Raw genomic sequence first — 71304 nt, 5'->3', positions numbered from 1 at the left:
GCCTCTCGTACAAGATAAGAGGAGGAAGAGTTTCCTGGGCTATCCCTGAACTGTGAAAGAGAGGAAGAGAAGCAAGCAAGCAAAAAAAAAAAAAAAGGAAAAAGGAAAAGGAAAAAAAGATAGTTGTAGAAGGATGCAGACTATTGTGGTGGGATGAGGGCAGTGCAACAAAAATGATGGGAAAATGAGAACTGGAAAGCTTGCTAAGAACGCAGTGGAATGGTTTAATCCAATATATTGAATTAATGAATAATTACACCTTTGTGCATCTCCATCAGAGATCAGGGTATTACGGTCTTTATTACGTTATTCTGTAGCCAGATGCAGGTTTTATGTTCTATTATCAGCATAGGCAATTCTCATAGAGCATGTTTCTGGTTTACATTCTACACTACCTGAAACTCTGTGGTTTCATCCCCAAACCCCCATAACTTTAACCTTAGACTGTCTACTGTGGACCTCACCCCATTCCTAAGAGATCTGTAAGGGACGTGCATAAGCACACCAATGTGCCTACCATTCAATGGCGGGTTGTTCCTGGTTTGCCCCAGTTCAGGCGAACCGGTAGTGGCGGCAGTGGGAGGCTCTGCCCACCTGCCCAGACATCATCAAAAATGATCTGCACATGTGCAGAAGCGTCTGTGCATGCGCAGAAGCCCCGCACGCATTCGCAAAGCAAGCAGGCACGCCCACGTGCTACCAATTGCGAACTGGTAGCGCCGGGTTTTGAAACCCACTGCTGCTACCATCCTTGCCCTACTGTCCCCATTTATTTGTACCCATTTCCTGTATTCATAATCATGTTTATACTTATATCTGTTATCTTATACACGCTTGACAGCAATAAATAAATAAAATAAAAATAAATAAATACATTCACTTAATTGTAATGAATGTATGAAATTATGTGGTTGCTGAAGATGGAGCATTTGTGACTTAACTCACGAGATGCTGAGAATTCAGTGCCATTGGATTTGGACCTCCAAGAATAGAGTCCACCAATTAAGCATGAACTGAGTTTACTGGGGGGAAAGGTTCAAGCCACTCCCCAAATATGGGAATGATCTGATCATATTAGATTCCTATCTGTCTGTTTACACTGGCTTCTTTTTCTATTTCATTACTTATTCTAGTGTACATAGAAAATGAACAAGGAAACCTCATGGGAAGAAAGTAACCAATGCTACCAAGAAAGATTCTTTTTTTTTTAGTGTGTCTGAATTAAATATTTCAATTTTATTAAAAAAAACAAAAAACAAATTCCGAACTGAAAAGGAGGTGGAATGAAATGAAGTACAATGTTACGCGGAGAGAAAAAGAGCAAGAGAGTCAAGGAAAATATAAGAGAAAATGGAACAGAAGAAATTGGAAAGCAGGAGACACCTGTAGGTAAAGATTGAGATGATCTAAAAGTTTAGAGACATCTATATAAGGATCACCAACATGATCGCCAACGTCCGATGATGGATATGGCACAAGAAGAAGATATAATGATACTCTGAAACGTAAGAAGGAAAATATGGCATTAATCTCTACTACCCACCCTACCAGTTCCTCTTCTGATCAGCCTCTTTAATTCAGCCTTGGTTATTCTGGTTCAACACTGCATCCCAAGATACCAGCTGTGACTATGCAGAGGGTCCTGTGCTGCAGACAGCAAGAACTCTTTTTCTGGATGTCAGCATGGACAAGGAAGCGATTATCTTCTTATTGTCTGCTGCATTTGGAAGAAAAACCATCAAGAACTAGAATCCTAACATTAATTGGGAGAGAGATTAATCATCGCAGGCGTGTATTTCCCTTCCCCAAAAGGCCTTTCACCCTTGAGTAACGTCCTCTGAAGTGATGATGATGGATTTATTCAGTAAACTTTGTACTCTTGGTAAAATATTGTCCCAGGAGTTTCTTTTTCTGGATTTGCCTACTGAACAGTTGGCACCTGACAAAATTAAATGGCTTTGGGTATGCCCAGGATCTGGGACTTTGTCACCTTTGACTCAGGATGGGATAGCACTCCCCCAGAAAGACTCGGTCTGAACCTTGGGGGTTCTCCTGGACTCACAACTCCTGTTCAAGGAACAGGTGTCAGTCACGGCTAGGAGAGCCTTTGCACAACTTCATGTTGCCCACCAGTTGTGGCTTTTCCTGGATCAGAACTCTCTGCACTCAGTCATTCAGTCCCTAGTCATCTCACGACTGTACTGTTGTAATGCGCTCTGCATTCAGAAGCTACAGCAGGCAGTGCAGGCAGTTTTGGGGGGCCCAAGAATGGCCCCTCTAACACCATTGCTCCATGAGTGGCATTGGTTACCAGTCTGCTTCTGGGTGCAATAAGGTGTTGGTGATCACCTTATAAGCCCTTCATGGCATGGGTCCAATTTATTTTAGGGACCGGCTCACCCCCACCAGGATTAGCCCGTACCACTCGTGCCAGCAGAGGAGGCATGGTGTGGGTGCAATAATTCCAGCTGGTGGGGTCCAGGAGGGGGGGTCTTCTCTGCTATTGCTCCCTGCCCTCTGGAACATCTTGCCGCCCCCCCATGTGAGGTTGGCCCCAACTCTCCTATCTTTTTGTAAGGGCCTAAATTCCTGGCTCTGCCAGTTGGCCCCGCGCCCTAACAAATGATCCCCCACACACCCCACACTGCCCCCCTCCCCACATGTCCTTGATTTTAATGTCTGATTTTAACTTTTTATGTTTTAACTGTATATGTAACTGTAAGCCCCCCAGAGTTACTCTATGGTAAGATGGGTGGCCAATAAATAAATAAAAATAAATAAATACATACATACTTTATTATGTGTTTCAAAGGGTCAAAGAAAAAATATAAATGCATGTTTAAAAGAATAAATCTTACAGATTCAAAAAAACAAATCTAACGGTAAAATAGAGGGAAATAGTGAAACGCTTTAAAATACCATCTCACTATATCAAAAGTGGTTATAATACAGTTGTGGCTGTACCTTACTGATGAAAATCCAAAACTCAGACAGAGGCTCTTTCCGTCCTCCTCAAATGGCTTTTTAGATTGCTTGGATAATTAACATATGAGCCAACCGTGGCACAGTGGTTAGAGTGCAGTATTGCAAGCTACTTCTGCTGACTGCTGACTGACTGCAATTTGGCAGTTCAAATCTCACCAGGCTCAAGGTTGACTCAGCCTTCCATCCTTCCGAGGTGGGTAAAATGAGGACCAAGATTGTTGGGGGCAATATGCTGACTCTGTAAATCACTTAGAGAGGGCTGTAAAGCACCGTGAACCAGTATATAAGTCTAAGTGCTATTGCTATATGATAAAATTTTAAAAGTTGCCCTTTCATCTTCCTTAAAGAATTAATTAGCCCTTCCCTGCATATCCCTTCTACACCACATTGGCACATAAGAAGTGAAACCAGCTCTGAGGTCCCCCCGCCCAAACACACACAATTCATTTCCCCTTTCCCTACGGGCCACCCACAGTCCATTATGTCCACCAATCACTTCTGTTCGTTTTGTTTTGGGAACCAGCTGATCACACTGTGGCATCTGCTCTGGTTGTCCTTGAGTAGGGGAGCACATGGGAACCAACAATGCTGGGAAGCCATTCCTCCCACCCTTGCATTCCAATCTGCAGCCACCCCATTCTTTGTCAAGCTGCGAACAAAACAGAATGTAGGTGAAAATTCAAGTCAGTCTTGAACAGTCTTGAACAGTCAAAGCTTGTTGTCTCTCATCCAGGCCCCCACAGATTCCAGGAACCGCTGTACAGAAGATGCCTTTTTCACAGGACAACAAGCCCTGAAGAGACAGAGTTGACACAAGATGAAAGTGTGCTATCCACAACAACCTAAACCAGGGGTCGGCAACCTTAAACACTCAAAGAGCCACAAAGGTCCTAACCGGAAGCCCCCCGTTCAATTCTGGAGCTGACCGGAAGTCCGGTTCCTCCACCATAGAGTCTCCTCCTAGTGTGGCGTCCTTTTTCCTCTACTAGTCCTAACCCTATTGTGGGCTGACCTGAAAACTCGCCCCTTGCCATAGAGTTTCCTCCTGGCATGCCCTGCTCTCCCTCCACCCCAAAGTGGAAGCTCCTCTCAAAATTGTGGTGCCGACTGGTGATAGGGAGCCGCAGCAAAGGGATGAAAGAGCCACATGCGACTCCAGAGCTACAGGTTGCTGACCCCTGAACTAAACATACTTCAGAAAGAAAGTCCTGACTGTCTGCTTTAGGGTTTATATGCTCTTTAATGTACAGTCTTCTGCACTGCTATGGTATTTAGATACGTTACATTTTTATTATGAAAAAAGAGAGAGGAAGGAAGGTACAATCAAAACTAATGCAAGACTAACAAAGATTATTCCTGTTGAACCTTCAAAGTCATGTGTTTGTTTATTTCTTCTTCACTAGTCTTTGGAGGACCTTATGCACTTCTTGTTCTTTGTTCCTCAGAGTGTAGATCAGTGGATTAAGCCTGGTGGTGACAAAGGCATAGAAAAGGGAAAACATCTTGCCTTGGTCACCTGGGGTGTTGGAATGATGCTGGAGATAACAGAAGATGGCTGTGCTGAAAAAGAGCACCATCAGGTGGGAGGAACAAATGTTGAAGGCCCTCTTCCTGCCCTCAGCTGAGTGGATTCTCAGCACTGCAGCTGCTATACAGGTGGGCTGATCATCACTGATCAGCCCATCTTCTTCAGCCCAGCATCTTAGCTCTTCCAAATCAGCAATGCTCCAGAAGATTTAAGGATATCCTACAGACACACATACAATAGCCAATCCGAGAAGGCAAAAATGGATCAGGATAGTAGTGAAGTAAGTTGACCTGAAAAAGAGAGAGAGATGGAGAGGGACAGATTTGACAACAAGCAAATGGACACAGCTAATCAAATCTTATTTTTACATATAGAGAAACCCACATAATTAAGATATAGTTGAATCTGTTTGGAGATTGGCATTGCACATGACAGTCAATTTAACCAAGTATAAATCTTACTATCTCATTTAGTAATTACATATTAATTCCCCCCACCAACTCTGCACACTTAAATAAAATAACACAAGCCAGAGCGATGATTTTAGGCAATTGATTTATGGTGGGAAACAGTGGGAAAATATTAATTCGGAAGGAATGATTGTATGATAGGTGTGATTTGATTGTGAAATTCTAACTTTTTGGTTTGTCCTTTCCCCTTTTGACTTTAATGTATAATTTTTGAAATAAAAAATTCACAGATTAATCTGAATATTTCTTAGCATATATGTTTTTGTGCACATTTCCTACGTACAAGGTTTTCCACAATATAATAATTTTCACTATGCAGATTTTTGAAATATATATTTTTATACACACAGCCCCTTAGAATGATGTCTCTGTATTGTTCTCTGTGTATATGTGTAACTATGCATGAGTAAAAACCGTATCACAGTGTATAGATTTTATTGTTTAGCTGCATTCCAGTTTGCATATCTTGGGAACTATAAATTCCCCAATTTTATATTAAAATACAAAGCAAATTAACTTCTTCCTTGTTATTAATACAAATGTTAATGTTTGTAAAAAAAATATGCCCAAAAGAGGTAATATTTTATAATGAACAAACTCAAAAATCATGTTGACAATTTGGATGACCTTAATGACCTACATTAAGAACTGAGAGATTTACTGTAGTTTACGCTCACTTTTGGTAAAGTCACCTGTAATCAATGAAAATCTAGGTTACAAATATATTTCCTGATCAACATTCACTTACTTCATATATATATATTGTAAGAAAATTGATACTGTGCCTTTACAGGGAGGAGATGGGTGTGGCCTACTGATGACAACTAACGAGCTAGAAATGGATCTATTTAGGTCTTCCACCTAGCAGTGAGAGCTTGCTAGGTGTTAGAAAAGAAAAAAGCCCAGAACCGACGGGTGTTTGTATGTAGGTCTTTGGTTATTCAGGTTTTCTCCCGTGTAAAATTGGAAGTGTCTTGGCGACGTTTCAGCGAAGTCTCATTCGTCATCTTCAGGCTGGTGTTTTCGGCTTCGTGCTTCTAGGAGCAATGTGAGATCGCAGCTGTTTCTTCCTTTTAACCGCTAGTGGGGGTGTGAACTGATTGGGTGGGAGCTTGGCTGTGTTCTGATTGGGTGGAGGTGTGTTCTGATTGGATGGGGGTTTGGCTGTACTCTGATTGGATGGGGGTTTGGCTGTGCTCTGATTGGATGGGGGTGTGTTCTGTTTAGGTGGAGGCTTGGTTGTGCTCATGTTAGTCTGAGTTGCAGGGGGATTTGAGCTGGTGAGCTGCGTTGCTGTTGTTTGGCTTCGTGTTTGTGGTCGTGCCACATCTTCATGGTGGGTGTCAGTTTGCTTCATGTATGGATTGGAGGGATTTAAAGTGGCTAATGATGCAGCTGTGGTCTGGCTTCTGGTTTGTGGTCGTGCCTCATCGGTGTGGGTTTGCTTTTTGCGTGGATGTGTGGTGGTGACATCCTGTGTAGTTTTCGTGAGTGTGGGTCTGATGTCATTCTTTGTGTTAGGGACTCGTTTGTCAATGAGGGCAGGTTTCCAAATGGCTGGTAGGCGGGAGGTATCATCTCGTTTATTCATGCTGTATGGGTGTTTTTCTATCTCGATGGCTTCTCTGATTATTCTGTTGTTAAAGTGTTCAGTTTTGGCGATAGTTCTGGTCTTTTTAAAGTCAATATCCTGTCCTGTGGCTTTAAGGTGTTGGACCAGGGAAGAAGTTGGTTCCTGTTTTCTGACTGAGTTCTTCAATGCGTGCACTTATTCTTCTGTTGGTTTATCCGATGTATGTGGTGGGGCAGGCGGTGCAAGGGATTTCATAAATTCCTTGATTTTCTAACTCAATTTTGTCTTTGGGGTTCTTAGGATGGTGGATATTTTTTGGTTTGTGCAGAATGCTGTCTTGATGTTGTGTTTGTGGAGGATCTTGCTGAGTCTGTCTGTGGTGCCTTTTATGTATGGGAGGAGGGCTTTGCCGTTTTCTTGTTCTCTGTCTTGGGTTTTAGTGGGGGTTTCTTTTTGGATTAGGTTGGTAATCTTATTTCTTTGGAATCCGTTGGATGTTAGTATGTTAGTGAGAGTGTGTAGTTCGGTTTTTAGGTGTTGTTTGTCAGCTAAGTGTTTTGTTCTGGAGATGAGTGTCTTGGCTACGGAGTGGATCTGTGCTGGGTGGTGGTGTGAGAGTGTGTGCAGATAGCGGTTTGTGTGTGTTTTCTTCTGGTAGATGGTGTGTCCTAGGGAGCCATTGGATTTCTTGTAGTCTAAGACATCCAGGAAGGGAAGTTGGTTGTTAGCTTCTGTTTCCATGGTGAACTGTATTTTGGGGTGTAGGCTGTTGAGGTGTGTGAAGAAGTTGTCCAGTTTTTCTTTCCCGTGTGGCCAGATTATGAAGGTGTCATCTACGTATCTGAACCAGAGTTTGGGTTTGTGATCTGAGTTTTCTAGAGCTTGGGTTTCAAAGTGTTCCATGTAGAGGTTTGCAATGACAGGTGAGAGGGGTGATCCCATGGGTGCTCCTTCTATTTGTTTATATTTTTGTCCATTATAGATGAAGTATGTGTTGGATAGGCAGTGGTTGCTCAGATCTAGGATGTGCTTGGGGGGGTTATATTTATTTTGGATAGCTGTCAAGGCTTCTTTGATTGGCACTTGGGTGAAGAGGGATATAACATTGAAGCTCACGAGTAGGTCGCTAGGCTGTAAGTTTTGTTTCTTTATGATCTCTATGAACTGGAATGAGTTTTTTACATGTGAGGTGATGGATTCTGCATAGGGCTGTAGTTGTTTGGCGAGAAATTTGGCTAGGTTTTGTAGAGGTGAGCCTATGGAGCTGACTATGGGTCTAAGTGGGGTTCCTTCTTTGTGTATCTTGGGGAGACCATAGAGTTTAGGGCATCTGGATGATTTCTCTCTGGGAATGATTCTTTGCTGGATCTCTTTGCTGATGGGGGAGGCTTTTATTTTGGATCTAGTGGTTTTTTTCCAGGTAGGTGGTGGGATCTGTGTTTAGGGTTTGTATGTGGAGTCTTGGAGTAGGTTGGTTAATTTGGTTTGGTAGTCAGATGTGTTCATAACCACTGTGGCGTTTCCCTTGTCTGCTGGTAGGATTATTATGCTGGTATCTTCTTTCAGGTTAAGTAGTGCTGTCTGTTCCTCTTTGGGTAAGTTGCTCTTGGGTGGCTTGCTGGTGCAGAGGATGTTGGTGATTTCGAGTCTGATTCTGTTAGCGTTGTCGGGGTTGATTTTGGTCAAGCTGGTTTCAACTCCGCATATAATGGTTTCAGTGGGGATGTGTTTGGGAGTGACTGTAAAGTTGAATCCTTTGGAAAGGACATTGGTTTCGGCTTTGGTGAGGATCCTATCTGAGATGTTATGCACAGTTTGTTTCATATGTGGCTGTGAGGGTGGAGGGGATTGTTTCTGGCGTTCTTGTAGTCTTCAGAGTTTGTTGGTGTAAATAAACGAGATGATACCTCCCGCTACCAGCCATTTGGAAACCCGCCCTCATTGACAAACGAGTTCCTAACACAAAGAATGACACCAGACCCACACTCACGAAAAACACACAGGATGTCACCACCACACATCCATACAAAAAGCAAACCCACACTGATGAGGCACGACCACAAACCAGAAGCCAGACCACAGCTGCATCATTAGCCACTTTAAATCCCTCCAATCCATACATAAAGCAAACTGACACCCACCCATTTTTGTTGGTCCATAAATCAGATATATCATTAAGACAAAGTGGGTCAAAGATCTGTTAGTGAGGCCAGAGAAAATCATCTGGAAAATATGCAGAAATGTTTGTGAGAATTTTCTTGGCAACTATAGAACACTGAATTACATCCAGCTGGTTGACAAACTTCTTACAGCTCACAAGACCATAAAGTAGAACATGTCATTGAAGATTCATTTTCTGCATTCATGCTTGGACTTCTTTCCCAAAAATCTATTTGCATTCAATGGCCAACATGGTGAAAGTTTCACCAGGACAATGCCACCATGGAAAAACAATATCAAGGCAACTGGAATCCATCCATGCTGGCTGACTGTAGCAAGATGCATCAGACACCAAGTAGAAACAAAAATCAGGCACAGACAAAAAATTAAACCTGTTGAACTCGTATAATATGTCAAGAAGCATTAGGTGGTTAAATATAGCATAGCCATTAAAAGTTAATTTCATATTTTTGAAGATTCCTACATGATGCCATTCATTCTGACGTTATATTTGTGTTTAGTTTGAAAGGAATTAATCACCAAAGGTTTTTCAAAACTTTTGAATTTGTTGTCCAGTGTTAATTCTTCCTGCATTTAATAAAATATTTCATGAAATGTTGTAATCAATGCATTTAATTTCAAAACACCCCCAGCTTCATATTCTAATGGCAAGTAGGATAGTCCTGCTTTATGTCAAATAAATGTTAAGTGTTTAATTTTTAGATCCCACAGACACCATGGAAGTGCCTTTTATATATGGAACCTCAAAGCACTGGATTTTATAATAGTCCTCAAAAGCCCATGATGCAGAGGTGGGTTTCAGCAGGTTCTGACCAGTTCTGGAGAACCAGTATCGGAAATTTTGAGTAGTTCAGAGAACCGGTAGTAAAAATTCTGACTGGCCATGCCCCCATCTATTCTCTGCCTCCCAAGTCCCAGCTGATCAAGAGGAAATGGGGATTTTGCAGTATCCTTCCCCTGGATTGGGGTAGAGAATGGAGATTTTACAGTATCCTTCCCCTGCCACGCCCACCAAGCCACACCCACCAAACCAAGCCATGCCCACCAAGCCACACCCACAGAACTGGTAGTAAAAAAATTTGAAACCCACCACTGCCATGATGGCAATATCATGGTCTACCTAAAGGGGAAGTTTGGGCACTGTTCTTATACGGGGAGAAAATCATGAGCAAATCATTCTTTTAGGTTCAGGATACAGGAATGTTCTAGAAGGATGGAACAATCATAATGCATATAGCATTTGCAAGGGTGGAATAATATCAATTCAAATTCTCTTTAAAAGAAACAGTAAGAACTTCAGAAGATGTCTTTTTCACAGGAGCACAAAACCTCTGAGATATCAAGGGACATAGTTGACACAAGATGCAAGTATACACTTTTTAATTTACAATTTTATCATGACAAAAAGAGAAAGAAAGGTACAATCAAAACTGCTTAAAGAATAACAAAGAAAGAGTATTCCTACTGAACCTTCAAAGGCAGCTTCAGATTGTCTGTTTATTTCTTCATTAGTCTGTGGAGAGCTTTATGCACCTCTTTGTTCCTCAGAGTGTAGATCAGTGGATTAAGCATGGTGGTGACAAAGGTATAGAACAGGGAAATCATCTTGCCTTCATCACGGGAGGAGGTAGAGCGAGGCAGCAGATAACTAAACGTGGCTGTGCCATAGAAGAGCCACACCACCATTAAGTGGGAGGAACAAGTGTTGAAGGCCCTCTTCCTGCCCTCAGCTGAAGGGATCCTAATCACTGCAGCTGCTATATAGCCATAAGAGACTGTGATGAGACTAACCGGTGCTAGAAGAAACACCACACTACCAGACAGCATCAAAGCTTCATTAAGGGAAGTGTCAACACAGGCCAGTTTAAGAAAGGCAGGGAGCTCACAAAAGAAATGGTCTACCCGATTTCGCCCACACAATGGAAGCCTAAGAATCATCACTGTATGAACTAATGAGACACTGAAACCACTTATCCAGGAGACAGCAGCCATCATGAAACACAGAGAGTGGCTCATAATAGTAGTGTAGCGCAGTGGATGACAAATGGCAGCATAGCGGTCATAGGCCATGGCAGCCAACAAAATACACTCCGTGGAGCCCAGACCAAGAGAGATATACAGTTCAGCCACACAGGCACCATAAGGGATGGTCTTACTTGTTCTCCAGAAGTTCACCAGCATCTGTGGCCCAAGACTGGTGGTGAAGCAGAGGTCAATGAAGGAAAGATTGCTGAGGAAGAAATACATGGGTGTATGGAGCCCTGGATCTAGTCTCGACACCATGATGATGGTTGTGTTGCCCAAAAGAGTCATCAAGTAGCAGGCCAGGACAAGGGCAAAGAGCAACATCTCCAAGCGTGGTCGGTCAGACACTCCCAGCAAAATTAAATCTCCTTGGTAGCTTTGGTTACTGTATTCCCATGAGGTTTCCATGTTCATTGTCTATACACATTACAACAAGTAATGACACACACAAGGAACCCAGTTCAAACAATTGACAGCATGAGGATTAATTCACTTAGAAATGCTGCTTGACACTTAGAGAGCACACTGTTCAACATAGATAGGAAATGTATGATATAAAACAATACATATATATATAAAAGAAGAAGTGCTGGTTGAATTTTGTCTCCAGTAATCTAGATGGAAGCTTAATTAGTAGACTCTTTGAAAATGATTGGAGGTCCATATCCATTGGCACTTTTTTCTCACTATTACATGCCTTAATGACCACAAGGGAATAATTGTGTATGGATAACAATTTAGAGATTTACCTCTTCTATGTTTTTTTGCCAATTGTCCAGGCTTTATCTAAAAGATTGATAATATAAGATCATTCCTTTTGTACATCATGTCCAACTTTCCTTACAGGATGTGGTTAGTTAGGTACAATGAATTTTCCCTTTTCATACAATGAATTTCCTGTACAAAATTTTTCTTTTTTTTTTTTCTAGTGATACAAAATTTGCTCCCCTAATCATTGTTCAGTGAGATAGCTATTGTCAGGGGCTTTCACAAACACTTATTCCTCCATTAACCCCCAAAAGCTTATTATATCTGTAAAGTAGAATCCTACTATGTGAGAAGTGAATATGCTAATTAAAAGGCAGAAAGCTTTGCATCATTTGGCGGTATGATACAATGAGTAGTTTTTGAAACTCTTTTTTGACATATCTGTCATAGCTAAGATGCTGAAAGAAGCCACACTTGTAGCAGAAACTATGTGTAATCATTGTAAATGATGAACATTAAACATTGTCCACAGTCTGCCAAAATCCTTTTTCTAGCGCCAGAATGGGTAAGGTCAAAGATTTTGGCTATAATTCTTATAGACTTTGTAAAAAGATAAGTGGCAAACTTTGCCTCAGTCCATGGATCTTTGAGTTGGATCTCCCCAACCATAGGATCAGCGGTTTAAGACATCAGTTTCCCTCTTATCTTAAACAAAAGCCCTTAAACTAGGACCACAGTTACTGTTTTGCCTCGAAAAGATCATCGTGATTGTGTTTGATTTCCAACCAAATAACAATATTTAAATTAGAACATTCTTTGGGAACAACTCCCTCTATGCAGGAAAATTAGAGACAATGCTGTATGCCCTATGTAGAGATGGGAAGGCATGGGGGGAAAAAAACCAGAAAAAGCCATTTAGAAAAAAATTGGAAAAAAACTGAGATGGTTTTTTTTTTTCAATTTTTCCAGTTTTTTTCCAGGCCTTCCCACCTCTTGTCCTATTCTCCTCTCATGGATACAGTCTATGAAATTCCCAGATAGTAGAAGCCCAATCACAATGCTGTGCTGAACCTGTTTGGAGCAAGACTAAAAAGTAAGGCAAGCCTGGTTGACATGAATGTCCAATTTTGTTCAAAAGGGCAGAACTTTCTAGAAGGTCAGAACACTAAGCCTCACCCTGATCCAGGGTCAACGGCCATATGCAGTCTAGAGTGATGGAGGTTGCCCATCCCTGTTTTAAAACTGAGAGTGAGCAAAGATTGGATAACCATTTGTCTGAAGTGGTGTAGGGTTTCCTGCCTAAGTAGGGGGTTGGACTAGAAGACCTCCAGGGTCCCTTCCAACTCTGTTATTCTATTCTATTCTATTCTATTCTATTCTATTCTATTCTATTCTATTCTATTCTATAGAATGAATGCCCTAATTATCAACTGGCTAATTGATAATGTATAATGAATGATAAGGCATTCTCAGCCTTAGTGATCACATAATTTTTTTCCATGACATGATACAAAACTGCCTTCTTTAATTGGTTGAGAGATATAGGGAAGAAGATGTAACAAGCCAGGAAAGGAAACCCTTTCCAGCCAGTTCAGATAATTCTAAGACTACAAATAAATTTATATAACAGGGAACAGAGGTAGATTTGATTATAGTACTTATATCTCAGCCCTCTGTTCAGCAAAGGAATGGGAATTGCATGGACATGAGCCTCAATGCTGGAAGCCAAGGGCAAATTTCAGCATCCCATAGATTTGATTAGAATTTCAGGCTTAAGGTTCTGTGACTCAACCACCTGCTTCATTTCCATCACCATTTCCAAGATGAGATCACCTGTCCTGCACAGGTAGGTTTTTCAGAAGCCTCCTTCATGTTTCTATATGACAATGAAAAAAGATGTTCCAATTACTGTTCTGCTGGATCCTCTCCTCATCTGCAACACATTTATTCCTTTATCCAGGTACTTATTTATTTATTACATTTATCTCCCACTAAAATCTGGAGATTCAGAGCTGTAAACAAAACGCTTCCTGAAGTGCTCCTTGCAGAATAGATGAAAGTTTCAGGAGATAAAATGCAATCTTCTACCCCATAATAATCACATCCACATTAGAATAGAATAGAATAGAATAGAATAGAATAGAATAGGATAGAATAGAATAGAATAGAATAGAATAGAATAGAATAGAATAGAATTTTTTATTGACCAAGTGTGATTGGACACACAAGGAATTTGTCTTGGTGCATATGTTCTCAGTGTACATAAAAGAAAAGATACGTTCATCGAGAATCATAAGGTACAACACTTAATGATAGTCATAGGGTACAAATAAGCAATCAGGAAACAATATCAATATAAATCGTAAGGATACAAGCAACAAAATTACAGTCATACAGTCATAAGTGGAAGGAGAGTGGAAGGTGGGAACGATGAGAAGATTAATAGTAGTGCAGGCTTAGTAAATAGTTTGACAGTGTTGAGGGAAAGATCTTTAGAAAATGGACAGCCAGCTACAAAAGAAGATCAAGTTTCGGTAGTTTTAACAGTGGAGGAATTTCAGCAGATACAGAATCAAAAAAAGAGAAAACTGAAGCAATATTTAGTATGCAAGAGAGGAGAAATGAAAGAACATTCAGCTCCCTGTCCTTTTCTCTTGACCATCCAGCAGCCTTGCCCGTCTGATGTCTGACAAATCTACTTTTCTCTCTTTCACGCTATTTATGCATTACATTCATATGTCACCTTCCATTCAGGAGCTCATACGTAATGCCCCTTACACCTTTCTTTCCTACAAGAAACACCCAGTGAAGAAAGCTGGCCTAAAAGAAAGAAGGAGAGAGATGGAGAGGGAGAGATTTGACAAGAAGCACATGGCCACAGCCAACCAAAACTTATTTTTCATACAGAGAAACGCCTCATGAATTCTAGTTTAATGTGTGTAAATATTGGCATTGCAAAAGTTAGCCAGCTTTACCAGGTATAAATCTTACTGATTTTATGATTTTTTTGGTGGAGGGGGGGATTACATATTAATTCTCTCATTATTGCCACAAACTCAGCACACTTAAATGAAAAAAAAACAAACAAACAGGAGAGAGATTGGTGATTTTAGGCAACTGGTTTGTGGGAAACATTGGAAAGATATTCATTAGGAAGGGATTATAGGGAGTCGTATATGTTATATATGATTCAGGTGATGATCAAATTCTAGTTAACTTTTCAGTCCTTTTCCATTTTGACATTAATATATAATTTTTGAAATAAAAAAATTACCATTTTAATTTGAATATTTCTTAGCATATACATTCTTGTGCACATTTCCTATGTACATTTTTTCCACAATATAATTTTTACTGTGCAGATGTTCTTAAATACTTGTCCCCTAAAACTGATATTTGTGGTTTGTTCTCTGTGTGAAGGTGTATCGATGCGTAACTAGAAACTGCATCACAGTTTGTGGGTTTTATTGTTTAGCTGTATTCCAGTTTGAATCTAAGCTGTAAATTGCCCAATTTCATATTAAAAAAACAAATGAAATTAATTTCTTATTTGTTGAGTTGATATCAGTCTTTGTAAAGCAAAATATGCATTAAAAGGTGAAATTTGACAATGAACAGACCAGAGGTGGTTCTGACCAGTTCTGGAGAACTGGTAGTGGGAATTTTGAGTAGTTCGGAGAACCGGTAGAAAAAATTCTGACTGGCCCCGCCCCCATCTATTCTCTGCCTCCTGAGTCCCAGCTGATCGGGAGGAAATGGGGATTTTGCCATGCCCACAAAGCAACGTCCACATAGCCATGCCATGCCCACAAATCCACAGCCACAGAACCGGTAGTAAAAAAAATTTGAAACCCACCACTGGAACAGACTCATTCAAAAATCACATTGACAACTTGAAACAGTCTAGCACAGCGGTCTCCAACTTTGGCAACTTTAAGACTTGTGGACTTCAACTCCCAGCTTTGCTGGCTGAGGAACTCTGGGAGTTGAAGTCCACAAGTCTTAAAGTTGCCAAGTTTGGAGACCTCTGGTCTAGCAAACTTTCAGACCCAGAATAACTAAGAGATTTATTATAGCTTCAGCTGGCCTTTGGTGAAGTCAGCTGTAATCAATGAAAACCTAGGTTACAATATATTTCACTATCAAAATTCACTCTCTTCTAGAAAATATTCAAATGTTCTAAACTGAAGTAATTCTATGCCTTCATAATTAAGAAAAAGAAGAACTTATCACAGATGATTTGAGAGAGAGAGAATATATAGACTTCTTCTTCCCTGTTACATACATGTGGAATCGGACAACTTGCCACAGCCAATTCGCTGCGGCCAACTCACCGTGGCCAACTCACCATAGTCAACTTGCCATGGGACAACTTGCTGCAAGACCATTTAACAATTCTATTTAATTATTTAAAATAAATAAAAAAATATTTTCATTTTTGCAATTCACATTTCATTCCTTTTGCATCCTTTCTTTAATTATTCAGTTCTGCTATTTCTTTGATATTAGTGCAACTCTTGTCCTGCAGCGAGTTGGCCATGGCAAGTTGGCCTTGGCGAATGGTCATAGATCCTCATACATGTGTGTATGTGTATATTATATAAATTATATAACTATAACCCCATTTATTTACTCCATTTCCCAATTGTTACCCATTTTACCCTTCTGGATAAAAGAAATTTGCTACCTCTTGGCTCACCTGGAGGATCTTAGATGCTTGTATGATCTCAGGTAAGAATCCCTAATTGTGACTCCTTTTCTTCTTCTTAGGAAGAACCAGCCTTTACTCAAGGATCAGGTGACATATTTTTAGGCTAAAATAGTTCACACTGGAGCATCTCTGAATGGATCTTTCTACTCCAGAGGATAAAGTTGGACTGAAAGGTGAGGACAGGAGACAGATTGGTGGGGAGGGGAAGCCCCCTAAAAAGAGAACAGAAAGAGTCACTGATGAATAGAATAGAATAACAGAGTTGGAAGGGACCTTGGAGGTCTTCTAGTCCAACCCCCTGCTTAGGCAGGAAACCCTACACCACTTCAGACAAATGGTTATCCAATATCTTCTTAAAAATTTCTAGCGTTGGAGCACTCACAGCTTCTGCAGGCAAGTTGTTCCACTGATTAATTGTTCTCACTCTCAGGAAATTTTTCCTTAGTTCTAAGTTGCTTCTCTCCTTGATTAGTTTCCACCCATTGCTTCTTGTCCTGCCTTCAAGTGCTTTGGAGAATAGCTTGACTCCCTCTTCTTTGTGGCAACCCCTGAGATATTGGAGGGCTGCTATCGTGTCTCCCCTAGTCCTTCTTTTCATTAAAGTAGACATACATGAAAGTAGATCCAAGCTAAAACAAATATTTAGATAGGAACAGAGGAAGAAAGGATTGAAAGAATGAAGGTTGAGGCAATGAACAACATGAAAATAGTTGGACTGAATAGTGCAGTCTCACAGGGCTTAATCTCAAGCAAATAGAGATAACATTGCAGCAAATAATTTCAAGACTATATTTCACTTGATCTTTAAAGGAAAGAAAGCTAAAAGCAAAGATTAATGCATCTTTCTGTTTAAAGAGAAAAAGGAGAAAATTACACTAGAAAGACAATAATAAGAAAGAAGGGGAAATCTTGCAAGTTGAATATTTGGAGTGTTGAATAGGCAACAACAAGGGAGATGGGAAAGGCAGAAAGGGAAGTCTCCATCAAAATACTGCACATCAGCCCACCTTATTCAGTCCAGCATCCTGACTGTTCCAAGTCGTTAGTGCTCCAGAAAATTTGATATCATACAGACAAGCAATAATCAATCTGAGAAAGCAGAATGGTAGACTTTATGGGCATTTTCTGGGCGGGGGAGGAGAAAGGGAGGACCATTGAATGAAAGTTGCTATGTAGTAAAGTTGCCACAGAGCCTCAGGGCACCAGGACTCAAGATGAACAATTAGCAGCAAGCAAGATACTTTTCCTCCAGAGTCCAGCAAAGCCCTTGAAACCATTTCCAATGGCTCACCCAGGAAGGAAAAGAGGGGGTCAAAAAAAGTGACAGGAGCAAAAATGCAGGAATGTGAGAAAGTGACGTGCAAAAGTTTGGATCAGCAAACAAAGGAGTAATTTTCAAAGAGTGTCAGAAAATTATATTTGCTGTTGCAGGAGCTGTATGATGGAATAAGTTTATGTGCAGCCTTTGCAACACAAGATGCCAGGTTAAGGGTGGTGGGCAAGAAACACACACACACACACACTTCAATTGTTTGCTTCTCTCTCTCTTTTTTTAATTAAAGTTATACACACAAATCTACACACAATTCTGGATAAAACTTCTAGAATGTCTTTGGCCACCACATCCAATTTAGACCCACTAGGAGGGCACTAGGGAACCTATGTCCTCTCCATGGACTTTCCATCTAGTCCAGGGGTCTCCAGCCTTGGTATCTTTAAGACTTTTGGACTTCAACTCCCAGAATTGAGAGTTGAAGTCCACAAGTCTTAAAGTTGCCAAGGTTGAACACCCCTGATCTAGTCTACATTCTTTTGTCACAAATTGTATTCCAAATGTTGGGAGCACTGCAAAAAAACCCGCAAGTTTATCCAGCCAACCTATGTACTTCTGCTCCACTGCTCAACAGTGTCCTCTCTCTTACTCTCCTCTCAAGTGCCAGCATGGAATGACTTCAGCACTTCTGCTGGGATTGCCTTGGTTTAGTTTGGTTAGGTATTCATGGTTGCCATGGCCACAGTGGCTATATCTCAACTTGTTATGGCCCAAAAGAAACACATGGTACATCATGGTCTGGCTTTGTTTGGGAGATTCCAATGGGTTCCAGAAATCCCTGGAGGACTTTCCAGTCCATATGACTGGTACTCAGGATGAGTATATAGATGCCAGTGGTCTACATGGCACTTGATATGTGTCAACTCGCAAAGCAACCCTGACCTGCTCTCGAGTTGCCATAGGCCAGGGGGGATGGGAAATCAGTGAAATGGCATGACAGCCAAAGACAGATGCACATTCCATGCTTATTTCTCTCAAGGCTATATCCCAGGGTTACCCACAGCAGCCAGAGGAGAGTGACCTCTACAACCCATGAAATTGCTCCATTGGCGAATGTGATTGATGACACACCCTGGAGAGAGGGGGGGAAAAACAGGATCATAATTGGGGCATAAATTACATAGAGTCAGAGCTGGCTTCACTTGGGAAAGTGCCGACATGAAGCTCCTAATAAATAACTGGATTTCTTTTGAAGCTTGGCTGGAGGATCATGATTTAATTAGGGCATCCTTTGAAACCCTGACAATATGTTTGTTTATATCTGTTTATAAACAGGATGTCTTCGGCTCCACCCAACCATGGACTTCTTAATCTTTTCTTCCTCTTGAACAATTTTCTGTTCTTTCATAAATTTGCTTTGCAATTATGTTTACACGCTCTTTTTGTGTGAACTAACTGCCACAATATTATTTGTTCATTCTGGTCACTCAATTGATTTTCTGATCCTATCACTTGTTTTATCACAGACTTTTCTGACATTCTCCATTCACACCATGTTCAATTTATCTGTGTATCTCTTGACAAAACTAACTCTCATTTCCATCTCGATATCTACAAACAGGCCTTCTCATATGTAGCCCCATAAATTGGGGGTGTTCTCTCCAAGAAGTTATAACTAGTGCTGTCTTCATTGTCTTTTAATGCCGGACAAAGGCATATTATTCTCCCAAGCATTTTAATAACATAATAATATTGATGTGATTATTTACTTTCTATTGCTACTGTAACTTTTTTCATTGATTGCTAATTTTATTCTGTATTTTATTCTGCATTTCATAAAATATTTTATTAATTATTGTAACTAACACATGCAGTTTCAAAACACTTTCAGCTTTATTTTCTAATGGCAAGTGGCATAGACATGTTTTATAATAAACAAACTATATGTCAATTTTGAAGTCCTGTGGACACCATGAAAGGATTTTTGTATAGATGGAATCCCAAAGACTGCATTGGTGACTCTGAATTACATAATAGTCCTCAAAAACCCATCATGACAATATCAGGGTTTGCATAAAGGGAAAGTTTGGGAACTGTTCTCTTGAAGAAACTCATGAGCAAACTCTTCTTTTAGGTTCAGGAATTAGGAATGTCCAAGAAGGAAGGAAATGGAGCAAAGCCACAATGCAGAGTGGATTTGGTAGGCTGGAAAAATAGCATTAGTTCAAACTGTCATTAAAATAAAATTGGAAGAACTTCAGAACATGTCTTTTTCACAGGGGAACGAAACATCTATAACATCAAGGGACAGAGTTGACACAAGATGATAGTGTCTTATCCACAACAAGCTAAACGCATTTCAGAAAATAAGTTCTGAATTTTGTATACGCTTTAATTTATTCATTTTGTGTACTGCTGTGGTACTGAGACATATTGCACATTTATTATGAAAAAAAAGGTACAATCAAAAGTACTGCAAAAAAATAACAAAGAATCTTGAAATGCAGCTTCAAATTATCAGTTTAGTTCTTCTTCATTAGTCTGTAGAGAGCTTTATGCACCTCTTTGTTCCTTAAGAGTATAGATGAGTGGATTAAGCATGGTGGTAACAAAGGTGTAGAAAAGGGAAATCATCTTGCCTTGATCACAGGAAAAGTTGGATGGAAGTTGAAAATAACTGAAGATGGCTGTGCCATAGAAGAGTCACACTACCATCAAGTGGGAGGAACAAGTGTTGAAGGCCCTCTTCTTGCCCTCAGCTGAGCAAATCTTCAGCACTGCAGTGGCTATAAAGCCATAGGAGACCGTGATGAGAATAACTGGTACCAGGAGGAACACCATGCTAGTAGAAAATATCACAACCTCATAAAGTGAAGTGTCAACAGAAGCCAATTTAAGAAAGGCAGGGAGCTCATAAAGGAAATGATCTACCCGATTCTATCCACACAGAGGAAGCCTAAGAGTCATCACTGTATGAAGTAGTGAGACACTGAAGCCACTTACCCAGGAGGTAACAGCCATCATGAAGCACAGAGAGTGGCTCATTATGGTAGTGTAGCACAGTGGATGACAAATGGAGGCATAGGGGTCATAGCCAGGACAGCTAACAAAATACACTCTGTGGAGCCGAGGGCAAGAGAGTTGTACAACTCAGCCACATAGCTGCCATAAGTGATAGTCTTGCTTTTTCTCCAGATGTTCACCAGCATGTGGGGCCCAAGGCTGGTGGTGAAGCAGAGGTCAATGAAAGAAAGATTGCTGAGGAAGAAATACATGGGGGCCCTGGATCTAGTCTCGACACTACAATGATGGTTGCGTTGCCCACCACAATGATGGTTGCGTTGTCATCAAATAGCAGACAAAAACAAGGGCAAAGAGCAACATCTCCAAGCGTGGCTGGTCAGCCACCCCCAGTAAGATAAATTCTTCTTGGTAGCTTTGGTTACTGGTTTCCCACGAGGTTTCCATGTTCATTGTCTATACACATTAGAACAAAAAATAATCCAGTACAAAAATGACAAGAATTCAACATGATCAAATGATTCCTATATTTGGAGTGAGGTTTGTATGTTGTATCCAGTAATCTAGATTAAAGGTGAGTTAGTGGACTCTATGAAAATAATTGGAGGTCCATATCCACTGGCACACTGCTTTCTTTCCATCTTATACCTTAAAAACCACAAGGGTATAATTGTGTATGGATGGAAATTTAAAACATGTTCTCCACCCACTATTTGGCCTGTTGTCTACGCTTTGTCTAAATAATTGATAATCTCACATAATTTCCTTCTGTACATTTTGTTCCCTTCTTCTAATACAGAGGTCTTCAAACCTGCCAAGTTTGAAGACCTCTGCTGTAATAGGATGCAGTTAGCTACGTGCTAAGTACATTGATTTTCTGGTACAAAAAGTGCATAGCAAGATTGTGTGACTTGGGTGACCAATTTTATGCAATAGAGCTGAGCTTTCTTGTAGTGGTGGAAACCTCACCCTCACCTGAGCTTTTCAGTGATCTGCAACATTAGGTGATGGTAGTTGCTGATCCCTGTATTTTACGTGTGAGAGAGCAAGGATGATTGATTGATTGATAATACACCTTCAAGACTTTCTCACTCTTAGTGATCACATAAATTTTCTCCATGACAAGTTACCAAATACCATTCTTTAATTTGTTGTGAGAGATCAGGAAGAAGATTATTCCCAGTCTGCAAACAAAAGTATATAAGAGGAAAGAGAGATAGATTGGTAAATTCATAAACGTTTTTCCCTTTGTTCAGCAAAGGAAAGGGAGCTGCACAATCATGACCCTCAATTCTGGAGGCCATGGGAGAATCCCAGCATCCCATAGATTTTATTAGGATTTCAGAATTTAAATATACTAAGACTTCTGTATGCTTCATTTTTATCACCATTTCCAATATGTCATCAACGTAGGTTTTCCAGAATCCTCCTTCAAGTTTCTATATGACAATGAAAAAAAAAGTTGCAATTAGGACTGTTTCTAATTGGGGTGCTTCTCCATACCCACAACACATTTATTCTTCTATTCAGTATTCATTTATTTATTACATTTATACCCTACCAAACTCTGGAGACTCAGAAGTTAAGCAAAAGCATTTTCTGAAGTGCTTCTTGATAAACAAAGAAAAGATATCATACTCCACCTCACAATAATCATTTACACAAGGAATTATGAAAGAACTTCAAAAAGTGGGCTGCCAGGTACATAAGAAGACCAAATTTTCCTGCAGGTTTAATAGTGGAGGGATTTCAGCATCAGAGAAAGAGAGAAAACCGGAGCAAGGGAGGAGAAATGCAAGAACACTCCAATCCCCTCCCTTCTCTTGATTATTCAGCAACCTTGCCTGTCCGATATCTGACAAATATACTTTTCTCTCTTTCGCACTATTTATGAATTTACATTGATCTCCCATCTTCCGTTCAGGAGCTCAAAGCAATCTACATTCTTCCCCTTCTTCCTTTCTTTCCCACAACAAGCACCCAGTGAAGAAAGCTGGCCTAAAAGAGAAAAGGTGGGAGGGGGAGAGATCTGACAAGGAGCATATGGCCAAAGCCAACCAAATCTTATATTTCATACAGAGAAACTTCCCATGAATAAGATAAAAATTGAATACGTATGGAAAGTGGCACTGGAGGATACCCTGGAAAGCTATTCATTAGGGATAGGATTATAGGTATGAAAGATATGATTCAGTTATGATCAAATTCAGATTTAACTCTTCCGTTTTTTCCCTTTCTCTTTTGACATTAATTTATAATTTCTGAAATAAAAAATTGGTACATTTTAATTTGAATATTTTTAGCATATGCCTTTTTTGCACATTTCCTATGTACAATGTTTTTCACAATAACAATTTTATTATGCAGATTTTTTTCAAACATAGATAGATAGATATCAATATCAATATCTAGATATAGATATGCTGACACACATGCCCTGTAAAATTGATACTTGTGTATTGGACTTTGTGTGTAAGTATATGTAGTGAAAGTTGCTACGCAGTAAAGTTGTCATAATTCCCAGGGCACTAGCACTCAAGATGAACAATTAGCAGCAAACTAGATACTTCCCCCCAGAGTCCAGCAAAGCCCTTGAAACCATTTGCAAAGGTTCGCTCAGGAAGGATAGAGAGGATCAGGAAAATGACAGGAGCAAAGATGCAGGAGTGGGATGAATAGATCTGCAAAGGTTTGGTTCTGCAAACAAAGGGGTAAATTTCAAATGTGTCAAAAATTGGATTTCCTACTGCAGGAACTGTATGATGGAATAAATTTCTTGCACAAGATGCCAGGTTAAGGGTGATGGGTTACGCACATGCACTTCAATTGCTTCTTGTGTTTCATTAATACTATACACACACACAACTACATGCAATTCTGGATAGTGCTTCTAGAATGTATTTGGCCAGCATGGCCAAGTCAAAACCAACCAGGAGGTGGTCAGGGCACATATATCCTCTCCATAGACTTCCAAAAAACAAAAGTGAACCCAGAAAACCTATGTACTTCTACCCTGCTACTCAGCAGTATTTTCTCTCTTTCTATCTCCATTGAGAGGTTAGCAAGAAGTGACTGGATCTTTAGCATTGTCAGTATATGGTAGGCAGCCCACCCACTGCTCAGAAGCTTTCCTACTTCATCTGAGCAAAGTGGTCCCAGATTTGGCATTGAGGAAACCCAATTGAGGATTCACTGCAGAGGTGCTATTCAGCAGGTTCTGACCAGTTCTGGAGAATCGGTAGCAGAAATTTTGAGTAGTTCGGAGAACGGGTAAATACCACCTCTGACTGCCCCTGCCCCCATCTATTCTCTGTCCCCCCCACCCCCGAGTCCCAGCTAATCGAGAAGAAATAGGGATTTTACAGTATCCTTCCCCTGCCATGCCCACCAAGCCACGCTCACCAAGCCATGCCACACCCACCAAGCCATGCCCACAGAACTGGTAGTAAAAAAAATTGAATCCCACCACTGATTCACTGGGCTAGGAATTTTCTGTCTTTCACTGTGAGTTGTATTGTGTTGAGGGTTGGGGGGTGCACAAAAGGAGGCTCAGCCAATCTCATTATACACATGTTGTACTCTGACAATAAATGTTTGCATTTGAATTGGAATTGGAATACATTAGTTCTGGAAGACTTCAGCATTGGTTGAGTCTGTTTAGGATTCCTGGCTGCTATGTTCCTATTGACTATAGCTCAACTTATTATGGCTCCAAACACATTGTATCTCTTCAGCTCCATCCATCCATGGCCTTCTTAGTTTTCCCTTCCTCTCCAGCCATTTACTACTCATTTATATACACTGCTCAAAAAAATAAAGGGAACACAAGCAGAAGACATCCGCGATCTGAATGAATGAAATAGCCTTATTAAATACTTTGTTCATTACATACAGTAGTTTTGTGTTCTCTTTAGTTGTTTGAGCAGTGTATAAACTACTATATGTAAAGAACAAAGTATTTAATAAGGCTATTTCATTCATTCAGATCGCGGATGTCTTCTGCTTGTGTTCCCTTTATTTTTTTGAGCAGTATATTTGCTTTGCAATTATTTTTAATACACACTCTTTGTGTGAACAAACTGCCTCAGTGTCTTCTTTTATACTGGTCACTCAATATTCAACACAGATGGATCTTATTACTTCTTGTACCACATGCATTTCTGATGTTCTCCATCTGCACCACGTTCAATTTATCAGTATGTATCTCTTGATGTAACCAACTCTCATTTCCATATCAGTATCTACAAAAAGGCCTTCTCACCAGTAGTCCCATAAATTTGGGATGCTCCCTCCAGTGAACTATCATTAGTGTTGTCTTCATAGTCTTTTGATGCCAGACAAAGATATATTATTCTCCTGATCTTTTTAATAGTAGGCTAATTTTGCTGTGATTCTTTACCTTTTATTGCTACTTTCACTATTTTCATTGATTGCTTACAGTGGGCCAGAAAGATTTTATTTCCTGAACACTTTGGGGTGTTTCTTATTGATTTTTGGCTACTAGTCATGAAAATAATCTGTAATTTAACCTAACATGTACCGTTTTATATAAATCTTCTGTTTTTACATAATGGCAATGTACAGCCTTCTATAGCTATTGGCTATGTTGCTCACATGCCAGAAACATATGAAAACATGGAACTTTTCTTGAAGGGCATCCAGTACACCATGGAAAACTAGAATATCTGTGAAGATCTAAAAATGATGGTTCTGTTGCTTGGAACACAGCTTATATGTACCTAGTATTGTGGATGGGACAACCATGCAAGAGTTGCATTACATTAAAAAAAAACAAAAATTGTTGTCCAGTTTTATTTCATTCTATATTTTATTTATAATTGTTACAAGCAACATATGTAATTTCAAAGCACTTCTAGTTTTAATTTCTAATGCAAGCAGCATAGACATAGTCCATATCAAATAAATTAAATGTCAATTGTTTACTTTTGGGGTCCTGCAGACACCACGGAAGAGCCATTATATATATAGAATTCCCCAACAGGCCATTGCTGACTCTGGATTATATTAGATTATATTATAGTCTTCAAAAACCGATTATGACAATCTCAGGGCCTACACAAAGGGAAAGTTTGGGAACTGGTCTCATAAGGGAAGAAAATCACAAGCAAACTCTTCTTCTTAGCTCAGGAATTTGTAGTGTCCAAGAAGGAGGGAAATGCAGACTGGATTTAGCCTAGCAAAGCCACAACGTGGATAGAATTTGCTAGGGTGGAGTTCGAATTCTCATTAAAAGAAAATTTCAAGAACTTCAGAAGATGCCTTTTTCACAAGGGAATATCAAGGGACAGAGTTGAAAGAAGATGATAGTATATTATCCACAATAGGCTAAACCACATTTCAGAAAGCGACTTCTTATGGTTGGTTTTAGGCGTTGGTATACTTTTAATGTATTAGTTTTTTGTAGTGTTGTGGTATCAAGATAAATGGCATATTTATTATGAAAAAAGAGAGGAAAGAAAGGAAGGTACAAAAGACAGGAAGGTACATCCATTAACCCTCACAGCTTCAACCTTCAACTGTCTACTATGGACCTCACCCCATTCCTAAGAGGTTCATAAAGGGGGCGTGTATAAGCCCACCAGCATGCCTACCGTCCCTGTCTTACTGTCCCCATTTATTTGTATTCATTTCCTTCGTTCATGTCCATGTTTATATTTATACCTTCTATCTTGTACATGTTTGACAAACTAGTAAATACTAAAAATCAAAAGTACTGCAAAAAATAACAAAGACCATTCCTGTGGAATCTTGAAAAGCAGCTTTGAATCATGGGTTTATTTCTTCTTGATTAGTCTGTGGAGAGCTTTATGCACCTCTTTGTTCCTCAGAGTGTAGATCAGTGGATTAAGCATGGTGGTGACAAAGGTATAGAAAAGGGAAATCATCTTGCGTCGATCACGGGAGGAGATGGACAGAGGCTGGAAATAATTGAAAATGGCTGTGCCATAGAAGAGCCAGACAACCATCAGGTGAGAGGAACAAGTGTTGAAGGCCTTCTTTCTGCCCTCAGCTGAGCGAATCCTCACAACTGCAGCAGCTATATAGCCATAAGAGACCATGATGAGACTAACTGGAATTAGAAGGAACAATACGCTAGTAGAAAATATCACAACCTCATTAAGTGAAGTGTCAACACAAGCCAATTGAAGAAAGGCAGGGAGCTCACAAAAGAAATGATCTACCCGATTCTGTCCACACAGAGGAAGCCTAAGAGTCATCACTGTATGAAGTAGTGAGACACCGAAGCCACTTACCCAGGAGGTAGCAGCCATCATAAAGCACAGAGAGTGGCTCATAATCATAATGTAGCGCAGTGGGTGACAGATGGCAGCATAGCGGTCATAGGCCATGACAGCTAACAAAGTACACTCTGTGGAGCCCAGAGCAAGAGAGTTGTACAATTCAGCCACACATCCACCATAAGTGATAGTCTTGCTTTTTCTCCAGAAGTTCACCAACATGTGGGGCCCAAGGCTGGTGGTGAAGCAAAGGTCAATGAAGGAAAGATTACTGAGGAAGAAATACATGGGGGTATGGAGCCCTGGATCTAGTCTCGACACAACAATGATAGTAGTGTTGCCCAGAAGAGTCATCATGTAGCAGACAAGAACAAGGGCAAAGAGCAACATCTCCAAGCATGGCCGGTCAGCCACTCCCAGTAAGATGAATTCTCCTTGATAGCTTTGGTTACTGGTTTCCCATGAGGTTTTCATGTCCGTTGTCTATACACATTAGAACAAGTAATGGCATATAAAAGAAATTCAGTACAGAACAGAGAGGAATCCAGATGAAAATGTTTGGAGGTGCATAATCTTTAGCATGGCATTTTCACCATCTCATGCCTTAATAACCACAAGGGAGTAATTGTGTACAGATGGCAAGTTAGAGATTTACCTGATCTACTTTGTTTATTAATTAGTTTTATTTATTTATTAATTTTTTATGCTGCCCATCTCCCCCACAAGGTGGACGGCTTACATTTACCGCTTACAAGTTTCCCAGTTGTGCACTCTTTATCTAAAAGATTGATAAAATAAGAACAGAGGTGGGCAACTATGGCCCTTTTATGACTTGTGGAATTCAGTTCCCAGAATTCCTGAGCCAACATGGCTGGCTCAGGAATTCTGGGAGTTGAAGTCCATAAGTCATAAAAGAGCCATAGCTGCCCACCCCTGGCTTAGAACATTTTTTGGGAACAACTCCTTCTGTGCAGGAAAAGTATACTGCACATACTATAATGTATGTCCTCTGTTTCTCTTATGGATATAGTCTATGAATTCCCAGATAGTTGGGAGTCCAATCACAACACTAGGCAGTGCAGAATTTGTTTGTGGCAAGACTAAAAAGTAAGGAAAGACTGGTTTACATGCGTGTCCAATTTTGTACAAAGGGGTGAGCTTTTGTGGAAGGTCACAACCCTAAGCCTGAGCCTGACCCAGGCTCAAGAGCCATATGCAGTCTAGAGTGATGGCGAGTGCCCATCTCTGTCTTTTAACTGAGAGTGAGCAAGGATGAATGTCCTGATTAATCAATTGGCAGCTTGATTATGTGCCATCAAGGCATTCCTACTCTTAGCAATCATTTGACAACTTGGAACAGAGTTTAGCAGACATTAAGACCCAGGAGAACTAAAACATTTATGTCAGCTTCAGCTTCAGCTTCAGCTGACATTTGGCAAAGTCAGCTGTAATCAACAAAAAGTTAAGTTTCAGTATATTTTATTGTCAATATTCATTCATTTTTAGAAAATATTCAAATATTCTAAAATGAAAAAATTCTATACCTTAAAAAGGAATATTCATCATAGATGATTAAATAGATAGATGAGAGAGAGAGAGAGAGAGATGATAGATATAGATAGATAGATAGATAGATAGATAGATAGATAGATAGATAGATAGATAGATAATATGTAATCTTCCCCTTCCATGTTAACACATACACACACAACACACACACACACACACACACACACACACCTATATTATATAAGTAACTATAGCTCCAAAACACTCCATTCCATAACCTCACCTGTGTCTGTGTAAGAGAAATGTTGCTATCTCTTGGCTCATCTTCATGTATGGCTTGGAGGGTCTTAGATGGACGTATGGTTTGAAGTAGGAATCTCCGTGACTCTTTTTCTACTACATAGGAAGAACCAGCCTCTATTCAAAGAGCAGATGACACCTTTTCAGGCCAAAATAGTTCTCACTGGAGCATCTCAGAATGGATATTTCTATTCCAGAGACTAAAGGTTGGGTTGAAAGATGGGGACAGAAGATCAATTAGTGGGGACTTGAAAGTTGAAACCCTATGAAACTGAATGCAAGCTGAGAACAGTGTATGAGGAAGGAAGAAAGATATAAAAAGGAAGGTTGGGGCAGTGAGCAATATGAAAATAGTCAGTCTGAATAGTCCACAGGGCTTAATCTCAAGCAAATGGAGATAACATTGCAACAACAATTTCAGGGGTATTTCTTTACTTGAGCTTGTAAAGAAATAAAATTAAAAGCAAAGATTAATCCATCTTTCTGTTTAAAGAAAAAGGGAAAGAAATTATAGTGGAGAGACAGTAATAAGAAGGAAGCAGAAACTGTGCCGTTGAACATTTGGAGTGCTCACCTTGGCATCTTGGCTCTTCCAAGTCAGCAGTGCTCCAGAATACTTACATATGTCATACAGATACACACATTAAGCAACTTGAGAAGGCAAGGAGTGAAGCAGCATAGTAGATTTTTTAGGCAGAGGGTGAGAAGGAGGAGAAATTCTTGCCAATTTCTTATCTGTTGGTGAAAATTGCTATAGAATAAAGTTGCCATAGATTCCCAGGACACCAGGACTCAAGATGAACAATTAGTGGCGAAGAAAATATTTCCCTCCAGAGTCCAGCAAAGCCCTTGAAACCATTTCCAATGTCTCACCCAGGAAGGATAGAAGGAGTCAGAAAAGTGTCAGGAGATGCAGGAATGGGAGGAAGAGATGTGCAAAAAGTTTGGATCAGTAAATTTTAAGTGGGGTCCAGAATTGTTTTTGCTATTGAAGGAAGTTATGATAGAACAAATTTCTGTTCAGCCTTTGTAGCACAATGTGTCAGGTCAATGTGGTACGCAACACACAGACACACACACTCAAACACACAAACACACATTTCAATGGTTTGCTTCTGTTTTTATTAATGCTGTAGGCACACACCCACATGAAATTCTGGATAGAGCTTCTGGAACATCTTTGGCTACCACACCCAATCTAGACCAACCGCAAGGGTATCAGGGCACCTATATCTTTTTCCATCCAGTCTGCATTCCTCTACCACAAATTTTATTTCAAATATTGGCAGCATTGCAAAAAACACTTTCTTTCTCCATTGAAGTGTCACCATGGAGTGACTGTATCTTTAGCATTGCCAAGAAATGGTAGGCAACTCACTAATGCCAGCTGCTTTCTTACTTCATCTGAGCAGAGATTTTGGATTTGGCATTGAGGGATCCTAAAATTTTAATTCTGGAAATTTTCAGCACCCATGTTCAATACATTTGTGTGTGTGTGTGTGTGTGTGTGTGTGTGTGTGTGTGTAGCAGTCACTATTATTCTCTGCAGACCTGTGGATCAATACTGGTCACTCAATTTATTTTCAGTCCTGTTGTCAGGGTTCCAAGTAACACCCCCAACCAATGAAGACTCCAAGGCCAGCAATTCCTCAAAGTTCCATTTTATTAGAGATGTCATATTGGCACATCTGGGAAAACCCGAATCTGAAAGCTCCTGGGTTTTCCCCACCCAAAGGAAAGTCGAAGTCCCTTCCCCAGCACCTACGTGTCCATCACATGGTCCAATCAATCCACCATCGCAACTGGAGATGCCTCCCAGTCACGCCACTCCAGGTGCAGGCTGAATGTCCTTGATTCTCAGAGAAAAGAATGTTGTTATGGCTAGATATCTCTACAACTCCATTCCATACACTCCCCTCTCCCAGTTTCCCACAGACTAAGTGTGGCAGCCCTGAAGATCCAAAAGAAAAGATGGCCTCTAAGGCTGACACCAGGTTGATTGTGTCACTTGTTGTACCCCAGACAATCCTGACGTTCTCCATTCGCACCAATTCAATTTATCTGTGTGTATTTCTTGACATAACCAACTTCTTATCACTGTCTACAAACAGGCATTCTCATTGGTAGCCCCATAAATGTGGATGCTCTCTCCAGTGTACTATAGCTAGTGCTCTTGTCATTGTTTTTTTTTTTAAATTCCAGACAAAGATATATTAGTCTCCTGAGCATTTTAATACTATACTGGTGTTGCTGTGATTTTTTACTCTTTATTGCTGTTTTCACTTTTTTCATTGGTTGCTGCTTTCAATCTGTATTTTTTCTGCATTTCAAACAATATTTCATTAATTGTTATAACCAACAGATGTAATTTCAAAACATTTCCAATTTTATTTTCTAATGGCAAACAGCATAGACATGTTTTACTTCAAATCAAATAAATGTCAACTGTTTTCACCCTGTAGACATCATGGAAGGGCATTTGTGTATAGGGAATCCCCAAAAATTGTGTTGCTGACTCTGGATTGTAATATAGTCCTCAAAAACTCATGATACTAATGTGATGTGATGAAGAAAATCATGATTAAATTCTTCTTTTACGTCTAGGAAGTAGGAGTGTCCAAAAAGAATGGAAAAGTCACAACGCTGACAGGATTAAGCCTAGCAAAAGCCACAATGCAATCAGGATTTGCTAGGGTGAAATAATAACACCAGTTCAAATTCTCATTAAAAGAAAACAGTAAGAAGTTCAGAAGAAGCCTTTTTCACAGGGGAACAAAACTTCTGACATATCAAGGAACAGAGCTGACACAAGATGTTTGTTAGCCAGGACAAGCTAATCACATTTGAGAAAATAAGTTCTGATTATCGGTTTGGGGTGTTTCATATTCTTTAATTTACAGTCTTCTCTACTACTGTGGCACTAAGATATCTTACATTTTTATTATGAAAGAGAGAGAGAAAAGAAAATACAATGAAAAGTACCATAAGAATAACAAATAAAAAACATTTCTGTTGAATGCAGCTCCGAACCGTGGGGTTAGTTCTTCTTCATTAGTCTGTGGAGAGCTTTATGCACCTCTTTGTTCCTCAGAGTATAGATCAGTGGATTAAGCATGGTGGTGACAAAGGTATAGAACAGGGAAATCATCTTACGTCGATCATGGGAAGAAGTGGACAAAGGCTGGAGATAACTGAAGATGGCTGTGCCATAGAAGAGCCAGACCACCATCAAGTGGGAGGAACAAGTGTTGAAGGCCCTCTTCCTTCCCTCAGCTGAGCGGATCCTCAGTACTGCAGCAGCTATATAGCCATACGAGACCGTGATGAGACTAACTGGTACTAGGAGGAACACCACACTAGTAGAAAACATCACAATTTCATTAAGTGAAGTGTCAACACAAGCCAATTTAAGAAACGCAGGGAGCTCACAAAACAAATGATCCACTTGATTCCGTCCACACAATGGAAGCCTAAGAATCATCACCGTATGGACTAGTGAGTTGCTGAAGCCGCTTATCCAGGAGACAGCAGCCATTGTGAAACACAGAGAACGGCTCATAATTGTAGTGTAGCGCAGTGGATGACAGATGGCGGCATAACGATCATAGGCCATGGCAGCCAACAAGATACACTCCGTGGAGCCCAGAGCAAGGGAGACGTAGAGCTCAGCTACACAGCCACCATAAGTGATAGTCTTGTTTTTCCTCCAGAAGTTCATCAGCATGTGGGGCCCAAGGCTGGTGGTGAAGCAGAGGTCAAGGAAGGAAAGATTGCTGAGGAAGAAATACATGGGGGTATGGAGTCCTGGATCTAGTCTCGAGACCACAATGATGGTTGTATTGCCCAGGAGGGTCATCAGGTAGCAGGCCAGGACAAGGGCAAACAAGGACATCTCCAACTGTGGCCGGTCAGCCACTCCCAGTAAGATGAATTCTCCTTGGAAGCTTTCATTTTCCCATGAGATTTCCCTGTTCATTGTCTATACACATTAGAACGACACTTAAAGGTACCTGGTTCTAATAACTGACAGCAATCCATCATGATCAATTGATTCCCATATTTGAAGTGGAGCTTGAGTTTTGTCCCCAGTAATCTGGATTACATTTAATTAGTGCACTCTATGAAAATGGTTGGCAGTCCATATTCATTGTTACTGCTTTCTCAACCATCTCATGCCTTAACAACCAGAAAGGAATTTTAGTGTATGGATGGAAACTTAATGGTTTACTCCATTTACTTTCTTGCTTATTGCTTGCTCTTTATTGAAAAGATAGCTAATACAAGGTCATACCTGACAGTTGCTACAGTTGTATCAAAAACCACATATAATCAATATAAATGCTGTACATCAAACAGTGTCCACAATCTGCTGGAATTTCTTTTCCAGTCCCAGAATGGATAGGGTCAAAAAAAATGGTGATCATTTTTTAAGGCTATTTTGTAAGATAAGACTCATATTGTCAACTCAAGTCATTGTTCTTATGCCTAGGTCTAGAATAGAATAGAATAGAATAGAATAGAATAGAATAGAATAGAATAGAATAGAATAGAATAGAATAGAATAGAATAGAATAGAATAGAATAGAATAGAATAGAATAGAATAGAAGAGTTGGAAGGGACCTTGGAGGTCTTCTAGTCCAACCTCCTGCTTAGGCAGGAAACCCTACACCACCTCAGACAAATGTTTATCCAACATCTTCTTAAAAATGTTAAGGGTTGGAGCATTTACAACTTCTGGAGGCAAGTTGTTCCAATGATCAATTGTTCTACCTGAAGGAAATTTCTCCAGAAATTTCTCCTTGTAAAATGTCCTTCCATTCCCCACCATCCAGTCAGAGCCAAAGAAGCTCCTTGGATGAGAAGCAAAATATCTTCAAAGAAAACATCTTCAAAGAAAAACAAGAAAGTCCCGTTGTCTCTTGTAAAAGCAATTTATGCCCCCTGTTCATTTTGTGGATAAAGTCTATGAATTCCCAGATCATCAGATACCAATCATAAAACTGAGCAGTGCTGACCTTGTTTTGGACAGGGCTAAACAGATTGGCAAGACTGGTTGACTTGGGAGTCCAATTTTGTGCAATGGGGCTCAGATTTCTTGAGATGGTTGGTCAACCACATCCTTCATTTCCATCACCATTTCCAAGACACCATCATCTGTCTTGTACACGTACGGTTTTCTAGAAGCCTCCTTCAAGTTTCTATATAACCATGAAAAACGATGTCCCAGTTAGGTCTGTTCCAGTAGTGGGTTCCTCCCGTTTTGGCCCGGTTCAGCCAGCCGGTAGCGGTGACGATATGACGTCACCAAACCGGTTCTCTTTGTTCGGGAGCTGAGCCTCCCTGCCCCCACCACGCCCCCCTCCCTGCATTATTCTTACTTTTTATTTGGCCCCACTCCCAATCTATTGCTGCCTCCCGACTCCCAGCTGATCACCTAGAAGGAAAAAAACTCTTTGCCGCGGGGCTTCAAAGGGTCGCCCTACAGCTGATCAGTGTTAAAAGGCAGTGTGGTGGTAGACCGGTGCGTCCAAAAACAAATGAGTAGACTGGTGTCTCCAAAAACAAATGAGTAGACCGGTACAGCTCTGCAAGCAGTTAAAAGCCTGGTAGACCATAACCTCTGCTAAATCCTAAATAATTGTCACATGATCATCAAGCCACGCCCACAAAATAAGTCACACCCACAGAACCGGTAGTAAAAAAATTTAGAACCCACCCCTGGTCTGTTCTGCTGGATCTTCTCCCCACCTGCAACACATTTATTCCTTTATTCATGTATTCATTTATTTAATCACATTTATACACCACTAAAATCTGGAGACTTGGAGGTTGTAGCAAAAACGCTTGCTACAGTGCTTCTTGGCAAATGAAGGAAAGTTTCAGGAAAAGAGGAGAAAAGATGTCATCTCCTATCCCATAATAATCACATCCACAAGGAATTAAGGTACAGGGTTAGGAAATTGACAAATAGGAGCAAAAGATGATCAAGCTCCTGCAGGTTTAACAGTGAAGGAATTCCATCAGGTACAGAATCAAAGAAAGAGAAAATGGAAGCAAATGTTAATGTGCAAAAGAGAAGAAATGAAAGAACACTCTAGACCCCCTGCCCTTTTCTCTTGACCATCCAGCAGCCTAGCTGACAAATCTACTTTTCTCTCTTTTCTCTCTCTCTTTTCTATCAGAGCTGCTGATACAGTTCTACAGAAGAATTATTTAGTCTGTCATCTGCACCTCTATAACTGTCTGATTTGGTTCTGCAACCCAAAAAGACAGACACAGACTTCAGAGAATAATAGGAACTGCAGAAAAAACAGTTGCTACCAACCTGCCTTTCATTGAGGACCTGTATACTGCATGAATCAAAAAGAGGGCTGTAAAAATATTTACAGACCCCTCACATCCTGGACATAAACTGTTTCGACTCCTACCCTCAAAACGATGCTATAGAGCACTGCACACCAGAACAACTAGACACAAGAACAGTTTTCCCCCCGAATGCCATCACTCTGCTTAACAACTAATTCCCTCAACACTGTCAAACTATTTACTAAGTCTGCACTACTATTAGTCTTTTCATCATTCCTATCACCCATCTTCTCCCACTAATGACTGTATGACTGTAACTTTGTTGCTTGTATTTTTACAATTCATATTGATTGTTTCCTAATATGATTTGATTGCTTATTTGTACCCTATGACTATCATTAAGTGTTGTAACTTATGATTCCTGACGAATGTATCTTTTATTTTATGTACGCTGAGAACATATGCACCAAGACAAATTCCTTGTGTGTCCAATCACACTTGGTCAATAAAATTCTATTCTTCTTCTATTCTTTCGCGCTATTTATGCGTTGCACTCATATCTCACCTTCCATTCAGGAGCTCAAAGCCCTTTACGTAATGCCCCTTCCTTCCTTCCTTCCTTCCTTCCTTCCTTCCTTCCTTCCTTCCTTCCTTCCTTCCTTCCTTCCTTCTTTCCCACAAGTGCCTTACAAAGTAAATTGGCCTGGAAGAGAGAGGAGTTGTGTGTGTGAGAGAGAGATAGTCACTCAGAAAATGTCTCCTACTAAAAATGCACTTGAACCTGGATCTTTGAACCCAAGTTTGTCTCTTGGACAAAGGACTGGACCAAAGCTACCTAGGAAGCCTCCGCTGTCTAGGAGGGGGATTATAATTTGGGGCCAATTTTTTCATATTTTAACTAGAATGTTATCCTGGCTATGTATGTTGAAGGCATAGATATAACATTTCCCTGCAATACTCCTACAGGTCTCCATTCGTTCATGTAAATGCATCATAATAGAGAGTTGTGGGAATCCACAAGGATTTAGCTTGGCTTCTTTGCTGAAATTGCAACAGCAGAAAATTGGACATTGCTTGACAAGTGCTGCATTATTACAGCTAATCAAACTTTATCTTTCATGTAGAAAATAAGAATAAGATACAGATCAAATGCATAGTTTAATAAGTGTGGAGATTGGCAATGCACTGTGCAGATGCCTTAATCAGGGGCATCCTATAGCACTTTATGTTTTTGAAGAAAGAACACCTAATTCTGCTCGATAACTCTATCACCTTAATAAAAAAGAAAATAAGCCACCTTAAACTAAAATGGAAAAACAGTACGGAGGTTAATAAAGATAGGCAAGCAATTTGTATTGAGGACACGTTGGAATTGTTTTCATTAGAAATAGATGTGTGTGGGTCAGGCTCAGCTATGATCAATTTCTCATTAATTCTTCAGTTTCTCCCTTTTCAATTTGATATCACTTTCTCATTCTGGTAAAGTCCAAATTATAAAAAAAATTACACATTTTAGTATTTCTTATACTTGCACTTCTGTGCTCATTTTCTGTAGTTTTCCATCATACAATTGTTACTGTTCACATTTTTTCAAAATATATATTCCCATACAAGTTTCCCCTTAAAATTGATATTTATAGAAACATGTTTGTGTATGTATGTATGTATGTATGTATGTATGTATGTATGTGTATATTTAGAAACCACTTCACACTTTGTGGATTTCATTATGTAGCTGCATTCCATTTTTGAGTGGATTCTAGCAGAGATTATGACATAGGCCTCTGACTGAAGAAGTAAGATGTTTAATGAATTTGGCTATAACCAATGAATATTTACATGCAACACATAGTATTTCATGATCAAATGAAACAATCCAAAACATTCAAGAGAGCTCTAAAAAGAATAAAATCTATACCTTCACCTTGGCTCTTCCAGATCAGTGGTGTTCCAGAATATTTACATATATCTCACAAACACATAATAACATGATAAGGGGAGAAGTGGAGCAGGATGGTAGAATCATAGAACTGGAAGGGAACTGGGAGGTCTTCTCATCCAACCTCCTATCCAAGACAGGAGTCCTTTTTCCATCCCAGACAAACAGTTGCCCAATTTGTTCTTGAAAACCTCCAGCAACGGAGCACTCCCAACTTCAGGAGGCAAGCTGTTCATTGATTCATTGTTCTCACTGTCAGAATTTATAAATATTTTCAAAGACAAGGAAGAGGAAGAAGACAGATTATTCCTGCCTATCTCTAACCACTTGGTGAAAGTTGTTGTAATAGTGTCACAGACTTGTGATGGAACAATTAGGAGCAAACAAGACATCAATCCCCAGAGTCCAGCAAAGCACAAGAGCTCCTTTTTTTGCAAAGCTCATCCAAGAAAGGATAGATAACATCAGAGAAGTGGTAGGAGCAAAGATGTTGGAGTGGAAGGAAAAGACCTGGAAATGTTTGGCTTGGATCACAGTGGAGGACTTCTCAAATGGCATCAGAAAATTTTATTTGCTATTCACGGAAATATTATGATGGGGTAAATGTGTATGCAGCCTTCGTAGCACAAGGTGCTACATCCACGGTTGTAAACAACACACCCGCATAGACATTTTAATTGCTCTCTTATGTTTGTATTAAACTTATGCCCACATACTTACATGCAATTATGGGTAGCACACTTCTAGAAGTATATTGACACAGTAATTTGAAAGATGGTGCAAGAAATCGAAGGCAAGCTAAAGGAATTTGGTTGTTCGGCCTAGGAAAAAAAAAACCCAAGACTTAAAGGAGACCAGATAGCCATGTTCAGATACATTAAAGGGAGTCCTATGGAAGATTGTCAGGAACTATTTTCCAATGCCACTACTAAACTAAAACCAGAAATAATGGGTACAAGTTGCAACTGTAGATTTTATTCAAATACAAGTCTCCCTTTTCCCAGACAGTCATTTTGAGGTATGCTATATAGCCGTGATGGCGAACCTATGGCACGCGTCAGTGGTGAAATCTAAAATTTGTTACTACCGGTTCTGTGGGCGTGGCTTAGTGGTGGGGGTAATGTGACTGGGTGGGTGTGGCCAATTCTTTTTTTTTTACTTTTAAAACCATTTTTTACATGTAAAACCATGTAAAAAATGCTTTCAAAAGGCTCTGACGATTCCAGCTGAGTTGCCTGATCATCAAAGGGTTTTAAAAAAACCCTCTGCCAGGAAAAACCAAAACCAAAAGAGGATCCTAAAAGAGTAAAACAAAATTCTGTACCAAATAAGATATAACAACGCATAATTAAATATTAAAAAATAATATCGTTATATAAGGCGAGAGAAAGGAATACATATCGAGGAATTTAGGTTATTGATGTCGGAGGAAATCAGACATTACGTTTAGATGTTATTTATGGTATTAATGTCGTATTTGTCACATTTGTATGTGTATGTGTATGTGTATTTTGTGTGTTTATATATGTAATAAAAACAAACAAACAAAAAAAAACCCTCTGCCGATCAGGCAACTCAGCTGGGATTGTCAGAGCTTGGCTCGTCAGAGCCATTTAAAAGAAAAAAAGCCTCTGATGATCGTGCAGCTCAGCTGGGCATGGGGGCGGGGAAAGGGATTTTTGCTACCAGTTCTCCGAACTGCCCGCCACCATCGCTACCTACTCGCCCGAGCTGGTCCGAACAGGAGCATTTCACTCCTGGCACGCGTGCCACAGGTGGCACGCAGCGCCCTCTATGTGGGCAAGCGAGCCATCACTACAGTTCAGCTCTGCCGCGCATGTGTACGCGCCTCCCACTGGCCAGCTGGTCATTGGGTCTCTGTCACACATGCAGGGCAGGTGGAGCACATGTGGGGGCGTTTTGGGGGGAGTGCATGCACAGGGGGGCAAGGCGCATGCAGGGGCCACATGGACATGGACAGTGGGAGGGCACATGTGCGGGGGCTGCACGCGCATTGCATTTTGGGGATTCGGGCGTGCGCTTTGAGCATTCGGGCCGGAAAAGGTTAGCCATCACTGCTATATAGGTATCCTTGGTTAATGGTGGTAATTGGGAACGAAATTTATGTTGCTAAGCAATGCATTTATAAAATGTGACATCACCTCAGTTCATTGCTTAGCAATGACAATCATGGCAATCCCCGTTGTCATTCTTAACTGAAATTCACTGGTCATCAAGGTAAGACCCACCCTGATCCAAGCCATTCTTAGCTTGGTTGCTCCCCACCCCAAGCCTTGGTAAGGTAGGATACTGCCTCCTCTGCCTTGTCCTGAATGTCCCCATCTCCCCCCATTTATGCCCTTGTGTCTGCCTGCATTCCCACTACCTAAAAGGGGTGCCTGTCCCTCAATGCCCATTCAGATCTCAGTCATACATGCCATGCCAGCCTTTTAATCCCTAATAAGACTCTGAAGGAGAACCTTATTTGCATAAGGAACCAAGAAGAACACAAGGATTTGCTCAGAGTAGTTTCTTTATTGTTGCTTGCCTATAGACAGGAGTCTTGCCAGACTAAAGCACAAATCTGCATAACTATTGGATATACCCTGCGAAAGGCTAGGGACCTTGGCTCTCTTCCTGCATACCAAAGATTCTCTTCGCTTCCTAGGGAAAGACTCTCTTCCTCCTGCGACTCTGCACCACATTCCACTGTATTTGCATAACTTTGTGTTGTGTGTAAATTGTACCTATTTCTTGACTATCAATGGTCACTCATGCCCTTGTGACCTCCTGAATGGATTACTGCAACACACTTTTCATGTGCTTGCCATTGAAGAGCATTTGGAAGCTTTACCTGGTGCAAAATGCAGCAGCGTAAGCAGTTAATAGTGTGAATTATTTGATATAAATGATGCCTCTGTTCCACAAATTGTATTGGTTGCCAGTTTGTCTCTGAGTGCAATTCAAAGTGCTTACAATAACCTTTAAAGCTCTACATGGCTTGGGGTCAGGTTGCTTATGAGCCTATCTTCTCTTGGTTGTCTCTAACTGTCTTATCCAATCCCACAGGAAGACCTTGCTCTGGGCACTGTTGGCCAAGGAATGTTGGCTGGTGGAACTCCATAGGAGAACCTTTGCTGCCATGGCGTCCACCTTCTGGAACATAATTTTCCAGAACTTGAAGGACTGGATTGGGGAATCCAATGGGTTCCATAAATCCCTGGAGAACCACTGGTGTTCAGTACGAAGATTTGGTTGTCGGTGAACCACACAGCAGTTGAAATGATTGTTTATATGTGTATCTGAAAGGATCTCTTCAATCCAATCCAATCATGAGGAGCTTTAATTTTTAATAGGGTTTGGAGTCCTGCAGATGGTATGAAAGAGGCTTTGTATACAAGGCATCCAGAAGGAGTGCATTGCTGATTCTGGTTTATATAAGGGTCTACAAAAGCTTATGAGAGGAATGCAATGGTCTGCATACAGGGAAAAATTGGGAAATGTTCTCATATGGGAAGAAATCATGAGCAAACTCTTTCTGTGGAAGTAGGAACAGGCAGGAAGGCTGCAAAGTAGTGGAAAGAGCACAAAGCTGGCAGGATTGGTGACAGCAAAAGCTGTAAAGCAATAATAAAATCAGCTCCAATCCCCATTAAAAGAAAAACTCAAGAACTTCAGAAGATGCCTTTTTCACAGGGGAACAAAGAAAATTGGTGGCTGGGGGGTGGGGGAATTCATGGGATAGACTTGACACAAATTGTACATGTGCTAATGATAACAAACTAAACAGTTTCCAGAGATCAAGTTCTCTATTGTATGAAAATGAACTATAAATTGTGTGATCATCTTTGGGGCTTTCATTTTTGGTTTTCTTTGCTCTTTTATTTATAGTCTTGTCTACTGCTATGTAAAGTACAATTTAAAAAATCCATACAAGTAACAAATAGGGAGCATTTATCATTCACCTACAAATAGAGCTGTGAATCATGGGCTTAATTCTTCATCGTTGGTCTTTGGAGAGCTTTGTGTACCTCTGCATTCCTCTGAGTATGGGTTAGTGCAGTGATGGTTAACTTTTTCACCGTCCTGTGCCAAAAGCAGGGGGAGTGCAGGGGGGTCACATGTGTGTGTGCCCACACCCATAATTCAATGCCCCCCATGCCCCGCCCCCCCAGTGCATGTGTGCGCGACACCCCCCTCCCCATGCTTCCCCCGCTTTTGACACACAATGGCAAAAAGGTTACCGATGGGCCCGGTAGGCCTGTTTTTCGCCCTCCCCAGGCTCCAGAGGCTTTTTTGGAGGCTGGGGAGGGCGAAAACAGCCTTCCCCACCCCTCTGGAGGCCCTCCGGAGGCCAGAAACAGCCAATTTCCCGACTTCTGATGGGCCCGGAAGGCCCAAAAATCAGCTGGCCGGTGCGCGCATGCAAGCTACAGCTGACCTAGGGCAATGCTCATGTGCCCACAGATATGGTTCCGTGTGCTACCTGTGGCACGCATGCCATAGGTTCGCCATCATGGGGTTAATGGGTTAAGCATGGTGGTGGCAAACGCATTATATAGAAAAGGGAGAAAAAATTCCCTCAGTCACTGAGAGGCTGGAGACAATTGGAGATGATGGGTCCATAAAAGAGTGACACCACCATCAAGTGGGAGGAACAAAGGTTGAAGACCCCTTCCTGCCCTCAGCACTACAGCTTCTATCTAGCCATTAGAGACTATGATGAAAGTAACTGGTGCTAGAAGGAACACCACATTAGCAGGAAACATAGCTTCATTAAGTGAAGTATCAACACAGGCCCTTTTTAGAAAGGCGGGAACCTCACAAAAGAAATGATTGTTACTGTCTACATGAAAGAGTTGACGAAGTCATTCAGCCAGAAGACAATAGTCATTCTGCAAGGGATGACAGACTGCAGTATAGCAGTCATAGGCCATGACAGCCAACAAAATACACTCCGTGGAGCCCAAAGCAAGAAAGATCACATAAGTCACATTAGCATAATAATAGATGGTCTTTTTTTCTTCTTCCCCAGAACCTCGTCATTATTTGGGGATGGTGAAGCAGAGGTTGTCGAGCCCAGTCCTCGGGCTCACCACAATTGGGGGGGGGGAACAATGCGGTAGTAGCGGAGGCAAAGGCAGCAATACCTGGCAGAGGTATAACCTATCAGCACGTGTCCCAGATCGTAGGAGATGCTGAAGAGCCCATGCACCTCTTGGCTGAACACTGGCAGGGAAGGATGCCGGGGAAATAGCCTGACATACCCCTTAGTCATCTATGCCGGATGTTAGCTGTGGGGGCGTGGGGGAGAATGCTGTAGGATAATTGGGTAATTGATGGTTGGGTAACTGGATAATTAGGAGGACAAAAGCCAGATAATTGGGGGTGGAGAGTGGGGGATAAAAACAGTGCTGGAAGGCAGCTGCTCCCAGTGCTGACTTCACATGTCTTATTGCATTTTCACCAAGTTCTGTGGCTTGCCTGTAACGGATGAAAGAAAGACACAGCTCCAGCTACCATTGTGGTCGTGTCGTGTTGGTTTTATTGTAGTTCCAGCCAGGTCAGCCCTGACAGGCTGAGAGAGGTCAAGGAAGGAAAGATTTCTGAGGAAGAAATACATGGGGATATGGAGCCCTGGATCTAGATTTAATACTGTAATCCAGGGGTGCCTAACCTGTGGCTGTGAGCAGTGGTGGGATCCTACTGGTTTAACAACCAGTTCGCTGAGCATGTGCTTCGCTTCAATGCAGAAAATTGATCTTCCGCGTTGCTGAGAGCAAGGAAAACATGAGAAGCAGCAATCCATTCTGCCGCCCCGATCAGCTGGGCTTCAGAAGCAGAAATATAGGTGAGTATAAGGCAGGGACGGACGGGCAAGCCCATTTCAAAGAAAGAGAGAACCGGTTCGCTCATGGCTGAAAGTTGGAGCTAACAGTTTGCTCGAACTGGACCGAACCGGTCCAATCCCACCACTGGCTGTGACTCACTACGGGCTGCGGAAACAGGGGCACATGAGTGGCTGACTGACTCACGTGAGCATTGCGGGGGCTTGTGGCCCCATTCATGGAAGCATTGCAGGCACTCAGGGCCTCACTCATGCAAGTGCTGCAGGCGTTTGTGGTTTCACTGATGCGAGCATCCCCAGCCTTCGTGGCCCCACTCGTACAAGTGTAATGGGCACTTGCGGCCACACATGCATGAGCAATGGTTGCTTACATGCGCACACGCCTGCCCCTCCCATAAAACCATTCCCTATTTCCCCCTCTGCCCCCCCCAATTCGGGGCCGCCAACCTGGAAAGATTGGGGAACTCTGCTGTAATCTATTCTTGATACCATAATGATAGTTGTGTTAACTGTATATAAGGATATTATATAACTGTATATAATGTGTTGCCCAGTTGCTTTATTGTTGTCATAGGCTCAAGACAGAATAATTAGTGGCATACTAGACATTACCCTCCAGAGGTCAGCAAAGCCCTAGAGGGTCTTGAAACCATTTGCAAAATGTCATCCTTGAAGGATAGATTGCATCAGAGAAGTGACAGGGGTAAAGACGCAGGAATGGGAGGAACAAATCTTCAAAGGTTTGGCTCAGTACACAGCGGAATAAATCTCAAATGAATGAGATAATTGTATTTCATCCTGAAGATGAAACTCAAATACTTTGGCCACCTAATGAGAAGGAAGGACACACTGGAGAAGAGCCTGATGCTGGGAAAGATTGGGGGCAAAAGTAGAATGGGACAACAGAGAATGAGGTGGCTGGATGGAATCACTGAAGCAGTAGGCGTGATCTTAAATGGACTCCAAAGGATGGTAGAGGACAGGAAGGCCTGGAGGAATGTTGTCCATGGGGTCGCGATGGGTCAGACACAACTTCGCAACTAACAACAAAAACATTTTTTATTTGCAGGAATTGCCTAATGGAACAAATCCATGCACAGTCCTTGGAGCACAAGATGGTAGGTGAAGGGTTATGAGCAATACATAGGTACACCATGCATCCAGAGACTTTTATTGCTTATGTTTTTGTCAAACGTGTTGGTACACATCTACATAGCACACAGGAATTATTGGTTTTTGAAAAAGTTCTAAGCAAGCCACTCCCACAACATTGACAGAGCAAGTCAGTAGAATATAAAGTGAAAGCAAACCCCACTCCTTACTAGCATTGAAAATGTTAACCAAATTTAAGTAATGAAATATCTACAAGAAAATCACCAAGCTCAGAGAGCACCAAGGTCCCCACAGTTCAACTCTCATCCACAAATTTCCTGTTTTATCCATATTGATAGAACGGAATGTGTTAGCGTATTACAAAGTTCCCTTATCTACAGCTAAAACAGATGCCTCCTTATATACAGTTAAAACAGATGTCTCTTTATCTTAGAGTTAAAACAGAAGTCTCCTTAAATGGGCATTTTATCTTTCCTATACATATGTTTTTCTATGCTGTATATCTTCCTTTACGTGGGCTTTGCTACGTGATGTGCCCATTTATTTATAACAGGAACTAGCCTTTATAAAATGACATTACTACTGCCTATGCAACCTTTCATCAGTTCTTAATTTTTAAACATATCAGGAAAATATTCCAACACAGGTTTATAGAATTAAGTATGTATTAATCTTATTGTGATAAAGTTGAAGTGTTGTTGTTTCTGTTCTGTATATTCAGAGTTACCAGATCAAAAAACAAAGGTGAAGTGGAATATTTTATGGAAGTTTTTCAGGTTGTGTAAGCAGCCCAGAGGAGTTAATGGAACAAGTGCAGAATATAAACAAGTCTGTAACAATCAAAAGGCCCAAATTCAAACAGCATTCAGATTTCAGTGGAAAGAATAGAAGAATGGAGGAGAATTACAGTGGAATATTATAGCTAGTGGTGTGGAATATTATTAGCAGTACTGATTTGTAAATTTTGATGGTATCCACTCATTGACCCCCGTCATAGGTGTGATTCATAATGAAATAGTGTCTTTTGAATTTGGAATTCATGAGACATGGAATGTCAACCATTCTTAATCTCATCCTTAAGATAACCATACACATTTCCTGGAAGAAAACAATATGGGCTACAAATATTTAACCTGTCTATTCCAGTGAAAACATATATTCCTTCTAGATTCAGGGTGGTTTTTACAAAGCATTGTGCTGATGTAACCAAATTAATTTCATGCACAGCTGTGTCTACAATTATTTGGAAAGGCTCAAAACAATTTATTAGAACTCACATGTTTCAAATACAGAATGTCCATTCTAAAGAAAAGCAATCATTTTATTTTATTTATTTATTTATTTGTCAAACATGTACAAGATAGCAAGTGTAGATATAAACATATTGATTGATTGATTGATTGATTCGATTTATATGCTGCCCTTCTCCGGAGACTCAGGGCGGCTTACAATGCGTTAAGCAATAGCCTTCATACTTTTGTATATACCTGCTTAGTAGGGCTTTTGTCCCCCCCCTCCAAGCGGTGTAACATAAACATAAACAAAGGAAGTAAGTACAGATAAAGAGGGACAGTAAGATGAAGATGAGGGTTTGTTCATCATCTCCTGCTTTAGATGAGATGAGAGAGCAACTCTTAGTAACAAAGAATTTAGTGGAATTTTAAAAACTTCAGTTAAACTAATAGGTATAATAAGGAATGCTTCAAAAGAATAAAATAATCTCTGGATGATTGTCTTGGCCTTTGTAGATTGCTGCGTGGCTTGAAGGCTGTTTGGTTTTTTTGGGGGGGGGTTCTTTCTTTCTCTTTCTAATGAAAGTCATACGTTCCTGGTGGGAATGCTGCTCTCCCTCCGTGAAGTGGCCTTTGGAGTTTAATTACCAACTGTCACCTGAAGAATATGTAGTTTGGCCCTAGGAGTTCACTCTGACTTCTGATTCTCTAGAGTTCTATGGCAGTTTTCCAACTGATGTCCTTGTTATTTCCAATAAATGTATACACTAGAATTCCAGCAATCACATTTGCTTCTGTAGGAAATTAGCACCCACCCCTTTCCTAGAAGAATGAAATATTTTAGGAAATATTAAAAGAGCAGAATATTATGTTTCCCTGGATGAGAAATGGAGAAGCATGTTTTAAAGATGAAGCAGTTCCCATCTTCCTGCCCCCACCCTTTGTCAATGGGCCAGAGGCAGAAACTCAATCTTTGTCAATGGACCATCATCTGCAACACAATAGGACCCATCTAGCAACAGAAACTCACCACATGGCACCTGGGAAGATTACATCAGCCAGCAAGGCTAGCTAAGACCCCCACCCCCTGGGAGTCTGACAACCAATCAGGATACTCTTTCAGGCCCCAGGAAGTTCAAAGCCAGAGAGGGCATAAAACCTGGGGACTCACTGCATCTCGGCCCCTTTTCTGTTCAGGAACTCAAACCATGTGATCCTGTCCACCATTAAACCATCTTTCCAAGCAGTCTCCATGTTTCCAGTGCCTTTTTCCCCACCTGGAGCTGAACTCAGAAGAATATTTCTTCTAACAATTCCTTTTTTAGAAACATAAAGGCAGGCAATCTGTTGCACCTACAGGCAAAGAGAGCAAGGTTCAATTGTGCAGAACCGAATAGCCCCTCCATGATACAGTGCAAATGTTGTGATGAAATGTTGTGATCAGGGATGTCAAACTCAAAGCCTGCAGGCTGGATGTGGCCCGCGGGGTTGTGCTTAGATCTGGCCCATGAAACAACAAAGGACCGGGCCACAGTGCCTCTGCCAGTGAAAACGAAGCTCGGGATGTCTGCATGCGGCCCTCCCAAGCTCCGTTTTCAGTTGCGACGGCCTCCTGCAGCCCTCTGCCAGCAAAAACGGAGCTCGGAAGGACCGTGTGAGAAGAAGGCAAAATGATTTCCCTCTTTTATTCTTTTGTCACCACCATACTTAATCCACTGATCTACACTCTGAGGAACAAAGAGGTATATAAAGCCATCTGAAGAATAATGAAGATCAAGAATAAAGAAGATCAATAATGAAGGTGAAAGACTAATGAAGGTCATTTATTAACTTTATTCAACAGACCAAGACCAATACTTTTAACAAATGCTCATTCTTTGTTACTCCAAATAGGCTCCAAAGACTAATGACGAAAAACTAAACCTAGTAGCTCCCAGCTTCTTTCAGAAAAACAACATGATTCATGGTAATCACAATGATGATGATGCATATAATTACAGGAGCAGTTTTCAGCACACCAGTGTGTTTTATTTTTATTGATCATGTATGTTAGATTAGGCGCAGGAAATGAAGACGTGACCAGCTCGATACATTTAGTAACTTTATTGGCTACAGTAACAAGACTGGCTGCGCGCTGCCGGAGCTCTCCTTATATTCGCTCCGGCAGTCGCACCGCCCCTGACAGTGATTCAAACTTTCCCGCCCGATGGCTGGCAGCCAATCCGGGCAGATGTCCTTATAAGGACATAACACTCCTCCCCTCTTAGTCCGGAAACAGTCAACGTTCATCAATAAAAGTCACGTAATCACGCAGGTACGTAGGACGCCTCGGCACCCTAGTTGACCTGCGCAGTCTCACTTCTTCCTTGTCCCCGACCCGGACGGACGGGGCTCCTGTGTCTCCTGGTTCCCTCCCCGGAACCGGGCTCGGTTCGGCTGGCGAGTGTGCGGGGTCATCCTCAGCGCCTCCGGCCGGACCGCAAACCTTGGATGGCTGGTTCTGGTGGTCTTCCTCCTGGCCTGTGGATCTATTGTCTCGTCGAGGTTTCTCGGTTCCGACCCGGGAAGAGCGTCTGAGTCTCGGTAAGTCCCAGGCTGTCACTTGCTCCTCCCCGGTCTCCCAGGCGCTGCGGTTCGGCTGCGGTTCGGCTCGTTGTCGTCTGGGGGGTGGTTCGGATCGGTGCCCTCGGGTCCGGTCTGCCAGCGGTGGGTGGTGTTGGCTCGTGTCGTGCTGTCCGACCTCACAGGGGTGGCGCAGGTCCCCTTGGTCGGGCTGGCGTTGGCCTACCCCATCGGGTCGGCGGTGGTCGACCTGGTCGGGATGTCGTTGTGGGGCTACCTCTGCGGGTCAGCGGAGGTCTCCCCTGCCGGGGTGGCGCAGGCCTCCCTGGCCGGGTTGTTGTTGGCTTTCCCTTCGCCCTAGTCCCTGGTCTACCGCCGGTTGGTGGCTGGGGTCATCTGAGCTGGGTTGTTGTTGCCGGGTTGTCTTCTGTGCTGGGCGGGGGTCCCTCTTGCTGGTGAGTCGTGTGCCACCCTCACCCATGGGCTGTGGTGTGCCCATCTTGGATGGTTCCCGGTCTACTCGCCTGGAGTGGAGGTCTCCCTGGCAGGGCTGACGTGGGTTGCCTTCGCTGGCGGGGTGCGATGCTTCCACTCTGGGCAGGTCCCGGTCTACTCGTGGGCTGGTTTGGTAGTCCCTCGCCCTGTCGTGCCGGGTGCCCACCTCGCTGGGTTGGTGTTGCCATCCCCCATGCGGCTGGCCCCGGTCTACCGCTCTGGACTGTCGGTGTGATAGTGCCTGGTAGTGTGCTTGGCCGGCCTCGTCGGGGTGGCGGTGGTCTGCCTCGCCGGGGTGTGGTAGGCCTACCTCGCTGGGTTGTTGCAGGCCTACCTCGTCGGGGTGTTGCAGGCCTACCTCGTCGGGGTGTTGCAGGCCTACCTCTTCGGGGTGTTGTAGGCCTCCCTCATCAGGCTGGTTTTCTTGCGCTCCCCCCCACCTTTTCCGGAGCTGGTCGATGTGACGTCTACAGACCTGTCCATCTTCCAGCTCCACAGTGTAGGACTTTGGGCCGGTTGTGTTGTCTATCTTCCCCTTCAGCCACTTAGGAGAGCCGTTGAAGTTTAGTGCGAAAACCGAATCTCCCTTGCTGAAGGCGCGAAGCGGGCGGCTGGCCGTTGCGGTCACTTCTGGGCTGTATTGGGGGTGCAGCCGGTCCAATGGTGACCTCAACCTTCTGCCCATCAACAGCTCGGCCGGGCTCTTGTGGGTGGTGGCATGCGGCGTGATGTGCTGGGTGAGGAGGAAGTTGTCTATTCTTTCCTGCCAGTCTCCCATGCCCATTTTGGTGAGTGCCTCCTTGGTGAGTCTCACCATTCGTTCTGCTTGTCCGTTCCCAGCCAGCCTGTACGGGGCGGACAGGGCATGGTGGATGCCCAGTCCTGCCAGGAATGCCTCCATGGCCAGGGATGTGAGTTGGGGGCCGTTGTCGGAGACCAGCACATCCGGTAGTCCATGGGTGGCGAATAAGCGGCGCAGGGCCCGGATCGTCGCTTCCGTTGTGGTAGATGCCATGGGTACCACCTCGAGCCACTTGGAGAAGGCATCTACGATGATGAGGAGGTGGCGCCCTTGCATCGGACCTGCGAAGTCAATATGGATCCTCGACCAGGGGTTGCTGGGGGTCTCCCACTTCGCTGTTTCGGCTTGTGGCGGTGCTGGGCGTACTTCTTGGCACAGGTCACATCTGGAGACCCATTCTTCGATGTCTCTGTCCAGTGAGGGCCACCAGATGTAACTCCGTGCCAGGGCCTTCATGCGGACGATGCCTGGGTGCCCTTTATGTAAAGTCTCTAGCCGTTGCAGAGTGCTTGGGATCAGCACCCTGTCTCCCCATAGCAAACAGCCCTTCATGGTGGACAGCTCCTTCTGCTTCCTGGTGAATGGGCTGAACTTCTCCTCCGTCTTCTCAGATGGCCACCCCCTGAGGATCCAGGACTTCACTTGGCGGAGTGTGGAGTCCTTTTGGGTGTGGACGGCCACATCTGCGGATGAGACTGGACAGCTGGTGTCGTCATCTATATGGAATAGGTGGAGCGTGGGGGCTGGGTCTTCTACAGGATCCTTCAATGGGCATCTGCTCAGCGCGTCGGCGTTTCCTATGGCTGTGCCTGGCTGGTGCACGAGCCTGTAGGAGTAGCCGGCTAGGAAGATGGCCCATCTCGTCATCCGTGGGGACATGAAGGTCGGGGTGGGTTGGTCGCCTGCGAGGAGCCCCAGGAGTGGCTTGTGATCAGTGACTATGGTGAAACTCCTCCCGTAGAGATACTCGTGGAATCGTTTCACTCCTGCAACGATGGCCAGGGCTTCTTTGTCCAGCTGACTGTAGTTGCGTTCCGCGCCGGACATGGTTTTCGAGAAGTATGCTATTGGGGCTTCGGAGCCGTTGGGCAGTTCGTGGCTGAGGACTGCCCCCACCCCGTATGGCGACGCATTGCAAGTCAGCTTGATGGGGAGCGTCTCATTGTACTGGATGAGAACGCTTTTGGAAGTTAAGAGTCCTTTTACGGCTCGGAATGCTGCTTCCTCTTCTTGGCCCCACTTCCAGGAAGCCGCTTTCCCCAGCAGGCGGTGGAGTGGCTCAGCAATTGTGGCTTTCTGTTTGAGAAATATGGCATAGAAGTTAAGCAACCCAAGGAATGCCTGAAGTTCCGTTTTGTTTTTTGGGCTCGGAGCTTCATGGATTGCTTTCACTTTTGATTTGGTGGGGTGGATGCCAGTGCTATCTATGAGATAGCCGAGGAACTCGACTTCCTGTACTCCTAGGATGCATTTATCTCTCCTGACTCTCAAGCCCTTGGCCTTGAATCGCTGCAGGACAAGCCTGAGCCTTTCAAGGAGTTGTGCCTGTGACTCTCCGGAGATTAGTACATCATCAAAGTAAGGCACCACCCCTGGAACGCCTTGGAGTAGGCGTTCCATCATAGATTGGAAAATGCCGGGGGCAGTGCTGACTCCAAATTGGAGGCGGTTGCATTTGAATGCCCCCCTGTGCGTGACAATTGTTTGTGCCTCTGCCGTTTTTTCGTCCACTGGCAGGTGCTGGTAAGCCTGGGCCAGGTCCAGTTTCGCAAAAATTGAGCCAGTTCCCAGGGAATGCAGCAGATGTTGCACCACTGGGACTGGGTATGCGCTCTGTGCCAACGCCTTGTTGATGGTACAACGATAGTCGGCGCAGATGCGCACAGACCCATCATGCTTCAGTGGGGTCACAATGGGGGTCTCCCATGAGGCATGATGGATCGGTTCCAGGACGCCCTGGAACCAGCTGCTCGTCTACTTTAGGCCGCAGAGCAAATGGAACCCGGCGGGGCTTCAACCTAATTGGGGTGATTCCCTTGTCCAGATTAAATGAGATTGGCCTTCCCACAAATTTCCCCAGCTTATCATCGAAGACTTCTTTGAACTCTTCGATGAGGTTGTCGAGTTCATCCCTGCGAATTTGGTGGATGCCTCCGATGGATAGCCCCAGCGGCTTAAACCACTCCACTCCTAGCAGGTTCGGTCGGCTGTTCTCCACGACTGTGATGGGAAGCTTGCCTTGGAATTCCTTGAAGGTGATGTGGAGGGTGGTTCTGCCCAGGACTCCGATGGGGTTCCCGCTGAAATCCACGAGCCTCGACTTCAGGGGTTTTAGCTGGGTCTTTTCGCAGGATGGCTTTAGGCGCTTCAGATGCTGCCAGTCCATGATGGAGTAGATGGACCCGGAGTCTACTTCCATTTTGCACGGTGACCCCTCTGCCAGCAGCGTCACATTGAACTTGGTGGCTCCCTCGTCGTTTGTGTGGGCGATGGTAGTCTGGTGCACTGCTCTGCTGTGGGAATATTCCTCGTCTCCGCGCCTGGACTGGTTCGAGGACCGTTTGGATGTCCTCTGGGTTTCTCTGTGGTTTTCGCGGAATCTTGGCCTGGGTGGTTCCGGGGCTGGATCTGCTGCTCTGCATGCCTCGGCGATGTGTCCCCTCTTCAGACATCGGCGGCAGGTTGCGTCCCTCCATCTGCAGGTTGCCCTGGAGTGGTCGCCTTTGCAGCTGCCGCAGCGTTCCCCCCGGTCGCCATGTTGGGGGTTTTTCCGCCTGGGAGGGCGGGAAACCTTGTGGACGGCCATTTCCTCATCGGACTCTGATGGCGTGGTCGAGTCATCTGATGAGTTCGGGCCAGACTTGTGGATCCCTCTGGCCTTTACCATCGCGGCGGCTGCTTTTCGGAAGTCTCGGCGGCTGTGGCTTCTTCGAGGACTTCCTTGAGTGGGATCCTCTTGCGGCTCAGGAACTTCTTCTGGAGACCCACATCACGCATTCCGAAAACAATGCGGTCCCGGATGGCATTGTCCACGTTGTCGAATTCGCAATTGGCAGCGATTTGGCGAAGCGCTGCCACGAATTCTTTGATGGATTCACCTTCCCGTTGACTCCTTTGTTGGAATGTGAATCTGTTGGCGATCGGGGTGCCTGTGGGTGTGTAGTGTTCCTGTAGGACTTCCTGCAGGTCATTCCAGGACATCTCCTCAATGTCCCTGGGCGCCACGAGGTCAATGGCCATTTCCAGGACGTCGGACCCGCAGTGAGCCAGGAATAGGGCTCTCTTGCGCTCATCGTCGAGGTTCTGGTATCCGTTCCCTCGGAGGAATTGCCGGAATCTGACCATGTACGACCTCCATTTCTCTCATGCCGGGTCGAATGGGTTCAGCGAGACAATCGGTGCTTGCGGGTTTGCCATTCTGAAGGCAGCTGCGGTTGAGTGACTTCAGCTCGGTTTGGGCGATCGTGCCACGAGTCTTGCTCAAGTTCTCTTCTCTAGTCCTTCGTCGCCAGTGTTAGATTAGGCGCAGGAAATGAAGACGTGACCAGCTCAATACATTTAGTAGCTTTATTGGCTACAGTAACAAGACTGGCTGCGCGCTGCCGGAGCTCTCCTTACATTCGCTCCGGCAGTCGCACCGCCCCTGACAGTGATTCAAACTTTCCCGCCCGATGGCTGGCAGCCAATCCGGGCGGATGTCCTTATAAGGACATAACAATGTATATTGCCTTGGGAATAATCCAACAAATTATACAGTGTTGGAAAAACTGGCATTTAACTAAAAGCATTTCAAGAGTTTAAAATAGGTAATTTAGTCATCCCAGTTCTTAATTAATCTGAATTTCCACAAATATGCATTCTAATGGATTACAGTGTGTACACATAAATGATTACCCATTTTAACTAATTTGCTACTTTTGGCCTTCAAAACTCTAAACAGACCGGGAACTGGGCCAGAATACATCAAGAGCCACATTCCTGCATAGGTCCATTCAACTCCTGAGCCGTTTCCTTGACCCTTTGCATTAAATGTGTAGTCAATGTGTATTGGAGAGAGAAGGTCTTTGAGTGGAATATCCTCTCCAAGATAATGAACTCAGCGATTCATGTTGTTGCTGTTGATAGTGCTTTAAACTAAACGCTGTAAAAGAATGAAATAGACAGGTTATTGATGGAAAGATACTTAGTTTAATAAACCCCACATTAACAATGGTTTATTAGTAAAAAGATGAGATATAAGTTAAAAAAATACATATAAGTTTATGTATGAAAATAAAATAAATTTGTGCAATCCTTTGGAAGAAGTGTGTTAAAACACGCTAGAGTGCAAATGCAGCACACATCTGCAACTCAAGTAATGTGTTTTTCAAATAGCTGTGGGAGGTTTCCATTTCACTTTTTCAGTTCCATACTCCTTTTTTACATTTTTAATACATTAAATCCAAACAACAACAGAGAGAATACGCATAATTTGCCTTTGGATATGGATAATGGGGATCTTTAGTTTACTATTTGTAGTAGGCATACTCAAAATGAATGTAATTCCCACAATACTCTGTATTTTGCATGGAATTTGCATGGAATTCTCAGGGAGAAGGGCTGTTAAGAAATAAGAAATATCAATCAATCAATAAATATCTATTAAATTTGCATTATATTGTTCTGTTAATTTCTATGGGGTTCTTCAGTTCTGAAAGTATCTTTGAAAAAGATGTAGAGATTGATTTCCTGAATCTCGAATTGTGCCATTATGCATACTTTCTGACCAATAACAACTTTTGGAAAGTTTCACGGTGTAAATTGTCTTTACAATAAATGGTGTGCCATACAACTGTGAAAAATGTAGGATAGGGTATTCTCTGCATTATGGGCTCCAATCTGACCCTTTATCTTCATTTTATTGCCCCGTTCAAACATCTCTGGTTCTCTGAGACCGCTTGGACAAGTCCCTGCATGGGTTTTTGAGCAAGCTTTACTTGCTTGGAAACAAACCTTGCAGGCTTATATATGAATGCGGCTCCTATCAGAAAAAAAAACCGAGTAGAAACTCAACACTAGAGCAGGGGTGGACAACTGTGGCCCTTTTACAACCTGTGGACTTCAACTCCCAGAATTCCTGAGACAGCCATAGAGGAAAAGGGAATTGTTGTATAGACAGTCTAGCGCTTTTTCTTTTCTTTTTTTCTACTGCTCTTGAAAGGGTAGCCGCTCTGCGCTTTCGAGCTTGTCTCCCCAGGAAATCAATTGTGCATTCTTTCTGAGACTGCACATGGAGTTACATTTAGAAGCCGGCGACAGTTCATAAATGGGCAGAGAGCAAAGGTATTATGATGATGATGATGATTTTTATTATCAATTATATTGATGATTATGATTCGAGCGTTTGGAGTTTAAGATGCAATCACGAGCTCCTCCGCTAAACTGCTAACATACTGATTACACTTAAGATTTGCAGGGTAGAAATTGCATGAAAACTTAAATTGCTCGATTTTTCTCAGCTCGAAGCGACCCTAGTGAGAAGAGGCGTTCGCAGGAATCCTGTTCTTCTCAAAAACTCAACCTTTCTTCACGTGTCAACCTTTCTTCACGTGTTTCTTACTGCCGGACTTGGAGGGGGATGGATTCCAGTCTCCATTATTCTCAGCCGGTGGAGCCACATTAATGTGCTGGCCAGAAATGACTCAGATCGTCATCCAGCACACCGAAGAGCTTCCAAACAGGAGAAAATCGAAGTAGATCATCTGCTTCTTTTGGTGATTTAAGACCGCGAAATGCCAAGGCGGAAACCCCTTTTTATCTCGATGAAGAGCATTTTTACTTTTCTGCGGACATGTTAAGCAGCGTTTGGGCAAGTTTAGTATATAGACAAAAGAGGGAAATGTATGACTTTGGAATTGTGGTTGAATTTCAGCTTGTATCAATCCTGGTCACCATGGCCAATGGTGATCTATCATTTGGGAACATTTATATTTCTTTCTGCATTAAATTGCCGGTTTATGTCAAAATTTCGTTATCCCAGTACAGTATTAAAGTTTTGGAAAAATAAGACAGATCCACGTTAAATTCAAATTCAAATCTTTATTGTCAGTGCATAACATATGTACAATGAGATTGGTTGAGCTCCCTCAGTGCACCCCCCAACACAAAACAACTCACAGTGAAGGCAGAAAATCCCTAACCCAATAAATCATATTAACAAAACACCCAGTCCTATTGCACCAGTGTGAACATGTTACACATTGCTCATACTACATAGTTATGATGTTATTTCTCATTCAGGAGTCTGTCAGCCCACGGATAAAAACTGTTCTTCAGCCTATTTGTGCAGTTGGCTATACTTCTATATCTCCTTCCTGATGGTAGGACGGTAAAGAAGTGATGACCAGGATATATTTTTTGAAAAAAGGCTAACAGAGTTCATATAACTGCATTGTATACAGTAATTCTCCCACTATTTATTCCAGTTTTTTTTTCTCTACTCTTTCTGGGTTTAAAGTTATATGGAAAGAAATCTGTCCCTATTTATTTGACAAAGAAGCAGATCCCAAATTAATAATTTTAATATTAGAACTGATAATGAATGATTGATTTGGGAAAGTGGCTTTTCCATGTAAGAGGAAAAAACACAAGCTTGCCAATCAGAAAAAGAAAATTAGATATTTCAAGTGGCCCTCAACAGCTTTTATTCTTAAGGCAGGGGATGAGTAATTATTCTGGGATCACTTTTGATTTTTATGATCATGTGTTATGTATTTTTTCCCCTATATAGCCTCTGCTTTACTTGGTAATTATGGAACAAGGAGGTTCCTGCTTTGAGTCAGAACTTGATTTTTGTCCTGAGTGTGGTACTGTCCTGCCCCTGCCAGGTATCCAGGATAAGGTGATATGTCCCTGTTGCTCTTTCAACATTGATGTGAAAGGTAAGTTCTTTTTTGTAAGTGTATATTTTACAGGAGGATTCAATTTCATAGCTATCAAATTCTAAGCATACTTTTCAGTGCTCTTTTATTAGAAGGAACTAGTAACTACTTCTATCTTTCCCACCTGAGTTCAGTCATTTAATACTGTTGGAAGAAATATCCAGGTCCAGTTCCAAGCCGGGAGAAAGGCACTGGAAATAAAATGGAGGCTGATTGGAAAGAAAGGTTCCCTTTATTGATGAAGCAGAACCACAAACTACATGTGATTCTGGGACAGCTGACAAAATGGAGTCGGTGGGTTTTATACCTTCTGGATTCCTATGGGGTCATGTAGGGGTCATGGCTGGCTCTATAGGCAAAAGGGGAAATGCAAATCCTAGGTGTTTGAGTTAATTTTGTCAACCTTTGGCTTGATTGTGTTGCTTATCTGGAAGTTTCTGCCTGACCCTGTCTTTCTGAATGGATTACCAGTTCTGCATTTCTATAAAATGGCCTCCTCAGTTTCTGCATGGGGCAGGGAAACTGGGACAGGTTTCTGCCTCCCTTAAGTTTTTTTCCATTTCTCCTTTAGGGGAAATATTCTAGCCTGCCTTTTTAATATTCCCCAAAATATTGCATTCTTCTGGTGGGTTCCCACAATACTACCACCATGTATTTCTGCACTTGAAGCAATGAATGGAATCTCAGTTTAATGCACCATTAGGGGGTGGGGTGTCTATTACTGTAATGAATATCCATTTAAATGAAAAATTATTCATTTTATGTTTAAATACGGAAACATGGTGTTTATCCTGAGTCCTTAATGTGCTTAATTTTTCAAAACAACAGAAGAGATTACAGTGTATCGTTTATAACTAGAATACAACATTTCATAAAGAACACAATCTTTGAAAACAAAAAAAAAATGATACAAAAAGTGATACCCTTGATTTAGATAATTAGTTGTCAGGGAAAAGTTGTAATTTAATCTCTTTCCTGACATGTTAGATTTGTTGGAAATAACAAAGCTTTAGTGATCTTGTGTTCCACTCCAAATTGTGAGAATATAAGAAACATTAGATGAAATATGAAACCAGTTTGGTATAGAGGTTAAGGCACCAGGCTAGAAATCGGGAGACTGTGAGTTCTAGTCCTGCCTTAGGCATGATGCCAGCTTGGTGACCTTGGTCCAGTCCCTTTTTCTCAGCCTTAAGAAGAGGACAAAGGCAACATACTTCTGAAATCTTGCCTTGGAAAATTGCAGAGACTTGTCTAGCCAATTGCCAGGAGTCAACATTGATTTAAAAGCACAAAAAATAAAAAAGAAGAAATTGACAAGGTTGAATTAATGAGCACGTTAATCATTCTCCATACATTTTTTTTCTTTGCATAGATTTTGAAAAGAGAGTCATCCGTACATCAGTCACATTCAACAAGATAGAATCCTCTTCTTTGACTACAGAAGAAGGAAAAGAAGTCAAGGGCCCACTGGTGAGTGAATGAGAAGACCAGTTATTGGTTCCATTAAGCATCACAGGCATGATGGTGTCAATAGGCAAACTATGTAAATTACATAATTTGCAACCGTTTGCTTTATTTGCATAATTATGTCACCCTTGCATATGCCATCTGGGCCACCCTGTGGTGACATGGGAAATAGCAGACACCGCTGGGCCCCCATCAAACATTTAAAATAGGCTTTGACTATATTTTCTGGAAACAATTTTAGAAATAGTTGATCAATCTGGAATAGCTGCAGAGAAGGAAAATGAACACAAGAGTAGAAATGAATTCCATTGCTGAGAAGTCAAGTGAGCTTGGCATGTTTACCTTTGAGGAAAGACTAACTTTGTTCTTAGATTTTTAAAAATTGCATGCAGGATATATAAACTAGATATAAACTTGTATAAGGGGACCTGGAGCTTGTACTCATAGCCAAAGGACTTAAAGGAATAAGTCCTCAATTGCACCTTAAGGATTCTGCCGTACCAACATCAGAAGGTTTACTGAATGCTTATTTTGTTTATTTCAATCTTTTCAGATTGACAGAAAATGTCCTCAGTGTGGGCATGAGGGCATGGCCTACCATACTCGACAGATGAGATCTGCAGATGAAGGGCAGACAGTTTTCTACACCTGCATCCAATGCAAGTAAGAGCTTGTATATGGCCCCTGCTTATGATGATGAGATGTTTTACGTTAGGTCGCATTTGTTTTGTCCCAGCTGTATGGTTTGCTTGTTACAGGACTCAACCTTAAATGTTAGGTTTAGCCCTTAAGACCATAATCTATTTAGGATTTATGTATTTTACTATTTTTATTCAGGGGTTATCTAAATCTATACAAATCTCCCCAAGAATATAAAACCGTCTTTTCTGGTCCACCAGCAGAAGCTGTGATTGTGGTACTAAAGGCAGAGGTTTTTCTGTGGTAGCCTCACACCTGATGATACTGCGTGATGGAAATATATCTGAGTTCCAGGAGGACTTTAAAGACTTGATTTAATTTACAATTCATTTTAGCATATGTGTTGTCCTCACTTAATGACAGTAAAGCAGCCATAAAGCACAATGTCATGTGACCATGACCCTTAGTGATGGAAATTCCAGCACTCCTTGTTGCTGTTGTTAGAATAGAATAGAATAGAATAGAATAGAATGGAATGGAATGGAATGGAATGGAATGGAATGGAATGGAATGGAATGGAATGGAATGGAATGGAATGGAATGGAATAGAATAGACTGGAAGGGAAGGGAAGGGAAGGGAAGGGAAGGGAAGGGAAGGGAAGAGAAGAGAAGAGAAGAGAAGAGAAGAGAAGAGAAGAGAAGAGAAGAGAAGAGAAGAGAAGAGAAGAGAAGAAGAGAATAGGAATTTTTTATTGGCCAAGTGTGATTGGACACACAAGGAATTTGTCTTTGGTGCATAAGCTGTACATAAAAAGAAAAGATACATTCGTCAAGAATCATAAGGTACAATACTTAATGATAGTCATAGGCGAATCATTGCAGGTTATATAGCAGGGGCTTCAAGAGGTTGCCATTTGCTGGATTGACCAGGGATTTTGCGGTGTCCCTGGGATCGACAGAATGTGCCCTCCACTATCACCGTCTCAACGGGACGGTGAGGTCCAAAAAGGACCGTCCAGCGGTGGGGATATCGACGGTGGTCCTGGAGCCACAGGATCTTTCGTCGCGACGTCAGCTCCGCCCTCTCCCAGTTGCAAATGGTGATCAGATGACCGTGGGATGTGTGACGTCATAATTTGAGCTGAGCACCAAACCCACGTTTGCAGCACCACCATAGGAAGACTACATACACCGCAAGTATGATGACTGATCATAACTACCACGCTTGTTCATCTCCAGTACTCGGCTGAGTTCTTTCCAAAGATAAGTATTGGGGATACCATTTGATGATGGTTCCAGATTTTTCTGCAGAATAGGTCTCAGACGAGTCTTCATTCTCTTGCCTATTCTGCTTCTGAAATCATCTAACTTGTCAGGTTATTTAGATTATGTATAAAACAAGTGGGAGAGTTGTACAGATGTTACAACATTAATTGCTGTCTGTAAAATGACTGTACATGAGTCATTAATTGATCCTGCATATGTTTTTAATCCGGTGTCAGCAATTCCATGGAACTATAATACATCTCAGAGTATTTACACTGTTTATTCTTTAAATTCTAGGTTCCAGGAGAAAGAAGATTCTTAATCACGTTTGCCAAAATGTGTGGAAGACAGTACTTAAAACTCCAGTTGTGACAGAGAATTATTTTTGGGTTTTTATGAAGAGACTGTAACGTTCTTAGATGCTTTAGAAGCATGTTGTTTAAATTGGATGATTGGCAGCTGGTGACCGATTGCACAGTTCAAATGTAAATGGAAACAGCAAAAACAGGATCCTACAAATGGCCTTGTAGAACTTCAAATCTCCTTTTCCTCAACTGTTTTGATCAGTGAAAGAACAGTAATCAAAACGTGCTGAGTTGCAAGTTGCCCTTTATTGCTACTGTTATGTATATTTATTTTCTTATAAATTCATGTTTTTATTGAATTGTACTACTGACTCCTCCTGCTACTATAAACTTCTGAGTTTTTCACAGGACAAGAAACAAGAGAGATCTTCCACTGTCCCTTGAATACGTTATGGTTTTATTCACACAGCTCTGAATTCTGTTTCAAAATGGAGTAAGAAGAGTCTGTGTGGGTGGTTGCTTAGCAATGCAATTGTATGAATTCCTCGTAATTCTATATTTTGCAAAATGATCTAATTCTTCTGCTTTGTGGCTCTTTGGGAAATTGATGTGAGACTGCATTAGCAAGTAAGTGATCATGATAGAAATAATTTGTGGTCTTTCTTGGGCTCCTTTTGGCCCCGTCACCAGACATTATGAAGAAGCTATGCAAATTTTCTGATTTTTATTAACATGGGTCTCAACACTGTCTCTCCTTCAAAGAGATGGGGCTGCTTGTGTAGTTTTTAGATATTGTACTAATTATAAAGCGCCTCAGAGGGAGACCACAGCTGCGATATAAGGATATCTGCAAGAGGGACCTAAAGGCCCTGGGAATGGACATTAACAACTGGGAAACCTTGACCTCCGATCGTTCAGCTTGGAGGCTAAAGACGCAGCATGGCCTTCTCCAATTCAAAGAGACACTTGTTCGGCAGGCTGAGGCAAAGAGGCAGTCCCGGAACCAGTGAAATCTGGGGACTGGGCAGGGGACATAATGTATTTGCCCTCAGTGTGGAAGGGGTTGCCACTCTCGAATTGGCCTTTTTAGTCACACTAGATGCTGTTTTAGGACCTCTTTCCAGAGCACGATACCATAGTCTTTTTAGACTGAAGGATGCCAATGTAAACTAACTATAGAGGAATAGGAGGCACTATTCAATCACTTTTGCCTTTATTGGGACTTTTCAGGCAATCTGCATCCTCCATACTCGATGTTTGATGTCCAGACTTTTAATAGGATTTGAACCCACAGGCCATGCACTTTGTGACATTTAAATAATCTTGGTCTGGCTGCCAGTAGCCTACAGAAAAGGTAATTTTATAGAAGCTATGCAATTAATGCCTTCCTTTTCTTATATGCCTTCATATTAGCAAATTTTCTGATTTGGGACATGTAAGTTCAAATCCTGTTAAGCAGTTGAACATAGACCTTCTAGCAAGAGGTTGTCTAGCCTGAATAATCCCAGTAACAACCAAACCTGGTGCATAGTGACTCCTACTGGTCAGTAGCTAACATAACATCAAAGCACCTTGAAGATATGAAAATGGTGTGAAGAGGGTTTGCTGAAGTTCATTGCAGTTGGATAGCTTAACACTGATATGCAACCTTCACCTTTTGAATCATTGTGGGTCCATAGTACCTCATATTACAGTGCTATCTTCTATTACTCTGCCCCTCGGGTTTCCAAAATTTGAGTTCCTGATCGTATTCAATACAACACAGAAAACTGAGAATTGGCTTATATATTGAAAAGTGATAGGGTTATTTTATTCCAATTCTTCTCCAAGGCGTGGGCTTACCTCATACACTCTAATTGTGAGGGAGGACAGAAGCATGCTCTTTGGTGGTGTTGCATAATTTGGTCATTTGGGGAGGTGGGCATCATCTTTTCAATTCAACTCATGCACTGAAGAGAATGCAACACATTACTACCTCTGACTTCTTCCAAATATCTGAACTACAGTTACTGGACTGATAAAGCAGTTTCCTAGTGGAATCTTGAAAAAAATCCATTAAAGTCCTGCTTGTTTAAAGTTTGGACTAATTAGCTGGGGAATACTTGGAAATCATCTCAAATACAGGTCTCAAATATTGTAGGAAATGGGTGATCAGCTATTAATGGGGGAAAGTAGTTTGAATTCCAAGTCAGCAATTTGCCTGTAATTACTGGCTTGAAGTATTAAAATATTGAAAACTACAATGATACCCATCAAAAGAAAGTTGTCACTTATTCTATCTGGTGATACTCCACATATCTAAAAGGATCTTTCAAGGATTGCCTGCATTTTGAGATTCCATAACTGCTTCATGCCATCTTAGACAATAGATTCTTGGTGCTGTCTGCAGATTGTCCCTAGAAAAAAGTGTTCCTTAGTGGACTGTTTGGAAATCTACTCTTAATGCAAAGGGATTTAATCAGAAACTAGCATCTTAGTTCTTAAGCATCTTTGGGCAGCAGCCCTAAAGAAGCTAGTGCTTAAGGGAGCAGCTTTTATGTTTGCATAAACTGACAATGAAATCAACTGATCCTATAGTTTTTTATTCCAATTATGAATGGAATGGAATGGAATGGAATGGAATGGAATGGAATGGAACGGAATGAAATAGAATAGAATAGAATAGAATAGAATAGAATAGAATAGAATAGAATAGAATAGAATAGAATAGAATAGAAAATAGGAATTCTTTATTGGCCAAGTGTGATTGGACAAAGGTCAGGTAAATATCAGGCTACAATGTGAGAATTTGAAATTCTTTTGATACTTTTAGGTTAAACTAGATAGACTTAGTGGTGAAAAATTTTCTTTAACATTTTAACCCTTTAATAAACATGAAGTAGGATTTGGTGAGTCAGCATTTCTAAGGCTGGAACAGACATTTAAAAGGAATCCTATATAGGATTCTTCGTCATCAAATTCCAGACAATGCCCTTTAATAGAACTCAGCTGTTCTAATGTATTTATTCGTCAAACAAAAATTACAAATTCAAACAAAATAAGAAAATAAAAATGTGACAGGCCCCCATAGGGGCCTCTTCATATGGAGTGAGGTTCACGGCAGTTAACCTACAATTAAAGCTGTGAAAATTAATGGCTGCGACCGACAGCTGAATCAGATAAAATACTCCCAACTTCGACAACTGTTATACCAAAATCGATTTTTTTTTTACAATCGAGTTTCTATGGTGATCCTCCGGGGCTGCCGTAAACAAAAGTCCGTCTTTTCGTCGAATCCAAAATTTAGGATTATTTCATGCCGGTGATCGTAGATTAACAAGAGTTGGAACTTGGAAGGGACCTTGTAGGTCATGTAGTCCACCCCCACTCCCCAAGCAGAAGACCCTACACCATTTCTGACAGATGGCAGTCCATCATCTTCAGAACCAAGCCCCGCCACCACGAGACCATAGGAAAATCGGGGGAATCGCTGGAAGGAAACCTCCCGTCTCTTAGCGAGCTCAGCCGATCTCTTTTTAATTTTTTTTTCCCGCACACCGGAAGTGAGTCTGGAATCTCCACGGGGACCGGTTAAAGCGACGCACATGCGCCGGAAGTAGGAAGTGGGGTTGAAAATCGACGGCTGCGAGGAAGAGGCGTTGACTGCAGCGTGAGAGTGGGTGGGTGCTGCGGCTGAACAGGCGCCGGAGGCTGACCTGAAGCCGGGGTGAGCTCCGTCGAGCCCTGGAGCAGGGGGCTCCACGGATATCCTTCCCTTCCGGCAAGCAGGTCCATCCACGGCCGGGCTCTGCCGGCATCTTCCCCGCAACATGGCCGAGTCCACTTCTAGCAGGGGAGCGACCACGACCGTCACCGAGACGGAGGTGACCGAGCCGGTGAGGAGAGGGCCGGGGGGCGGGGAGGGCTGTGGGGGTGGGGTGGGGGGCAGAGGAGGAGGAGGTGCAGCCGGCGTCATGGCAACCATGATGACGTTGGAGGAGGAGGAGGAGCCCCGCCCCGCGGAGCCTGGGCGCCTGCGGTTGCCGTGGCAACCACGAAGCGGGTCGGTGGGCTTCGGTGGGTGGTGGCGAGCAGGGCCGCGGCGAGCTTGGCCTGTGATGGAAGGGAAGGCTTGCGACTACTTGGGCGGCCAATGGCTTTAAGTAGCGCAGGGCAGGTCTTTTGTCAGGTAGCTGAAGGCCTTGGGTTCCCCCAGGATGCTGAAGAGCATCTGGGTGGCAGAAGCCTTCGAGGGTGGGTGGGAGGGAGAACGAGGCTGCCCCCCCCCCCCACACACACCCAATTCCTGGAAACGGCTGGCTGCAGTGGGAGTAGAGATGGACCCGGTCCATGGGTCTATATTGTGAATGGTGCCCCGTCCGGTTTGAATTTTTTTAATTGGGTGTTCACTTAAAAAACGGAGCAGACGTGGAAATGGAGGCTTCTGTCTCAGAGTATGAATTAGCGCTAGCAGTAATGGGTTAGGGATTTTCTGACTTCACTGTGAGTTGTATTGTGTTGGGGGGGGATGCACTGAGGGAGTTCCACCAATCTCATTGTACATATGTTGTGCAGTGACAATAAAAGTCAATAATAATAATAATAATGATGATGATGATGATGGTGATGCAAACTCAGGCTGACAGCTGTTGTAACAAAGCACTGCATGGACAGCTCCTTGAGAAAATCCAAGGAAAAGTAGATAAGGAAAAGACCTGGTTATGGCTGACCAACGGAACACTGAAGAAAGAGACAGAAGGCTTGCTTCTTGCAGCCCAGGAACAAGCCATCAGATCTAATGTAATCAAAACCAGAATAGAAAAATCTGCTGATGACCCTAAATGCAGACTCTGCAAAGAAGCGGATGAAACCATTGATCATATACTGAGCGGTTGCAAGACAATAGCTCAGACTGACTACAAACAACATCATAACACAATCGCTCAGATGGTCCACTGGAACTTGTGTCACCACTATCATCTGCCTGTAGCAAAGAACTGGTGGGATCTTAAGCCTGAAAAAGTGGTCGAAAATGAGCATGCAAAAACTACTGTGGGACTTCCGAATACAGACTGACAAAGTTTTGGAACACAATACCCCGGATATCATGATTGTGGAGAAGAAAAAAGTGTGGATCGTCGACATTGCCATACCTGGTAACAGCAGAATCGATGAGAAACAACTTGAAAAAGTCACCAGATATCAGGACTTAAGAATCGAACTGCAGAGACTCTGGCATAAACCAGTGCAGGTGGTTCCAGTGGTACTCGGCACACTGGGTGCTGTGCCTAGGCAAGCACTTAAAAACAATTGGCGCTGACAAGATCACCATTGGTCAGCTGCAGAAGGGATCTGCTCGCATAATCCGCCGATACATCACGCAGTCCTAAACGCTTGGGAAGTGTTCGACTAGTGATTTGGGATACGAAATCCAGCATGGTCATCTCGTTTGCTGTGTATACTGTCATATAATAATAATAATAATCTCTTTTATTCATTAAACATGAAAGTCAGTCAACTGAACATTTAAAAATGTGTCACAAATATGATTGACTGGTGTTAATGGTTGATATGGGTTGCATCCTAGGTATCAACCAAGTATCTTCTTAAAATATAATGTTCCAAGTAGCGCAGTTTTTTGAGTTCCGCTAGTGTTACTGCAGGAAGCTACAATTTCTTGATGTTGTTTTGTAAAATTTTGAGACATGGTACCCAAGTGCCCCGATGACAATGGGTATCATTGTTACATGTTTCATCCATAGCCGTGTAGTTTCGATGGCCAGGTTGCGATATTTCGTGATTTTTTTCCAGTTCTTTTTCTTGACTTTGGCGTCTCCTGGTACAGTAATATCAATAAATTGTACGCTTCGACCCTCAACAACCGTGATATCTGGTGTGTTATGTTCCAAATGACAATCCATCATCATTCTTATTCTTAGCATCATTATTATTCTGTAGAGATTCTCAGTCATCCAGGTGATGGTGATCCCAAAGGTGCTTTTTCAAGAGGCAACTGGACTTTCTGGTTTTTCTTTGAAGACATTTTGCTTCTCATCCAAGAAGCTTCTTCAGTTCTGACAGGGATAGTGGGGAATGGAAGGATTTATATTCCTTGCAGACAGCTGGACCCTTTTTAGAGGGTCCTTGAAGCCCTTGGAGGTTTATCTGTGTCCTCCGGGTCTCTACAGACTTTTAGAATACAGATACAGACTGAGAATCTCTACAGACTTTTAGCTATACCATTTGGGATGAACACTCTTTTGAATGGTGTGGGAGTAGGAATGGATTTCCAGAGGGGAAAAAATTGCAGGCTACAGGAACCATTTGCACTACTCAGGTGACCCTGAGGACACAGATAAACCTCCAAGTGCTTCAACAACCCTCTAAAAGGATTCAAATGACCAGCTGTCTTGCAAGCAATATAAATCCTTCCATTCCCCACTGTCAGAGCTGAAGAAGCTTCTTGGATGAGAAGCAAAACATCTTCAAAGAAAAATGAACAACAAAGTCCATTTGCTTCCTGAAAAAGCACCTTTGGGTAGCGCTAGCAATAGTGCTTAAGACTTCACAGAGCTTTCCAGCCCTCTAAGTGGTTTTACAGAGTCAGCGTTTTGCTCCCCCCACAACCATCTGGCTCCTCATTTTACCCACCTCCAAAGGATGGTTTGAATGCTTCCCAAGCTAAGAATGCATATGCGCTAAAGGCGTCCAAAATGAATTGGATTGATTTGAAGTTCTCTGATTCAGGGAACCATTTGATCAAATTGTTGTTTGAATTTAGAAACAAATTCCATGATAAACTTAATTCAGAGATTCAGCTGAGCCCCAATGAACTGAATCACCAAAAAGAGTAGGTGTACAGGCCTATTGATCAGAAGCTAGACCTTTGGTGTGATCCAGTAGTGTTGCTAGTGCAATCAAAATTATTTTAGGGATGTATTTTTTTTTTTTTTTACATTTATCAACTGCCTTCAAAGACATTTATTTGATGTTTACTGCTACCTTGGATATTGCAAGAGGCTGAGAAAATTTGGCTCATGATCACCTAGAGCATCTATAGTATTTTTTCAATTACAGATGGTCCTTGACTTAGAACCTGTCGCTTATTGACCAAGTTACAACAGACCTTCCTTGGGCTTATTTATGATTATTTGTAATGTCCTGCAGTCACATGACATTGGTTTTGCTGAAAACCAGCATCCATCCATCCATCCATCCATCCATCCATCCATCCATCCATCTATCTATCTATCTATCTATCTATCTATCTATCTATCTATCTCTTCCTTCCTTCCTTCCTTCCTTCCTTCCTTCCTTCCTTCCTTCCTTCCTTCCTTCCTTCCTTCTTTCTTTTCTTTTTTTTAATTGCAAAATTGTGCCCGTAGCAAACCATTGATTTGCTTAATGACCAAGGCAAAAAAGACTGTAAAATCAGCCATTGGTCATGTGAGAATTATGTGACGGAGTCAATTCACAACTTAACAGCCATGATGGGCATATTCCATTATAGTTGTAAATCAAGGGCTGCCTATGAAGCTCAAATGATAGCTGGGTGCTTTTTTTAAAATTGTGGATGATTGATTCATCTATTGAATAGATGTCTCATATCAAGCATTTATATCATTTGACTTTTCTTTATATTACGATACAGTATTTTGTTTTAGGAAGAAACATTGTGCTAAATGCCCTGATGTGATTGTTAGTGGATATAATATTAAAGTACCACATTATGTTGTAGCAGTGCTGCCCATTTAAATGTTTTTCTATTAGTGCTCTTCATAAAACCTAAGAGCTCTTACATAGAATTCAATTAAGTCTTGGGTTCTCTACTGACAGTTCATATTTCTGCCCTAGAACCTATTAAAATATAAAATCTAATTGTTTCAATGTATAATTAAATGTTTATTTCTTTCGTCTCCTATGCAAGTTAATGGCATAAGATATTGTGGTATAGGTAGGGTTTGATCAGAAAAACAGCAGCAATTAAACTTTGAAGTTGCCCTCAGAACTGTCTGGAGTTATCTTTACTGGCAAAAATAGAGGTTTTTTTTCCCCCTCAGGTACAGCTATGTAGAAAGTATTCCGCAGAATTGAAAATCAAGCTGTTGTATATTGAATGAGAAATTCTTTGATTATCTGTTTATCAAACCATCTTTCCTTCTGTCCTCTTCTCAGGAAAATCGTAGTCTCACTATCAAATTAAGAAAACGAAAGCCATCCAAGAAGGTGGAATGGTCAAGTGATACAGTGGACAATGAGCACTTGGGACGGAGATCTTCCAAATGTGAGCTCTGCCCTTCTCTATCATTGTTTCTTAAAATTCTTCCTCCTTACTTGTATTTCTCTTGATGTGAGTGCATCATCCAGCGTGCACTAATTGAGGCTAACTCATTTTTTATGTTTTCTTAATCCATCCCTTTCTCAGAGTACATCTAGATTGTTGGCTTTAGGGTTACTCTCAAGTATTCTTAAAGGCCATATGACTCTTCTGTAGACTGGTCGCCTTCTAGCATACAATATCAGAACGTAAGCATAGGTAATGAAATCAAATTCCACAGTGTACTGACAAACTAGTGGAAATAGGGGAATAATCCCTGGAAAAATAGGTGGAGTCCTGTATCATCATATATGCTGGCCCATACTGGTCCTCTACTGGGAAGCCACTTGCTATAATGGACATGTTCCATGATTGTTTTTTGATGTTTAGAATATAATCTTAAACTTCAGTTGCAACTTGCAAATGATAAGCTTTGGGGACATTGTAGCCTGGAGAGATACTAATTGCCTCGATTAACCATAGGTACTTAATAGTACTTACTGGAAATTTGATGAGAAGGCATCTTGAAATGATCACAGGAGGATAGAGATATTACTGTAATAATAAGTGAATTAACTGGAGAGATGCTATTTGTCCTATTTCTAATTACTCCCTGTGGTTCCCTGGCCAAATAAATGAACAACAAGAAGTGCTACATAATTCAAACATCATGTAGAGTCTCTACTTTTCCTTGGTGGGTTGGGTATAAAGAGGCTAAGAATTGGCTGTATCGCTTCCATCCTAGCACCGACGTGTGTCAGAAAAGTGAATTATTTGCTCCTGACTCTGCTGATCTGATCCCTATAAATTCATATGGGATAGAGAGAAATGTTCTGAGTTTGAACAAAATCTGCATAGTCTTTTCATTTTCCAAAAGTGAGAATTGTTGGTAGATAAAGTGAGCAAGTGACTATTCTTTTGTCTCCTCTTCCATTGCTATAATTGCTGTTGAATTGTTGTATTTCTGTGCTTATCTCTCTCATGTTTTCTTCCTTCCTTCTGTTCTTCCTTCTTCACTGTCTGCCATTTCCTTCAATTTTTTTTCTTCATGCATCCAATATTTCCACTTCGTATATTTCACTCATTTTGCATTTTATTAAACACTGTCCCATTCCATATCAACGCTCACTTTTCTCTGCATTCTCTTTATTCTTATTTCGTTCTTTTATTTTGTTTTGTTCCACCTTCTTTTTTATGTCCACAATATATTGCCTCTGAGTCCTCTTTACCTTCCCTTCTTGCCATTCCTCTCCACTTCTTCCCTTTTCTCAACACAGGCTGCTGCATCTACGAGAAGCCCCGGGCTTTTAATGAAAGCTCAACAGAAAGCGAAGATGAGGACGATGAAGGCTGCGGCAATGCCCATTGCATCCGAGGCCACAAGAAAAGCCAGCGGGGGAAGGCACAGTCTAAAGCAGGAGATGCTGGCCCAAAGGAGAACAACTCCAAGAAGGTGGAGCTACCTGACCAAAACCATGCAGGCGCCATGCAGCACTGAACCATACTTGGCCATGGGGCAGAGAAGGAGCTCCTCAACTCTCCCCCAAAGGAGGACTGACACTGCCCCAACTGAGGCGAGGGATGAAAAGAAGGGAAGGCCTATACCGCCAGTTCTCAGCTGTCTTGTGCTGGTGCTTCCTTGACTGTGGGTAAAGGGGAGGGAGGGGAGGGAGGGCACGCACACCCAGCTCCACGCCTGTCTTGTGTCAGTGCTGCTACTGTTGTCTCTATCCATCTGTGGCTGGTGAGTCTGTCTGGTGCCACCCATCCTCACCCTGCCCAACGAGGAATGTATTGACAGGACCTTCTTAGGTACTGTGGCTGATTCCCCACCCCCCTGCAACTTAATTAAATATTTGTTATCAGTGATGAATATGACAGGGAGTGGGTCTGCTTTAAGAAGAGCAGTGATAGAGCTTCGACCAAGATCTTTTCTCCTTCCCCTTGTATCCTTCCTCAGTATCTCTGGTTTCTTCCTTTATTGCAGGCTCCTTTCCCATTGGTCTTTTTTTTTAGCTCTGTGTAAGAAACCCACAGTCCACTCGGTTAATCCTTGCTTGCATTCTTCTTGGGTGCTGAGCCTGCATCACTTTCACTATCAGCTCCACTGCCTCCCACCTGCAGACTCACGCAAACTCGCTCGACGTAAAGCTGCCTTAAAGATGCAGTCATCAGGTCTCGCCACTCTCTTAGGCTCCTAGTTCCTGGAAAAGGGTAGGTGTTGATGCCACCTCATCAGCAATACACGACAATCTCCACTTGTCTTCTTAAAAGAACATTTTTTCCCCCTGTGATTTTTTTTTTAATTTTGTTATATAAACATCTGTAAGAATTCTTAGTAGTGGGAATGAAAGGAATGGGTACAAAGGACACGAGTGGTGGTTGGAAACGTGAGTCTTACTGATTTGGGGTTGAGAGGAACTTAAAAGATGTAAAAAGGGTGAATGTTTTATGCAAAGGCACAGGCTGATGTATGGACTCAAAAAAAAAAAAAGAAAAAAAAAGAAGAAGTAGTAGTTGGGTCCAGTCTGAAAACCTATGATTGATGAAATTCCCATGGTCATCTTGCACAATCCCTGTATATTCCATTGCTTGGGCAGAATTTCATATTAAATGCCTTTTTTGAAACCACATGGGACTCAGCAGGAGCCTGAGGAATGGGACCTTCCATTGCATGAACATTTGATTATTCTGGCTACCTGTGGTTTGATGTGGGAGAAGAGACAATTGTACGTTCTCAGAATCTTTCTCTTGCCTCCGTGTGCTTATTTTAAGCACCTTGCTGATTAAAAAGAAAAAAAATCACATTCCAAATGTTCACAGCAGTAGTAACCCTTTGGACAGGTAAGCAGACTTGAGCTCAGTTTAGTGAGCCTTACAAGCAGGCATGTTTTTCAGCAGCCACGATGAACTACTTTTTTCAGAAATTAAAAGCAGAAGGCGCATGATCATTCTTAGTGGAAACCTTTAAAATATAGGAATACAATCTTGCTCCTTAGTGAGGCTTAACCCCGTTAATTTTTGCATCGCTTATTTGCTGAAGTGGGTTCTTGGCTTAAGGAGAAGTCTGTCCAGGAAAGTTTGGGTTTCAGAGAAGCCTCTTGTATTTTGTCTCAACTAGATAAAATTTGGATTACAAAATAACAGAAGAAGGCTGGACCTCCTGGCATTTTGTGATAAACCTCATACTTGGCCATTATTTTTAGGCAAGTTGCATGGCACAATTTGGTAAATATTGTACTTGGTTGAGCTTATGGACTTCATTATGTGCTCTTTGCACCCCCACCCCCCACCCCACCCCACCCCCCCACACACTACAAACTGTACAGATGTATAGATCTGAGCAGGTTATATAAGCTATAGTATTACTGTCTTTTTTTTCCCACCAAAGAAGTAAGATATGTGTTTGCTCGTAATCAGCTGACAAAATAGATTGTGCCTCCGTGACTGGCATATTTCATAGCTAACATGTTGTAAAACAGCACATTGGATGGGAGGGTTCAGTGGGACTGGCCCAGCAAACACAAGAATTGCTGTATAAAATACGTTTACAGGAAAGCACATAATTA

At 42.1% G+C, this 71304-nt stretch overlaps 5 protein-coding genes and 1 pseudogene across 5 annotated transcripts; 2 read left to right on the top strand and 4 right to left on the bottom strand.

Moving 5' to 3' along the window:
* Positions 1-10234: 10234 nt before the first annotated feature.
* On the bottom strand, positions 10235-11176 carry LOC139312152 (olfactory receptor 2G3-like). The gene has a single exon (XM_070936715.1). It carries the CDS (start codon positions 11174-11176, stop codon positions 10235-10237), a length of 942 nt encoding a protein of 313 aa, XP_070792816.1.
* An 8800-nt stretch (positions 11177-19976) lies between these two features.
* On the bottom strand, positions 19977-20928 carry LOC139309419 (olfactory receptor 2G3-like; annotated as a pseudogene).
* Positions 20929-26270: 5342 nt separating this feature from the next.
* On the bottom strand, positions 26271-27209 carry LOC139309418 (olfactory receptor 2G3-like). The gene has a single exon (XM_070933484.1). It carries the CDS (start codon positions 27207-27209, stop codon positions 26271-26273), a length of 939 nt encoding a protein of 312 aa, XP_070789585.1.
* A 4372-nt stretch (positions 27210-31581) lies between these two features.
* Positions 31582-32520, bottom strand: LOC139309417 (olfactory receptor 2G3-like). Its single transcript, XM_070933483.1, has one exon. The coding sequence runs from the start codon at positions 32518-32520 to the stop codon at positions 31582-31584; it is 939 nt and encodes a 312-aa protein (XP_070789584.1).
* Positions 32521-54080: 21560 nt separating this feature from the next.
* POLR1H (RNA polymerase I subunit H) lies at positions 54081-59555 on the top strand. The gene is made up of 5 exons (XM_070933482.1): positions 54081-54164; positions 55612-55762; positions 57135-57232; positions 57783-57892; positions 59432-59555. Exons 2-5 carry the CDS (start codon positions 55633-55635, stop codon positions 59454-59456), a joined length of 363 nt encoding a protein of 120 aa, XP_070789583.1. The 5' UTR covers positions 54081-54164; positions 55612-55632; the 3' UTR covers positions 59457-59555.
* Positions 59556-63053: 3498 nt separating this feature from the next.
* PPP1R11 (protein phosphatase 1 regulatory inhibitor subunit 11) lies at positions 63054-69608 on the top strand. Its single transcript, XM_070936697.1, has 3 exons — positions 63054-63314; positions 67594-67702; positions 69013-69608. Exons 1-3 carry the CDS (start codon positions 63249-63251, stop codon positions 69231-69233), a joined length of 396 nt encoding a protein of 131 aa, XP_070792798.1. The 5' UTR covers positions 63054-63248; the 3' UTR covers positions 69234-69608.
* Positions 69609-71304: the final 1696 nt, after the last annotated feature.

Source organism: Pituophis catenifer, unplaced genomic scaffold (genome assembly GCF_029215685.1).
Source record: "Pituophis catenifer annectens isolate HBS135680 unplaced genomic scaffold, rPitCat1.0.hap2 SCAF_2, whole genome shotgun sequence".
NCBI classification, from domain to species: Eukaryota; Metazoa; Chordata; class Lepidosauria; order Squamata; family Colubridae; genus Pituophis; species Pituophis catenifer.
The sequence above is the reverse complement of the archived record's forward strand: the minus strand, read 5'-3'. Positions and strand labels throughout refer to the sequence as shown.

What these genes read in the sequence shown, in the direction of transcription:
- LOC139312152 (XM_070936715.1), bottom strand. Translation starts at nt 11,176, where the DNA reads ATGAACATGGAAACCTCATGGGAATACAGTAACCAAAGCTACCAAGGA.
- LOC139309418 (XM_070933484.1), bottom strand. Translation starts at nt 27,209, where the DNA reads ATGAAAACCTCATGGGAAACCAGTAACCAAAGCTATCAAGGAGAATTC.
- LOC139309417 (XM_070933483.1), bottom strand. Translation starts at nt 32,520, where the DNA reads ATGAACAGGGAAATCTCATGGGAAAATGAAAGCTTCCAAGGAGAATTC.
- POLR1H (XM_070933482.1), top strand. Translation starts at nt 55,633, where the DNA reads ATGGAACAAGGAGGTTCCTGCTTTGAGTCAGAACTTGATTTTTGTCCT. An exon ending in TTTCAACATTGATGTGAAAG is followed by an intron (nt 55,763 to 57,134) that starts GTAAGTTCTTTT and finishes TTCTTTGCATAG; the next exon opens with ATTTTGAAAAGAGAGTCATC. An exon ending in TACACCTGCATCCAATGCAA is followed by an intron (nt 57,893 to 59,431) that starts GTAAGAGCTTGT and finishes TTTAAATTCTAG; the next exon opens with GTTCCAGGAGAAAGAAGATT.
- PPP1R11 (XM_070936697.1), top strand. Translation starts at nt 63,249, where the DNA reads ATGGCCGAGTCCACTTCTAGCAGGGGAGCGACCACGACCGTCACCGAG. An exon ending in AGACGGAGGTGACCGAGCCG is followed by an intron (nt 63,315 to 67,593) that starts GTGAGGAGAGGG and finishes TCCTCTTCTCAG; the next exon opens with GAAAATCGTAGTCTCACTAT. An exon ending in GGGACGGAGATCTTCCAAAT is followed by an intron (nt 67,703 to 69,012) that starts GTGAGCTCTGCC and finishes TTCTCAACACAG; the next exon opens with GCTGCTGCATCTACGAGAAG.